At 36.4% G+C, this 72,089-nt stretch overlaps 2 protein-coding genes and 2 long non-coding RNA genes across 9 annotated transcripts in view; 3 read left to right on the forward strand and 1 right to left on the reverse strand.

The window, feature by feature from the left end:
• The window catches only part of prmt8b (protein arginine methyltransferase 8b), an 11,597-nt gene extending 2,114 nt beyond the window's left edge, over window positions 1-9,483 (reverse strand). The window contains exons 1-7 of one of the 2 annotated variants that reach the window (XM_026240436.1): window positions 8,687-9,483; window positions 7,083-7,331; window positions 6,345-6,500; window positions 4,977-5,040; window positions 3,695-3,837; window positions 2,384-2,471; window positions 1,770-1,885 (exon numbers count right to left, since the gene is read on the reverse strand). In XM_026240436.1, coding sequence (XP_026096221.1) covers window positions 1,770-1,885; window positions 2,384-2,471; window positions 3,695-3,837; window positions 4,977-5,040; window positions 6,345-6,500; window positions 7,083-7,331; window positions 8,687-8,875 — 1,005 coding nt within the window. In that variant the 5' untranslated portion in view covers window positions 8,876-9,483. The remainder of the gene's footprint in view (window positions 1-1,769; window positions 1,886-2,383; window positions 2,472-3,694; window positions 3,838-4,976; window positions 5,041-6,344; window positions 6,501-7,082; window positions 7,332-8,686) is intronic. The other variant, XM_026240445.1, reaches the window with a different exon arrangement.
• A 4,523-nt stretch (window positions 9,484-14,006) lies between these two features.
• LOC113068103 (tetraspanin-11-like) lies at window positions 14,007-29,074 on the forward strand. 3 transcript variants are annotated; one of them, XM_026240703.1, is made up of 9 exons: window positions 14,007-14,138; window positions 16,234-16,325; window positions 19,103-19,294; window positions 21,516-21,590; window positions 21,795-21,899; window positions 22,435-22,593; window positions 23,168-23,254; window positions 25,356-25,480; window positions 28,860-28,920. In XM_026240703.1, exons 2-8 carry the CDS (start codon window positions 16,239-16,241, stop codon window positions 25,431-25,433), a joined length of 783 nt encoding a protein of 260 aa, XP_026096488.1. In that variant the 5' UTR covers window positions 14,007-14,138; window positions 16,234-16,238; the 3' UTR covers window positions 25,434-25,480; window positions 28,860-28,920. The 3 variants fall into 3 exon arrangements, with proteins under 3 accessions (XP_026096488.1, XP_026096506.1, XP_026096498.1); XM_026240713.1 differs by lacking the exon at window positions 14,007-14,138 and adding an exon at window positions 14,245-14,365; XM_026240721.1 differs by lacking the exon at window positions 25,356-25,480 and having other exon boundaries at window positions 14,012-14,138; window positions 28,860-29,074.
• A 3,146-nt stretch (window positions 29,075-32,220) lies between these two features.
• Window positions 32,221-56,589, forward strand: LOC113068339 (uncharacterized). 3 transcript variants are annotated; one of them, XR_003279519.1, is made up of 5 exons: window positions 32,221-32,455; window positions 32,649-32,692; window positions 41,517-41,838; window positions 56,049-56,131; window positions 56,481-56,589. It is a non-coding gene; the product is annotated as an uncharacterized LOC113068339 (long non-coding RNA). The 3 variants fall into 3 exon arrangements; XR_003279521.1 differs by having other exon boundaries at window positions 41,517-41,833; XR_003279518.1 differs by lacking the exons at window positions 41,517-41,838; window positions 56,049-56,131; window positions 56,481-56,589 and adding exons at window positions 33,946-34,111; window positions 35,959-36,125.
• LOC113068334 (uncharacterized) lies at window positions 43,409-46,654 on the forward strand. The gene is made up of 2 exons (XR_003279517.1): window positions 43,409-43,789; window positions 46,526-46,654. It is a non-coding gene; the product is annotated as an uncharacterized LOC113068334 (long non-coding RNA).
• Window positions 56,590-72,089: the final 15,500 nt, after the last annotated feature.

Below are 72,089 nucleotides of genomic sequence, written 5' to 3' on the forward strand. Positions count from 1 at the left end.
CTGCAAAAAAATTAACTGACCCCGCTGCTGTTGGGTTAATAACTTAGTACTCAGAAGCTAGATTGTTAACTGTCTTTATTGAATGAACTGGCAATGAACAGAAAATAACTCGGACTGTCACTGTTTGGCACAAATGCTGTTGTTCTGTAGCATATGCAGCAAAAATATCTAAGATAAATTGGCGGTTTATTCTTAAACCAATCAGCGAGCTCAAATAGTGGAAGCATAGTTACAGTTTAATATTTATTTTTGTTCTTATTTAATTCTATACATGAAATGATGTTATTATGTTATGACATAGACATTTTTACATATATGAACAATATTATTATTACTTTTAATAGTAATTGGCAGCCCACCTGCAATACTATTGTGACCCACTAGGGGGCTGCGGCCCACAGTTTGAAATGTAGAGATTATGATTGAGCCGCATACTTGCACTAAAGTCCTTTGATGGTCTGCCATGAGATACTTCAGCTGTGATCTACTGTAAGCTTGAAGTGTAATGTGGTTTATGTCATATAGCCTTAACCCATATATCTGAACAGTTTCAAAGACTGTATAAGTTGAGGAGTTGGCTCAAGCATCGGTTTTGACGAACAAAGATCCTATTACTCTTTGTGCGAACAACAGATCAGTAGCAGCATTGACCCTTTCATCTGTTCAATTCAAGCCTTCATTGAGTACACCTCACAAAGAGGCCCAAATCATTCTCCTCTTCAAAGAGTTTGATCCCTCAGGTGATACAGAGCCTTCTCTTTCTTTCCCGTTCATTTGCTGGCGGCTATACAGCTTTTTTCTCTCTCCCCTACATTGTTGCTTTTTCTTTTGACATTTTTGAAATTCGATATGTCTCCACTGTCAAACAGATCACAAACTTGCTCACGAGAATGAGGATATTATATTGCTCATAGTTTGCTGCTTTAGAGAAAACATTAACTATATAAACTTATATAAATATATAACTTAAATATATAAACTTCATCTTAGATGTTTCTCCAAGACAAAAGAGACAATTGTCAAAGTAATGAAAGACTATAAAGTTACGGATATGGAAATATATGTAGTACAGTTCACATATTTTGAGAATTAATACTAAGATCTCTGATTATTATTCAACTTTGATATCTAGATAAAATTGAGCAAAATTTGAAACATTTAGACATACAGTCACGTTTACACACTGCCTCCAGATCAGGGTTTGATTTTTTGTGTATGACAAAAAAGGAAAGTATGATGAAATATTAAAAAGTCACGGAAACTTAAAGCATAGTTTTTTTTTCAAGTTCCAAGTAGTAATTGCTAGCTTTGAATGACATATAATAAAGACAATATTATCTCAAACTTTTAGATGTTATGTTATTTGAAAAATAATTATAATAATTTATATTATATTGCATTATATTAAATTATATTATGAATTTAATCTCATTCCTGTTTAGGAGAAATAATTGAGATAATAAAGAGATCTAATTTGTGTTTTTTTTCTTTCCTACTGAGATGCTTAATTATAACAAAATATATGCCTTTAAATGACCTACATGATGATATTATTAGCATTATATCCCACGAGGACTCATTTCTGTTGGCTTATTTAAATGAATGATTGGTGTTTGTGCATGTGCTGAGATCATCAGGCGCTCTTTACTGCGAACGATTCTGTTAGGTAACACCCACGCTACATGTGTTCCAATCGCGCAGTCAATCAGTACCATGATTCAGTTCAGATCTTGCTCACATGTACACACATATCGAGCGTATACCTGTACCTTAATGAGGCAGGAGTTGGTCACGACTTGTTTAGAATCTACTATGTCCACCAGGGGCTCCATCATAGCAACATTCCGAATGCATGTCATGTCAAAACCATAGACGTTCTCCCACCCTGCAAGCATGGAGAAAATTTTTTTAAGACATTTTAGAACTCTGAAAAGTAGAAAATCTTTCTGGCTGTGTCTGGTCGTCTTTATTTGGCCCAAAAATAGACTCCTGCCTCCTCTGTGTCTGGCAGCATTTGATTGCATCCCCTCACATGAGTGTTAGGCCGAGGCCAATCTCACACTTCTGTCCAAACAAGGAGGAGGGAGAAAAAGCAAAGCTCTTGCTGCGGGGGAGTAATGGAACCCAACAGGAATTTTTCCTACTGTTTTTCTTTTCTTCCTTAAGCTAAGTGAGTGATCCAAAACAAAGCACTGATCAAGCCACATTGCAGAATGAGAAAGAGATGCAATACAGTATTAAATGCTCATTTAATACAGTATCTGTTGACTCTTGGCAGTAAGTTTATGTGTGTGTGTGTGTGTGTGTGTGTGTGTGTGTGTGTGTGTGTGTGTGTGTGTGTGTGTGTGTGTGTGTGTGTGTGAGAGAGAGAGAGAGTACTCACAGTGGATTTTAAAGTCTTTGTATTGCCGATCTTCAATGGCAACCACATACAGTGTCGCTCTGTCTGGAAACATGAAGCCACCAGGTTTCTGAAAAATGACAGGAAAGAGAATCTACAGATCTCCCATCTGAAAAAGATTTATGGGCAGGTGACTTATGTCCAAGTTACCTTTGTATTTTTAAATTAGTATTTAAAATATATATATTTTTAAATATTATTATTATTAGTAGTAGTAGTAGTAGCAGTAGAAGTAAAAAAAAATATATAGGTCATAAATTATTATTTTATATATTGTTATAATGTCATAAATCAACATATAATGCAATTTAATATTTTTAAATTGAACTGTTAAAGGTACAAATAGTAGTAGTAGTAGTAGTATAAATGTCATAAAAGAGGTCATAAAACACAATACAATATTTCAGTAACTATAAAATTATTATTTTAAAATCTTTTCAAATATCGTCCCCTTGGAATTATAAGGTTCTATCTGCGTTCTCAGTAGTTTTGAGATATTGAGCTTCAAAATTTTTGTGTTCCATAGACTTCTGTAGATAGAACCTTTTTGTTTTTTCAATAAAAAATCCCCAAATGTACAAAACTTAAAATAAAACATCACATAATGTAAATAAATTGTCACAGAATAAGAATATGTGAATAACTCAATTTTGACAAAAATGTCAGATAGAACCTTATAATTCCAAGGGGACGATATTCTGAATTAGAATCAAAATATCATAATATGGTCATAAATCAACATATCATAATCATTATTATAATATCTAAATTAAATAATCTAAAATTATTACCTAAAATCCTTTAAATGGTTTTAAAATGTTTAATATAATATCACTATACATAAAATGAGATATAATAATTGATGGAAATATTTTATTAATATCTAATCTTTTAAATGGTTTTAGATGTATCTTGTCACACCACATGACACTGCTGAAACTACATTCATAAAATAATCTTAAAAACGTTTTCCTGGCATATGCGTGATTATATTCCTATTATTTTAGTGATTTCACATTATCATTTATTTTCCTTCCTGTTCAATGTACCATACAAATAACCCTAGGGTGAAACAATGCTCTGGAACTAACACAGTGGTTCCATAAAATGTCTAACAAGCCACTTGTCCTCTGGACCAAATTGTGATTCAGCGGCAGACATTCATCAGCAGCCCGATGATTAGCCACTCATTCCCATTGTAAATGATCAGTCTCAGCATGGACACATGCTTTACATTCTAATTAGACACGTAACCTTGGCCTTGAGACAGCCAGCTCACACACACTCACTGACCAGCCATTTGTCCCTGGCGTAGATGACAGTATTGAGCATGGACTCGTAGAAAAGACAGTAGCCCATCCACTCTGAAATAATAATGTCCACCTGATCCACCGGCAGTTCAGTCTCCTCCACCTTCCCTTTAATGATGGTGATTACTGCAAATGCACAGAAAATTAAAACATTTAAATTCATGAGCTGATTTTGTTCTATTGAATGTACGATTAAATATGAAATATATTGTATTCTCAAATATATTTATAACAATAAAGTGATAATTTTAGGTACAGCTAAATTTCCAGATTTGCTTTATTAATAATACCCAATGGATAAAATCAAGTCTCTCACCACATTTTTTTTGTTTTACTCATAATTGTCAATATGATGTAATATTTAATAATTATTATAATTAATATCAAAACTAGATAATCTATATTATTGTAAAATCTTTTAAATGGTTTAAGTTCTAATATTATTGGTAGCATAAATAATACATATATAATACAACACATAATATAATGTAATATTATAATTACTGTCTAAATAAGATAATAATTATTTATTTTCTAAAATCTAAATGGCTGAGCTGACTTAATGCAGTTTAATTTACAATTAAATATGAAATATATTTATATATTAAATACAATTATTATTGAATGTATTTGCATATTATATACAATTTTGAATTTATTCTGAATAAATGTATTTATAACAACAAACTTTTATTTCCTAATGGAACAAATTCAAGTCTTACCCCCGTTTTTGTTTCACTTATAAATATGTCATATTATAGAAATCAAATGGGTTAAAAATCCAGTATTTAGTCATTAAAAATAATAAACATAAAGACTACAGAAAGCTATGTTTGATTGATGGGTTTTTCATGGTTTTCTCTCTTTCTCTCCCTCTTCTTTTTTTTCTCCATCGTTGCAATTTTTCCTATTTTGCAAAAGGCAAGTTGCCAATGTCCAGCTACCATGCTGGTGTATGTTTGTGTTTGTTTGTGTGTGTGTGTGTGTGTGTGTATACAGCAGTGACTCTCTAACGCTGACTCAGGCTTCTCACTCGCCTGTTGCGCTCCAGTGTTAATGAGAGCTGCTGTTGACAACTAAACAAAAACTTCTGCCATCACACTACAAGGGGAGAGTGTCCGTTACAGGAAGCTGCTTCCTGTGTCATGGAACATCACTTGCCAAAATGAAAATGTATGACTCCTCTACTCGACACATGAATGCAGATCAGACCTAAACACTGTGCTGTGCCCTAACAGGAATAAACAGGGGGTTATAAATCTTACCATTGTCCAGGTGATTTGACTTGATGATTTTCTCTGAATACTCTGATATACTGGAACATTCAATCTATATATAAAAGAAGATAATTAGCTTAATTATGTTAGCATAACTATAAAGATATTTACATTCTTCTTCATTGATATAGTTGCAACTAATGCAAAAAAAAAAAAAAAAAAAAAAATCCATTCTAGCAGACTCGAGACCGTTTTTTCCTGTATACGTTTTATTGGATTCAGGTTTATATTTAAAGAAAAAAAAATGAATGATTATAAATATTTTGTGGAATATACTATTTGTATTAATCTGCTTGTCTTTGTTTGCATGCTTTAGACTGAATGTAAATCTGTGTGTTTTGTGGCAATGTTTCATTGATTTTTTTATTTTTATTATGTTGTTATGCCAGTAGGTGGCGACCAGTGACTTTCTTTATGAATGAGTCAAAGATTAATTCATTCAACCGGATCATTCAAGAACTCTTATTCTTTCCAGAATTAAATAAGTGGATACTGTCTTTGTGTCAGTCACTGAATCATTTACTCAACTAATTCATTCAAAACCACTGATTTCTTCTGGAATGAAACAAGTGACTGCAGTCTTTATACATGAGTCAATTAATCATTCACTCAACCGATTTGTTCAAGACCACTGTTATATTCAAAAGAACATCTCTTTTGTGTTGCTGTGAGATTATATTACAAATTCTTCTTCTGCTTTGTTTGGAATTGTTCTTGTTGGCGGAGCAAAAATAGACAAAGCAACTGGCAACGTTGTGTCTAAACCACAGTTATGTTGTTCTGAATATCAGCACAGCCATCTACTCCAGTTTCCTGCTGGTTATTATGCATATTACACATGCATGTTATTCCCATTCTCTTGCATTTGCTTTTTTGTGTAATCAAGCCATTATTTTCTGCTAGAACAGTCTTGTTCTTGCTTACCCTTAAGCCTAAGTGTGTTTAACAGAAAACTAATGATTTTCAAAAAAAATGTTTTTCTTAATTTAAAAAATCTATGAACCTGGTTACCCTTTCTGCTTAGATGTATTTGTGCTCTGGACAAAATCAGAGACCTCTTTTGCTTAGAATATTCTGTGCTTAGTGGCAAAGAAAAGATAAAAACGGCAACTAAAACTGGACCTAGTGGGTGGATCAGTGGAGTGTTATCTAACTACAGACCAGAAACACAGTGAGGGTACTGATTTTATCAGCACCACCTCCCACTCTGTCTCTCCCGATATACATAAAGTTTGTGAGTATAAAATTTTTTTTTAAAAAAGAGTACGATCTGCAGAAATGCCTGCATGTTGTCTTCCAACTCAAAACTTTTTTACATAACATCACACATTTGTAATGAGTAATGTGAGTCCTCACCCCATATACATGCTTGGCTCCTGCCTTGGCAGCAAACATGGAGAGGATTCCGGTTCCACTGCCCACATCTAGAACGATCTTATCTTTAAAGATGTGTTTATTGTGGTACATGGAGTTCCTATAGGTCAGCGTCCTCACCTCATCCTTTAGCATTTCCTATTGAGAGGAATCAACAAGTTTAGTCTTAAATTCGATTCTGTAGAACTTATCATTTATGTTTCTACATTACACCATTACATTACGGTAGTGTATGGCTGTACATATTTTACTGATGCACTTTTGAGAATTCAAGCCCATGACTTTTATCCCTTGTTTCCGCACCTTTTCTCTTGGATTGGGCTATGGAGGACAATATATAGGACACAAAGCACAGTGTCTCCAGGATTCTTTTTATAGAGACAGGTCTCCATTTAGCCTGCTGGGATTAACTGATACACATCTTTCCGTCCACCCCCTCCCTCTGCTCTAATTCTCTCCCCTTTTCTTTCTCCCTTTCTCCATCTCACTATCTTATTCTTTTAATTCTTTGTTCTGTTATCAAGGGTGTTCTTTTATCTTCAGATAGATCCAATTTGACCCTTTTGCTATACATGTGAGAGTATCAAATGTGTGCTTCCTCGGTTCTTCTTGATATTTTTTCCTTTCTTAAAGCAACAGAGATGAACAATATAATTACACAGTTTCATCTTAGACTTGCATACTTTTTAATGCTCGATGGTAAAATTGTACTACGTATACCTCATGAATTCCAAAGTGGGCATAGGAGTCAAAGTAGTAGTCTCGTGATGTCATCTCCTCCGGGTTGAGTAGCTTGGCCATCTTGCCTCGGCCCGGACAGGCAGAAAGCGAGGAGACGTGTGGAGTGTGTGGGGGGTGAGGAACATGATGAACAGATGTCACTGGTTTTGGTAGTGGAGATGGTTGCAAGGACTGGGACGAGGGGTCATTGGAAATACGCTGCTGCTGGTGCTGCTGATGCTGGTGCTGCTGGTCAAGATGATATATAACAATAGACTCGCTGGCCTTCATCACCAATTATTGGTTCAATAAGTATATTTATGCATTTGGCAGACAGTTTTATCTAAAACAATTCTTCGACTTTTTCAGTTCGTGAATTCCTTGGGAATCAAACCCATGACCTTGGTGTTGTTAGTACTGTGACCTACTGTTTGAACTATGGGGTTTTATAATATTTAGTTGTATTATGTAGTTCATTTTTGAAAGGTTTTTTTTTCTGCAAATGTTTTTAATGTATTTATTTATGTGATACACATAAAAATAAAAGTTCTTTACTGGCACAGTTCCATGAAAAACCTTAACACCCATGGAACCTTCAATATGCACAAGAAGGTTGAAAAAAAAATCTAAAGAACCCTTTTCCACTATATAGTGGAAAAGGGTTCTTTAGATTTTTTTTTATATTCTTAGAAAATGGTCAGGAACTGTTCACTGAAAGGTTCTTTTGGGAACCTAAAATGGTGCTACTATGGCAGCACGGCAAAAGCCTCTATTTAGAAGAGCGTTTTTTTTTTTTTTTTTTTTTTCAACAAACATTTTTTCAAGGTATCTTGCATATATTTAGATAGATAGATAGATAGATAGATAGATAGATAGATAGATAGATAGATAGATGTGTGACAAAAAACAATTAACAAAGCAGATGGCCAGAAGGCACTTCTTCAATGCTTTTCACCTTGTGATTTGTCTTCACCTTGCCATTCAGGGCTTGTGTTTTTTAGTGACCTATTAACAGCGTCAACATTAAAATCAGGTATGCAAAGGTGGATATGCTAATGAGCTCGTGGGGGGGGTTGAATACTGCAGCACCAAGGACAGCGCTCTGCCGTCTCGCGATGACCCAGTAAAGAAAAAGATCAATGACTGTTCAATTCAACACGCACAAGACCAACTTTACCGTCTGACTGTATCGCTTAGGTTCGAATTATACACTAATTTGTTGCGTTCAAGATTTTAAATAACATCTTGCATCTGATGTCTGCCTGCCTTATCTTTACGCAACCGATACGCGCAACATAAATATTAATATAAACCTTTATATTTAGCGTTTGGTGTGGTCTGTGTGATCGCTTTCAAGACATCGTCTTGGGAAATCGGACGTGTTCTGCTCGGCTCGGATCTCTGTGTTTTTTAGCCTGCATAGTCACATACATCACCGGACACTGATTTGTATGACCTCCAAACCAGCGCGTCATTTTACGCAATCGTGCACTTAAAAACATAATAAAGAACTATAATGCATCTCAAGCGATTTAGAGGTAGATATATGAATATCCGGACGAGGTTTAATGTTTTATAGATGACTTGAGGAATCTTTGACTTACCTCCGAGCTCTCCGCCTCCGCCATCTTTCTCCGCAGGAGCAGGCACCGCGATGAGTGCCTCAGTCCCATACGAGCCAACGGGATCCGGATTAACTCGATAAGAACAAGTGTTGTCACTAAACGTCCTAGAAAAGTTTTAAAAACCGACTGCAATAAGCAATAGTAGATTAGTGCTTTAAAACGACCCATTTGTTGATTCGCACAGCTGTGTTTAATGAACAGTAAGTGCCTAAATAGAAACTAATTCTGAAATTGTCATAAAGACTTCTTGGATAGTCCCTCAACTCCATGATTCCGACTCCTACTGAAAGCCAATCGTGCAGAAGGTCTTCCACGGGTTCTGAGCGCCACTTGGAGACCAGTTGAGCCCCGACGCGTCAGCATCCACATCACCTGCCGCTGCGCATCGCCGCGTTACACGGAGTCTGACCGACTAGAAATCATCTTTTATTTCGGTTTAACACGATAATCCATTATTTTCAGTTCTTAACATGTCATCGGAGCCTAGTTGTACACTTCGTGGCGTTGCGGTCAGTCAAGTGCGCCTGGATCACGCTGAAAGTTGGAGTTGAAAGACTGCTGACTGAACTCGAGCGCAGTGAGTGCAGAACTGGAGCGATATCAGGAGCTGAATTAGTGCCTCCCACACAAGTATCGCACCTCCACTTACTCAAAATAAAGGACACAAGGCCGACTACATTTTAGTCCATTTCAAGGCTGAACCTTTTCAGACAAACATGTACTTTTTCATTTACAGACGCGTTTATTCAAAATGACTGCACTGCATTCAGTATACAGCCTACATCTTGACCTTGGTGTTTCTAAGGCCATACATACATACATATATGTATATGTGTGTGTATATATATATATATATATATATATATATATATATATATATATATATATATATATATATACTATACGCATAGTTTCCAGATTGTAAGAATCGCCTTTCTTAAATTTCCTTTAAAAAAAAAATGTTCATAAAATGTATATTGCATTACTTACATTATGTTGGGTATCCCAGAGTCTAAAAATAACTAAAAACAATGAACTTTTAAGACTTTAGAATGCTTTTCATGAGAACTGATAAACAACATTTTAACATTTTATTTTTCTACATTCTTATTTGAATGTTGAAAATGCTACATATGCTTTGAGTCTCAAAGACCCCATACATATTTAATGTCACATACATACATACAGTACATATATAAATGTAACCATATAAATGTATAAAAATATGTAATTATTTGATACAAAATGAACACATAAAAAACTATATATATATATATATAGTTTAATTCAGTGTACTGAAATAACTCAAACTAAAAAACTAAAAAAAAAAAACATATGGACATTTAAAAAAATGGCAAACATTGAAATAAAAAATACTAAAATGGTCTAAAAAAATCTTTCTAAATTATAATATAATGATACTAAAATAACACTGAACGCCATTTAATGCAAATACATATATTTTCATTACTGTATCTTTCTACATTGTGTTTTTGCTGGATTCACATTTCAGGTTATTATTCTCATTATGCATATATAATTAGACATCCATTGATTTAAGGTAATGCATTTTTATTTGTTTTAGACTGCAGCACAAGACCAGCCCCATAAAAAATATATCTTTACACAAAATCTTTATTCTTTGCATTTATTTATGGTTAGATTAGAAGAAACTTTACCAGCAGCTGTTGTTTGTGCCAATCTAAGCCCACAGTGGAGCGAGTTCACCAGTGTCTGTATACACAGAGAGGTGTGGGATTCTAGATTTGGAGTCGAACGGCGGCCCCCTCGTTGTTTTTACATGCCACCCACTCATCTGCTTGTGTAATCCCTGGAGCTAATGTGGGAGGCAGTCCTGGCCAGAACATATACTCTTTCTCTCACACACAAACATACACTTTAAAGAGTTTAAAGATCAATATCCTCTCCAAATATCCAAAAAAAAAAAAAAAACACGTGGAATTAGCAATGAAAATCATATTTTCTTAGTACTGAAAATGTAAACAAAATAAATTCAATCAGTGCTGGTTTCAGAGCACTCACAGTAATGGAGCTCATGGTGTGATCTACCAGACTGAAATAAAGGTACACTCTGTTGTATCCTGCTGAGAGGACTTCCAACACATGGGCTGCTCATGTATAAAACTGAAGGACGGATGCCCACGCATGCTGAGTAATACCACACACTCGCACACAGCACCACAACACCATACACTGTCAATCACACACACACACACACACACACACACAGTCATGCATGCTTAAAACATTTCTAGGAGAAAATGTGGGCAGCAAACAGCAAAACACTAATTATTTTCTAAATTTCCAGAAGCCTGTTGCTCTTTTTCTGGCATTGAGATGGTTTGTGTAAGTAAGAATCCTTGAATCACATATATTTTTCGTTTCAGTTGTGTTCTCTTGCTCTTAAAGGAATAGTTCACCCAAAAATGAAAATTTGAAATGTAGATGAGTTTGTATCTTCATCTGAACAGATCTGGAGAAATTTGGCATTACATCACTTGCTCACCAATGGATCTTTGCAGTGAATGGGTGCCATCAGAAAGACAACACAGTAACCCACAAGTAATGGATGTAATCGACAGACTGATTTCTTTGTACTCATCAAATCCATCCGTAAGATGTTTTTAATGTCAAACCATTGCTTCCAACTAAAATACAAGTCCTCTCTCAATGTTGCTTTCTCTAGTGAAAAAGTGATTTCTTCTGAATTAGGAAAGAAATATGCACAGATCAAGCACTATTTACAAAACAAAGCAGGTCTGATTATATATATGTTGGTGGATTTTGATGTGAGAGGAAAATTGGGGATAGACTTTTTCACTGGTGGAAACATTATTATTGGATTATCTTAATGATGGATTTCTTTCTTGTTTCACAAGATGTTAATTGATGGGAGTTGTGGAACACTTGTGGATTGTTGTGATGCTTTAACAACTGTATAGACTCTGATTCTGACGGCACCCATTCACTGCAGAAGATTCACTGATGTAATGCTACATTTCTCCAAATCTGTTCTGAGGAAGAAACAAACTCACTTCTTGAATGTCCTGAGGGTGTGTGCATTTTAAACAAATTTTTATTTTTGGGGTGAACTATTCCTTTAAAAAAATTACCAAACAGTTTTTGGTTTTTTGGTTGCATGTCTTTATCTGTGTGTTGAAACGGTCCTGAAACAGCAGGATTGTCCTTGGCCTTGTTGTTGGTCTGCTAAATGAAAGCCTTTTCTGAGACTTGATGGAGGAAGTGTGTGCGTGTACATTTCTGATCTGTGAGTCAGTAGGTTTCTTTTGTCCTTTTACTACCCCGAGGGCTGTTGTCATGTTTTTGTTCACACATATACACACAAACTCCTGCCGTCCACCATGAAGGTGCCATTTCATAGTTTAGAACTGAGGACGGCATGAGGACACAACAATAAAATAACGGGAGCAGTAGAGAAAACCAGATAGAACAAGGTAGGAATCACAATAAGACAAATTCAAAAGGATAAACATCAGTTCAAAGGGCTGAGCTCCTTTTCAAAGTTCTCTGTCATCTGCTGCATTGTTAATGTCATGCTTTCTTGCCATCTTCTCTGTGTTTGTATGTTTGTTGTCCCTCATGTTACCGCTTGTGCATGGATTTCCATCTGATTTGACTTCCAGAATGAAAACTTGGTGCAGAACTCTAATCTCAAATACAATGCACTTTAGTTTGTGTTCATTTCCATTAGAAGCCCTAACAGAGGCAGAATACAGATTAGCGATGACATTTCTCACTTTGAGTGCACGGTTTCTTCACTCTCTCAGTAGACTCTTTCCATTAATTCAGACGTGATGGATAACATTTCCTCTCTAATGCTGTTTCAGCTGGGAAACTGTCACAGACAGGTAAATGTGGCTTATATCTTTTGCCTGTGGCATTGTGTGTTCTCCTAATGGGGTTTTGACTTTATAGAGTTACTGGGATTGAGGTTTGAAAGAGAAAGGCACACAGAGGTATCTCTGTGCACTAAAAAACAGAGAGTACAAGTGTTGTTTGAGATCAAATGGAGAGTCAACAGAAAGTCGAGCTGCATGCATTGAGAAACTGTCAAGATTATTTCCATAATGTGAACGATTTCACAAATGTGAAATACTGACATCCATTGGGAAGCATAATTTACCATGTCCCTGCCTTTTCCTAGCTTTTATCACAGCTGGGGGACATTGACAGATGTAGGTACTTAAAATATTGGTAAAAATCTTTATGACAAATCTATACTTTCTTAAAGCTTCCATGACTTTAAAATAATGTTCTAAACATTAAAAACACAAATGCAACATAAAAAACACTCTTGGACACAAACTATTGCAAAAATAAGAAAAATGTTTGCAACAGAAATAATTGTTTGTGTTGGGAAAGCCCATTTCCCAATGAATTATAATATGATTTTGACTCTATAATATAATATAACATGCTTAAAATATAAATTTGGAATAAAATATAATAATTATAATAAATTTAATATATACAATAATATACGCTTTCTCCATGTTATAAGATAATTATACTATCATTAATAATTAATTATTTATACTACAATTTATTTAGCTTGTTTCACATGCAGCTAGCCATATTTTAGACATGTTCATACATGTTCAAATTCACAATAAACTATGTAATTTTAGACAACATCTGTTTCTTACCTGTTTTTTAAATTTATTTTTATGTAGGCTACTACTGACAAACATGCATCAATTTTGTTATAACTGTGTAATCATAATGATTGGAACTTTAAATGCAATTAAATTACATAAATCTTAAAGGGGTAGTTCACCACAAAAAAATGATAATTTCTTATTATTTTTCTCTATTGAGCAGAAAAGAAGATATTTTGAAGAATCAAACAGAAGCTGAAAAAAAATAATAATATGGAAGTCAAAGCATGGCTAGCACCAACTGCTTGGTTAGCCTACCAACATTCTTATTATTATTCTAATATCTTATCTTGTGTTTGGAATGTTCTGTCATTTTTAGATGAACTATCCCTTTAATTGCAGGCCTAAATATTTCACAGTTTAAAGATTAACAGGTTTTTACAGCTGCATTCTGTTAAAATGACATTACTTACAGTATTCAACAGCACTGCACGTTTGGAGATCACGTGAGTCCAGTTCAAATTCAACCCTTGGAGAGAAAACAAGGGATATTTTTCAATGAATGCGACAAAGCAACTTACTCAAAAGCACTAATAACAGTTATTAGTCCATGAGCAGCCTCTGGAGATGACCAGCTCGCTGTATTTAATCTCGTTAAATGAAGGGGCGGGCTGTAGTTGTAGTTCCTCCTCACATCCTGCGCTGACCCCCCGATACCCCCACCGACTGATCAAGCGCCTGCGGAGCAACAAGCCTCGCTGCCGGTGAAAAGACCTTTATCTGCTGTTAAGGTAAGTTTGAACACGCTATGCTTTCTCTTTGTGCGATCGGCAGAGACATTGGTGCTTGTCCCAAACGCAGAATAAGAGAAAAAATAACTAAAGTGTGCATCATACCACGCAGTTTTATTTTGTTGATGTTCTTTAGCGCGGAAAGAGTGTCGCAGGATCAACGTAACTTAACTGAAAACGCGTTTTGCGGTAAAGTGTAAGGCCAAAGTCCGGGGGAGGAAAGAAAGGTAATCGGCTGCATTGAATCACCACGTCTCATTTTTTACCGGGACAACCACCATTGCGTTCATTGTAGTACAGTATGTGGGGTGTTGAAGGAAGAAGGATAATAACATACATTGAAATAACTGAAATGCACAGGAGTAATTTCTCATGATTTTTAGTCACATCGCTCTGAAATCAAAATAATCCGTGGCTTTAAAAAATATATATTTTTTTTGAGTCAAGGTGTTAGCACAACAACATGTAACCGCAAACTCTCCTTAACACAAAGGTAACTTACCAGAGCGAAAGTGAAACGCTGTTGGCCTACAAATAGACCAAAGAACGCTTTTCAACTTGCTTTAACCTTTAAAAAACCCACGATGATGTCAGTAAAAATTTTACTAATTTTAACCATGAGAAACTGCTACACTATAAATCTGTTAAATAGGACAATATATGTAATTTTACGCTTACAAATGCCAATTTTTTCTTAGAAGTAAAGCGTAATATATCCACAAAGACTACTTTACAGCAAAAGCCCATATTATATTCAAGAAGATAATACCCTGAGAGGAAAAAAACTAACAAACCAAAAAAAATAGTTTGGTAGACTCATGTTAAAACTTCACTCAAAGAGACCAGCAAACCAGCTAATTTTATTTTTCTTCAGCTATATGGAGGCTACTTTATATTGTTAAAATAGTTTTTAAGACGCCTTAAAGTTTGCTGCAAAAAAGCAAAAAGACGATAAAGTCCCCTATTTAATGATAGCCTATAGGCCCTATGTAATGTAAAAGTTTACTTTTAATAGCACCTATATTATTATATTAACAGTATAATGAATGTTTAAACTATATCTAATTTTACTGCTTTCATTAAGAAACATCTATTGGTTTGGTTTAAGTTTAATATTTTATTAAACTTTTAAATAATGCAATATTTCTTTTGAAGTAAATCAGCATGTGGTTCAATAATAGGCTACAGCATTTTTGAAGTAAATCAGTATATGGAGTAAATAAGAAGACCTGGCTTTTGAATTCTTGTGGTAACCCATAACGACACAAAGCCTGCATGTGTTCCAAATCCCAGCCAAAGCCATCGGCCTGTCAACCGCATAGATGAGAGGAAATTTGTCTTTATCATGCAAGACCCTCACAGTGAGGTGAATAATAAATGCAAATGCAATGAATAAAACATTATTTTGAACTAAATCCTAATTTCAAATTCAAAATTCTGCACTTGGTGTCCGTCACCATCATAAATAATCAGCTCAGTGCACAGGTAAATAACACTTTAGAAAAAGCACTCTAAGTGATTACCACTGACACACAACAAGGCCTTTCTCCATACATTTACAACACGTGATCAGCAAATCAATATGTCCTCGCAGTCATTCTGAACAACTTCTTTAAGCCTCAGTATCTGAAAGAAATCTGTGAAAATCCAGTCTATAGAATCCATTATAGCAGGGATTTTTTTAAATAACAGAACGTGTCAGTCACCTTTCTAATCTGGTGCTGCATTCGCTGTCCTAAAGATTTTTCAAACCAGCAGTGTGGGTTGGACTGTTTGTAGTTTTTTTTTTTTTTAGCCATTTCAAACTGAACACCCTCATTTTATACATACATGGCTGCTGTTTTGACACGCACCTCCTCCACACTAGGCCCTGAGACGTGAGCGTGTCGTCTGTCTGTGGCAGAAACCCACGGGCCACAGCTGTTAATTAACATGTCATGGAAAGGAACAGTGTTTGACTGCCATCTTTCCAAAAGCCTGTTTATGCTCCTGCCCACCTCCTTTTCTTTGTCCTTTTCCCATTTTGCTTCGTAAATTCACAAAGAGTGAGCCACAACTCTGTTCCACACCGTTTTTTTTTCTCTTTCACCAACAGGAGAGATGGGCAGCTTGTATAAGGATGAGCAGGGCGACTGGATCACGGTGTGTCTCAAGTACCTCCTCTTCGTCTTCAACTTCCTGTTTTGGGTGAGTCTCTCTCTGTTCCGCTTTGCTGCTTGAAGGAATAACACTCCCCAAAATAAAAAATGGCTGAAAATGTACTCACCCTCAAGCCATCCATGATGTAGATGAGTTTGTGTCTGAATTGTAACAGATTTGGATAAATTTAACATTACATCACTTGCTCACCAATGGATCCTTTGCAGTGAATGGGTGCCGTCAGTATGCGAGTTCAAACAGCTGATTAAAACGTCACCATAATCTTTAAGAGATTCACATTATTTCAGCCCATCAGTTAATATCTTATATTCTTAATATCTGAAGTGTAAAACTATGTGTTTGTCAAAAATCCATTTTGAAGTATTTTATCTTCAAACAACAATACTGAATCTATAATATTGCTTTCTCCAGTAAAAACATTGTTTTGTCTGAATCAAGAGAGAAATATGCACAGTTCAAGCATGGTTTACAAGCAGAAACATCCAAACACAACGGGATAGATTTTTTTTTGACTGGAAGAAGCGATATTACGGATTATGGATAGTATTTTGAAGAGATGGTTTACAGTTAAAAAGCTGATTTTAGGCTGTTGTTTCTCTTTGTCATACATTTTATTTCCATATTCTGTTGTAGGCAGCATTCTTATGTAATATCAGATGCAGTGAGAGACAAATGACAAGGAGATGGAAGAAAAACTGTGTATGTGAATGAAAGAGCGTGACGTTCAAATCATAACTTAAATCTAAGTCTTGTCCCATCATCTTAAAAGTGAAGTGAAGTGAAGTGACATTTAGCCAAGTATGGTGACCCATACTCAGAATTTGTGCTCTGCATTTAACCCATCCGAAATGAACACACACGGATCAGTGTGTGCTCTTGTCCCCCCCTTACTGAACAAGTACATTGCCCTCTAGAGTTGACTTTGTTTCTGAGTGGAGAAAGATAAACCTGCTGTCTGAGCAAAAGCATTTCTCAATATGAAGTATTATTTAATTAAATTCATCTTTATAGTTACATCTCTACTGCAGTTTCAGACAGATGGATTTATTCCATGAATCCTGGACCAAACAAGAGAAGTCCAGGAAATGATTCAGAACCACACCTTCATCCAGAATGCACAACCCTGAGCATGTTTCCACTCATTTAAAGGGGTAGTCCACCCACAATTAAATCCTGTCATCATTTCTTCACTCTCATGTTACTCCAAACTTGTATGACTGACTCTCTTTTACGGAACACAAACAGAGAAGTTCTGAGTAATGCACTGGTTGTTTTTGTCGTTGTGTTGCTTCAAATATTAAAAAGGACACAAAAGCACTATAAAAGAGGTTTTTACGCATCTCAATCTGTATCTAACTCAAAATTCTTATTCACTTTCTTTATATTCACATTTTGTGTTGCCTGGGGGGGGGAAGAGTCATGCAAGTTTGAACCGACATTGGTGAGTGAGTAACTGATGACTCATTTTCAATTTTGGGTGAACAATTCCTTTGGAGCTTAACCTCTAAAATATATTAACTCTAGTGATTCGTTCAATGCAGATTCTTTTGTTAAGAAATTTCCTCCTCGAACTCTGAGTCCTCATTGTGTGTGGTATGCAAGCAGCTCAGGGGGGGCAATAAAGAGACCGTGGGACTTAGGGATTGTTGTTTGAGTTTTGGAATTGGATGGTGTCATGGAAAGAACTGGAAGTGTTGAAGGGAGGAGTCTTTTTGGAATTTCCCCAGTTTCTGACTTGGATAGATCTGAGAAACGTATAAATGAGTGTGTTTGCATATAGATTAATGGGGTCTTTACTTTGCACAGCACTACACAGGTGTAGAATTAACCTGTGCTGAAATCCCAGGGTAAATGAATGATTATTTGAGTTGGTTAAATAATGACACGCCTGTCAAACAATGAAATAATTGTTTATCGTTCGAAACAGGGGTTTCAGTTTGATGTGTATAATTAACGCCATTGTTTTTTTTTTACTTGGGCGACCTTCTCATCATTGTTTTTCCCTAACCATCTATCCAAAACTACAGTTTTTGTCTTTAATTTGAAGACTTTTCAGACTTTTCAGACTTACAAAGATCTTTTTATCTTCGTTATCGTTATTGCCTAAAAATCATTTGATTTCATCTTTTTCCCTCAGTTCCACTTCCCACGTTGTTAAAAAACCAAAACTAGTCATACAGTGGATGTATTTTTTAAATTACATCAAAGTTAAATTGAAATTTGCAAAGAAAATTCTTACACTTAGGCCATCCAAGATGTTTATGAATTAGTTTATTTATTCAAATAGATTTGTAGAAATGTAGCTTCACATCACTTGCTCACCATTGGTTCCTCTGCAGTGAATGGGTGCCGTCAGAATGATCTATGAGTTCAAACAGCTGATAAAAACATGACACGAATCCACATGGTTAAGAAACAGTCAAAACTAGTCATTTTTAAATGTGCATCAATATTTTAAATACATTTTAAATGAATGTAAATAAAAATTTATATAAACAGAATTAGAACGATATTTCTGTTTGTGTGTGTGTGTGTGAGTGTGTGTGCGCTGTCCCATTCTTCATTAAGCAAATGTTTCATTGTGAAAGGTTCAAAATGTGTGCTGTCGTGTGTATTCCTATACATCATAAAGTTCTGGATGTTCAGAACAAGCCATTTTTGTGACTTACTCATGATAAATGGTATATTTGTTTCTAAATTGGACATTTTGTCTTTGATTTCATTTTATTTTACCCGTTTAAACTTGTAATATGTGTATTAGAGCAAACGTTCTGATATCTTGAGATGCTTGTTTTCTCTTCCAGATGGGCGGCGGGGTGGTGATGGGTGTCGGGGTCTGGACGCTGGTCGATAAAGGAGAGTACCTGAGCCTGCTGGCCTCTAGTACATTCGCTGTGTCCGCCTACATCCTGATCCTGGCAGGAGGGCTGGTGATGGTCACTGGGTTCTTGGGCTGCTGTGCCGTCATACGTGAGCAGAAGAGCTGTCTGTCCACGGTGAGAGAATAGAGATGAATGAGAGGACATCATGTTGTGCCAATTTATCCATTGTGCTCCTCTCATTAGATATAATTGCACTAGATCCCGGCCTCTTTTTGGTCATCTCAGTTATTGTTGCCTGTAAGTCGAGGTGGGCGGCACTGAGTGTCCATAGACAAAGCAGAAACGGCTCCATGGCAGCCGTGACAAATGAGCTGACAGGCATCTGCTTTCTCTCCATTTTTTAAAAAGATAGTACCATGTGTTTGTTCAAAAGAGAGAACGAGACAAGCAAGGTTGTGACTGCCACTGCAGCAGTGCTATTTATAGCCCACTCTCACTGAATCTGTATGAATCTACGGACGAGCGCCACTTCGCTAGGAATTAGCAATGAGGATATTGCCGTTGCTGGTCTGATCTGAGTGCGTTGCATTATGGGAAAAACATAGAAAAATGTCCACACGCGACAGCTGCTGTGAGGTTAACAGCTGTTCAGTGCGCTACTTGTTTGAACAACCTTGAATCGGCTCATTTAATTTGCTACTGTGCTCATGTTGGTGTTTATATAAATTACATCCGACTTCCTGTCCTTTCTTTCGACCTCCATAAGAGAATTGCCAAATATATGAATGTGTTTGTACAGAGTATTTGTGTTTGTTTGCTCTAAATTATTCTTTTTGGTCTACAGTCTCTGTGTGTAATTGCATATTTCTGTTCTTTGCTTATATTGAATTCTGCTGATTAAAGCTGCAGTCGGTAACTTTTGACGCTCTAGCGGTTAATAAACAGAACTGCTTGCGTCTTGCGGAAGAACATCGTAGCCGGAACTACTTCTCTCTGTTTATGTCTATGAAGAATCACAAAGGTACTGGGTTACTCCGCCGTGGTATCCCCAAAGCAATCTAAAATAGTTTGAATATAAACACTTATTATAGGTGCACCCTAGTGATTCAGGACAAGCTAAAAACACGGTTTGGAAAATGGATTCATGGTGTACTCGCTTATTATATACATTTTTCAACATTTTGAACACAAACAAAGTTACGGACTGCGGCTCTGATTGGTTGTTTCTTAACGGGAGCGATGGATTTCTGCAAATGGCAATAGGACCACTGGGAGGAGCCAGAGGAGCTTGATTTTTTTCACAGATTATCTGTGTCATATTCTACTGTCAGGACATAATGACAGGTTTAATAAATATGTAAAAAATATATTTTTACAAAAGTTACCTACTGCAGCTTTAACGTGATGGGACCCAGTAGTGAACAACACAACAAACTCTGTTTGTGTTTTCAACACAATGAAATTGTCACTACACAGTGCACAACACAGTTTGTTTCCGTTGTGATGTGGAGATTTTGTTGTGTTGTGCACTACTGAGCCACCATAGATTAGTGATGGAAACTGACTTTTCAGTACTCGCAGTGCAATAAAAATAGAAATAAGTGTGTGCACAGAAAGAGATGGTGAGTTTGAGTTATGTATAATATTGTAAAAAAAAAATCTGTTTGTTGCTTGGTTTGTTTTCAATTACACCACAAGAAATATTTGGGGTTGTTATCACCCACTCTCTCTCCCTCCACAATAAACTGTGACGGCTTATTCAGTCATTTATTGCTTTATTCTCCTCTGAGGAAAATGTCACCGTGTCTTTTATTTTCATCTGTCAGGCATCTCCACCTCTGAGCAAGACATTTCTTAGAAACCGGTTTTATTTACTTTAGCCCCATGACAGGGAAAATATGGTTACATTTTGAAGCATTTTGAATGTTGTTTGTTGGTGTGTGTGAATAAACCACCCTGTTGTAAGATATTGTTTGTTTTAGAGGGAAGCCATTTACAATTGTTACTGATAAAGATAAAGGCAAATGCAACTAAATAATGAAACATTTTCTGCACAAAATATCCATAATGCATTAGTTTTTTGGCGACCTTTTAGCTTTTCGTTTAACGAATCCAGTTAAATTCAAGTCAAATTAAATGTTAGCAAAAGTTTTTTTAATTCAATTTTAGTTTTATAGATCATCTGCTTGGCATTCATGACTTTCTATAATAACTATAATATGAATTCTGATTTCATGTGTATTTCCTATGGATATTTATGCTATCAGCATTTTATCATTTGTATAGCATATCTATAGTGGCAATGAGTGGATTTCCTGTTTTCTGTAAAGGATGTTGTATGATTTTTGTGCATTAATTATATTTGTATTGTTTATTGGTTCCTGTCTTCTTGCAGTACTTCTCCTGTCTGCTTCTGATCTTCCTAATTGAGTTGGTGGCTGGTGTTCTGGCCTACGTTTATTACCAGGCGGTGAGTGAACTCAGACACACTTTTAGACAACATCGCTACAAAACAAAGCTCTACCAACCTCCAAATTGCTTTTATGATGGATCTAGTTGTAGGACTATACCCGACTGGTGAGATGAGACATTTGACAGATGACACTGCATACTGCTCACACTCTATCTTTTTGTTCATTTCTCTCTGTCTTTCTCTTCTCTCCGTCTCTCGCAGCTGAGTGAAGAGCTGAAGCAGCACTTGAGCAAGACGATGACGGAGAACTATGCCCAACCTGGAAAAGAGAGCATCACTCAGTCTGTGGACAGACTACAGCAGGATGTGAGGAACGCCAGATCACAGCATGTTACTAGACATTTTCACATCTATTTTTTTTTTTTTGCTGTGAACACAAATTTCAGAATCATTTTTTTTTTGACAGTAATGAAATTTAAATAATTCACAAAAAAAATTGACAATAAACACTGCTAGAGATGGGAAATTCAGTAGCTTTATTTTATTTTATTTTATAATGTCTTTATTTATCTTTTTTTGCGTTTATTTCATTATTTTTTTTATTTTTTTATTTTGTTTTTATTAATTAATTCAATTTTTATTCCAATATCATTTATTTGTTTTATTTAAAAATAAAATGCTATAATTTTTATTTTGCCTGTTTTTAATGTAGTATAAATGTATTATTTTTTATTTATATTTTATTTTATTTTATTATTAGCACTTTAATTTAATTTAAACTAGATGCACTCAACAGTGTACTGCCTCTAAACATCATGTAAAATCCTTGCTGTGCACAAAGTGCAGAAATACAGTTACTCCATACCTTTAAAACCATAAATCCCTCATCCTAACCTTCCAGTTCAAGTGCTGTGGGAGCAACAACTCATTTGATTGGACACACAGTGTGTACATCATGTCCCAGCAAGCGGAGAAGCGGTTGGTCCCTGACAGCTGCTGTAAGACCATCACTCCTCAGTGTGGAATGAGAGACCACCCCTCGAACATCTACAAGGTGGAGGTGGGTCAGATACTGTTAACCTCAAAGCAACCCCCACACAACGATTACGCAACATGTGTCTATTCATCTGTACTTAACGTGCTTTACAAAACACATGCTTAGATTCTTCCTCATTGTCTGTGGGAACTACACTATGCCTGTGAACCAAATTATCCTAAAGTGTTTGATGCGCCCCTTGGGGGTCATTTAGACTAAGAAAGCACAGCTGTGAGCAAAGCAGGTGTGACTGGTAACATATATGAGCTTGTAAAGTGTGAGGTAACACTGCAGTTAACGGCTGCCAAGCTCTCTGTGTACATTCTTTGGGAACCGACCTCCGGTGTGATACATGATACAATACAGCACTGGTTTTACTGGCCTCTAGTGGGCCATTAGTTTTACTCTGTATTTGATATGTTGTGGCAGTATCCACGATACTGTCTATTAAATCACACAATAAAAAATCAGTAACTCTTTATAAGTCTGCAAAATAAATCAATTTACACATCCACATATGCGCGTTGACACCAAGAACATGATATATACAGTAAACTGGAACTGTTAACAGAGTTAACAGTGCTGTGGTCTCTCACAGGGCGGCTGTATCACTAAACTGGAGCAGTTTCTGGCAGATCACTTGCTCATTATTGGTGCTGTGGGAATAGGCGTGGCCTGTCTACAGGTAAGCCCCGCCCTCCTCAGGTATGCTGTGCAATTAAAGGGATAGCACACTCAAAAAATGGTTTACTCAATGTCATGTTGTTCTTAAAACATGTTAACTGTATATATATATATATATATATATATATATGTATGTTATTTTGAGCTCAACTCAACATGCATATAACCTGCATATTATATTTTTTATGTTTATGTCCAATTACTGTGAACTATATCTCAGAGAAACAGTAGGAACAATGGATCATTGAGGTGGTTCAATAACATGAAAGCCTTCACTAAAATAGCTAATGCAATGACCTGCGGGCAATCGTTTAATGGACTCTGTTTTCACCCTCGACCGGTAATACGCATTGTAGTCACACAGAGCACTGCCTGCTGGGTAAAAATAGGTGGAGACCACATGCAGGTTTGAGAAAATGAAAGACAGGGAGATCGAGAGCTCTTAGCTTTAAGTGCAGAACTCGCAGTGAAAGTGCTGCATTCACTGCAGGGGTGCAGAGGGCCATTGATCTGTTGTTTCCCTTCAATAAACTCTGTATATAAACACCTCTGAAATCTGAGTCCAGCTCCGACCTCATATTGATTCTCTGAGCTGGGAGGGATGTGTAATAACCACAGATTATACTTTTGAGAAGTTTATCCCACTCTTTAATGTTTTTATATGTCGTTTGGTATTGAAGCATATTTCCATTTTTCCATTAGCTTTTTTATTTATTTATTTTAGAAACAAACTTGTTTATATTTCACAATTTGAATTTTTATTCTGAGAATTGTGGATTAATATTTCAATTGTATTTTTTTTTTATATATTTGTATTATATTTAAATTCTTATACAATATAAAGTGGATTATATATTGTATATTGCACAATATGTTTATTTCTTCTCTACCAATGCAGATTTCTTTAGAATTGCAAGGAAAAAAAGTTCTACCTTAAGCTTTTAACAACTGATAAGAATAGCATATTTCTATCTCACAACTGCAAATTATAAACTTACAATAAGGCTGTTTCTCTCAAAATTGCTGGTTTTTATCCTATAATTCAGACTTTTTTTCTTAGAATTGCGATTAAGTAGTCAGAATTGTGAAATATAAACTCAGAATTTGCAAGAAAAACTCAGAAATGTGAGATTAAAAGTCACACCTTTAGCTTTTAACATCTTATTAGAACACTGCATTCTTCTCAAATGTTTTGAATTTGCAGTGTATAGTATGCAGATTGTAGAGTATGGTATGTAGGATACAGTCTATACTTAGAATCACATACTATGTAGTATACTGGATGTTATAGCAGGTCTCAGCTGCTGGTCATGTGATTATTACATCCAGGAAATGTGAAGCTCTGGAGTGATTAGGTGACTAAAAATAAATCCTGCGTTGAATTTAATGTAATGATTTTACTGTAAAAAGCCACAGTGTAGCTTGAAGCAGCTCTAGAGGCAGAGCTAATTAAATTTATCCTCTTCAGTGATCTTTCATTATTAGTGTCATTATGGCTGTAAACACAGTGCTCTGCAGGGGTCTAGAGCATCGGTTCACATTCATAACATACTGTAACAAATCGTTTGGTTTTATCTTTTCTGTGTAATCACAGCAGTGTATTTTTGAAGAAACTACTTAAAACTAGCTTGATAAGCTACAGCACAAGCCACTCATCATTTAAAGGAATAGTTAACCCAGAATAAAATTCAGTCAGTATTTACTCACCCTCAAGTTGTTCCAAACTTGTGAATTTCTTTCTTTTGCTGAACACAAGACTTTTTGAAGATTGTGCGTAACCAAATAAAACGCTAGAAAACACAATGAATTTTGTTACAAAGCATCATTTAACATATTTCACTTCAGAAAACAAGTTATTATTATTTAAAAAGGTGATAAGCTCAACTCTTTATCTTTCCCCGAACATCTTTTTCTGAGGTTGTCTGAAGAAAAAACACTATTTCAGGGATTTGTAATGTTTGTCTTAAATTACAGCATGTGTCTCTGTTTTGTCTTGGTTTTGTTTGTCTTTGTCTCTCTCTCGATCTTTGTCTTTTTCCTTTTGGTTGTATCTTTCTTATCTGTTGTTTCTGTGTGTGTGTGTGTGTGTGTGTGTGGTGTAGCTGGTAGGAGCAGTGCTGACTGCCTGCTTTATTTATCTGCTTTATAAAGAAGAGGAAGAAGACTTTTCTGATGTTTGATTGGCTAGTGCCAATGTTTGACTCCTGAAGCGCTATGCAATGAGAAGGTCGGCCGTTTGATTTTGTGCTCGTGTGTGTGTGTGTTTGTGTGTGTGTGCATGTCCACATGCCTTGTTCCTGTCACTTCATGTCCACCTCATGCTTTCTGTATGACTTATGTGTGTTTGGCATGAAACCAGCATTCTTACTCAAGACACGCTGAATGCTGCATGGCAAAAAATGAACAAAAACTCACAACTAATCTCATCAAATACCATTTTATTATGTTAAACATTTGTGTTTTGAGACCAAAATCATTTCATAAGGGCATAAGGCAGATAACTGAATATGTTCATGTTAAAAAAACCTGTATTTTTGAGAATAAGTAGACTGTGTCGACCGTTTATCTGATACAGCCTTTTACCTGCAACCTGCTGTGGGACTCCCAGTGTGTCAGATCTATTTCAGGCTTCTCTCTTCCTGTCTATTGTATCCCTTCCTCTGGACCCAGACTGCTAGAAAAAAGAACTTTTAAAAGGTGTCAACATATCTGCTCAGAAAAAAGCCTGTTTGTCCCTAGCTTTTTGTGTAGGTCTGCTGATTGTGATGAAGTCTCATCTCTGGGTTTGTTGTCTATCAAGCCTTTCTCCCGTGCAGTTAATCCCACTTTCATCCGGCTTTATTTTCCTCTGGAGTAGCATTAGAAGTGCTGGCAGACAGCATTAATACTGCTTCTCACTCAGTGCTTTATGACATGGAGGAGAGCTTTTGAAAAGAACAAGCTTTTTAAAACTGAAAATGAAAAATGGACACAAGGGAAAGAATTCTGTAGATTTTCTAAGAGGCTCTTTTCCAAGCAAGAAAAATGAATGAAGACGGGGGCTTTTATGCTCCAAAAATAATAGAGGCATAAAGCATATCATTTTTTGGTAAACTATATTCTACATTTGCTAATGACATATGAGTTATGTGTAAAGATCATTTTATGAGAAATTTACATTATTGTTCATAAGTTCCTCAGTAAGGATTTTTTTTTTTTTCAAATCTTTATGGCATCACAGAAATAGCATTACATTTGAATTTTTTTTTAAATGAGCATAACATTTTGGAATATTATTGTTTTACTATTTTTGAGCCGTCTTGGTGAGCATAAGTGACTTCATGTTCCAACCGCAAACCTTTCAACTATACTGATCATTTGCTGAAATTGATACTTTTCGTTGTGTTTTTAAATCTCTTGTGTATATTTGTGTTATTAAACACTCTAAATTGGCATTTCAAGACATATTTGCACCAAGTTTGGCCTAGTTGACATCAGATATCACTGGTTCTTGTAAATGTCCTTATTTATTTATTGACCCAAGTGCAAATAAAATATTTTCATTTTCTTTGTATTGAAAAGAGCACCTTTGACAAATATCTGTAAAATATCTTCAAAAGAAAGAATATCACATGGGTTAAAGAATAGGTTAGAAAAGGTGAAAAACGTATATTATTCAATCTTAACTTTGGTATAATTTTTTTTTTTCATTCTGAATTAAGTGAATAAAAGTTACACCATACCATGAGCAAGTTTTATGAACTAACCTTCGAATGTTTCCCCTTTTTTAGTCCACATAGTGACAGATATTACAGATCACATTCTGAGGTTCATTTGAGTCCTCTAAAAACACTCATAATCCAGAGATCCTTACTGGGATGTGCCATGAATGCTCATTTACCTTACAATTAACTACAAATTAACCCATTTAAAGTTCATGGTCTTTCCCATAAAAGTAAAGCATTGTTAAGGCGAGGAAACACTTGAGTTGAGCAGCACTCCCAGCTCTGGTTTATTTCTGTGTTTGTGGGTAGGAAGAGGCTCCATCATTTTTGAAGAAACGATCGCCCACCAAGAGCCCTCCTAGGACCCGGCTTCAGATTGTCTTCAGCTTTTTTCAGAGAGAGAGCGAGAGAGAGAGAGAGAGAGAGAGAGAGAGAGAGAGTGAGGAAAAATAAATAGTGGCTGGATGTTGAAACACTATATTTTTAGGGCATGTTTTGTAATTTGTAGACAGAGTTTTCAGAGGTTTGTTAAGATTCTTATATGTTTATCTCCTTCATATTTTAAAGTTGTTTTCCCCACAATTACAGCTAGAGGAATATACTCAGGGTGTTTTTTTATGCCGCCACAAATTTTACAACAAAAATGTACAACATTAACTCGCCTTTGAAGAGTGTGGCTCATTGCAACATTTAAAGTGAAAAGGCATTTTGAAATATGGAAATGGGTAATTCATTTTTATGCTTTTCATTATTAGAGTTTACCACTGGTGTGAACCTGCCTACATGTTTTAGCCTTTATATAGACACGTGCACATACACACACACACACTCCCACACATGCTGATTGACCCAGTTACAACAACACTGCTACCGGCTGCCTTACACCTCGGTTTCCATAGTAACTGTACACCGCTTCCCTCTTCCTCTCCGAGCCTTTTATGAAGAGAGTTTCAACAATTATCACATGGCTTTTAATATATCTGTTTTTAAAGGAATAGCTCACCCCAAAAGTTGCTGAAAATGTGCACACTCTCAGGCCATCCAAAATGAAGATGAGTTTTGGAAAATATTTTACTCACCAATGGATCTTCTGCAGTGAATGGGTGCCATCAGAATCAGAGTCCAAACAGCTGATAAAAGCATCACAAGTAATCCACATTGACTCCACTCCATCAATTAACATCTTGTGAAGTAAAAAGTTGCATGTTTGTAATAAACTAATAAATCATTTAGTTGTTTTTAACTTCAAACTGTTGCTTTTAACTCAAATTTGAGTCCTCTATCCATGATATTGCTTTCTCAGTAAAACAAAATATATTTTTTTTAAATCTTTTCTGAATCAGGAGAGAAATATGCACATACATCAAGCACCGTTTATTAGCAAAAGCAGTCCATAAACATGAATTTATTTACTGGAGTTGTGTGGACTATTGTGATATTATGTGGTTTTTATCAGCTGTTTGGACTCTTATTGTGATGGCACCCATTCACAGCAGAGGAACCATTGGTGAGCAAGTGATATAATGCTACATTTCTCCAAAGTTTTGATCAGGTGTGATGAAGAAACAAACTCCTTTACATCTGGAGGATGACCTGAGGGAAATTTTCTGAACATTTTTATTTTGGCATGAACTAGTCCTGTGAAGTCTTGAACCAAATGAAAAAATGAATCCTAAATCTCAAGACTGACATTGTTGGAGCTCTTTTTATGGAATGTTCTGCTGCCTGATGCCTGCCAGTATCTCATTCAGTACAAGATATTACGGGTATTTGACTAGACAGATGTCCACCAGACAAGAAAGTGTGGCTGATGGCAATTTTTCTAGTCAAATGCAAGACAAATCTTCATCATTTTCATGTTACTTTGATACATTTTAAGTAATCTCTGTCTGTGTCTTTCAGATTTGTGGAATGGTGTTCACCTGTTGCCTGCATAGGCGAATTAAACTGGACCCGTATTGACCGCTCGGAAATGTTATATGCCTTTATTACACTATAAACACACACATCCATGGCCTTACTACTGTGTCCATTTTAAACTGCATGACCAAATGCATTTGCATTCATATAAGGGCTTTATTAACTTTTATTTGCCACATTTTTAAGACAAATGTTGCTAGTGGCATTGCCTCCTTATGATCCTAATATATGGATGTGGGATATTGCCCTGTAGTCATTTCGATCTCAAGGAATAAAAATAAATATTTTTTACTTTGAGTAAATTATAATATTTCAAAATATTTTTATTAACCACATATTCACTTTAAATAGCTAGGTAATGTGCTGTTAGATCTCAAGCAGGTGTGGGAACCTGCTTGTAGGCACAAAATGCAACAGAACAACATTAAAACCAATCCAATAATCATTAACAAATTGAAAAAAAAAAAAAAAAAAAAAAAAAAAATATATATATATATATATATATATATATATATATATATATACACTTTAACATTGCAATAAACAGGTGTCTTTTAAATTCTGCCAATTGTCACACTTCATGTTAAATATCATTCACAAAAAATTTAAATAATAATAAAGCTGCTGTTTGAGCCTTAATGATTTTTCTAATAATGGCAGAATATTATGCTTTTTTTGAAGGAGATTTTACTCCAAGGATGAACTCCAATTTAGGGCCATGTCATGAAACGTTCAGCTGATTGAAGGAAAAGAATGAGCACCATTCCATTGCATTGCAACACAAGTCACAGCTGCAAAATCTTAATGTAGTTGCCACAGCAACATCAGCCTTATTGAAATTCAATGTCATTTGGGTGAAAAATGGTTAGAAAAAGATTTAATGTAACATTCTTGTTTTCTGTTGTACTGATTACCGTCTGTAATCCAATTGCTTTATGCTTATGACAGATTATGCATATTTTAAAAACATTGTCAGTAAAAACATCTCTCATGAACTGCACGTTAAGTCTGTAGGTTTTGATTTAAAATATGCATTTAATCATCCCAGTAGTTGATATAATAGATGTAATCTTTCATTTGAAAACTTATGTATTTGTAGATGGAAATGTGTATGTATTTTCATTAAGAATTCACTTGATTAATTCTTTGCCTTAAGACTGTTGCAAATTTTTGTGGGCAGTAGAGATTTATCTGAAACAGCTGTATGTTTTCAAAAAAATCTATTTCTAATAAACTTATTTTGTTGACGTATTCTTTTTGACTGCTTGTACTGACGTACTGTAGCCAGTAGATGGAGACGAACACAAATAAATTGCTTCAAGGACAAGAACTCATGTTCAACTTTAAATTGAAAATCCACATGATTCTCATGTGCTTTATTTTGGGAAAAGACCAACTGACATGCAGCCACTAATATCCGGATAGTAACTTTCATATCCGGATAATATCCAGATCCAGATTGTCTTTACATTTGACCACAATAAATTTGTCTCTGTTTTGTGTCTCTGTCAGATAAAAATCTGATCTGTAATGCTTTTTCCCTTGTTGCAAACAAATCTGAGGAAGCTCATTTCCTGGTTCCTTTTTGTGATGATGCCATAAAATGTCATTGTTAATATGGATTTGTGTGCATAAGAACAAGACTTTTGAGTTATTGGCACAGTCTTGCATTTTTCTGCCTATTTAAGAGTTTTAATCTTGAGCTGCATTGCAGCCTCTAGCATTTCTAACTGTTCTGTCATCAATTATAAGTAGGTTACTGAAATATTCAATTAGGGTTGAGTAATGATGACTTATGCAACAGATGTTTTCTGCTCACTCACATGCACAATGTGTTTTAAACCACTTCTCGGTGTGCTTTAAGCAATGCAATTGCAATGCATAGATGCAGTTACACTGCAGGGCATCTATCTGATAAATCCAAGCCTCATAAAGCGGATTATTGTGGCTGAAATCCCCCCTCTCATTCCCCCCTGTCATTTCCTCAGGAAACCATGAATAACTGAGTAAAGCATATGAGCGAGCGCAACACCCCCCCCCCATACACCCTACCCTACCCCTGTTTAACATTACCAACAAGTGAGAGTGAATGAAAGACAGCTGGTGATACATAACGCTCCACACACACACCCTGAGATCAAATCTCTGAGTAATGCCACACCTATATGCTTCATTTCATCTGTCTGTCTATCTATCTATCTATCTATCTATCTATCTATCTATCTATCCATCTATCTGTCTATCTATCTGTCTGTCTTTTCATCCATCTGTCCATCTCACAAAATTGCCCACAGTGGAAGTGAAACTGACCTGACATGAATATTTAAACTGCATTGTTCTCAGCAGTAAACATGCTGGAATGTTTCAGTGCATGATCAAAGCTCTGGTAAGACGTCCGTTTAGACAACAAAAGCTGTGGGTGTCAGCGGGACCAGGACCAGAGGCCCGGCACACAAACTGAAACCGTGGTGTGTTCCTGTCAGCTTGCGGAGATGTGTCAGAACCTAAGCAAACGCTGCCAGAGATGAATAGTGCCAGATGTTGCTTCTTGGATCGGAGCCTGGAGAGATGGCCTCCAGACGTCCAGGGAGAAGAGCTTTCAATCAAACCTAAGTCAGATGAGAGAATGTTTTACATCTGTCAGTTCTTCAATGTTCTAAATGAATTAAATGAAATTATGTTTGTCTTTGTCATTGACTAACATTAATGCTGCTTTAGGCCACTGAGTAGATTGTTGTACTTGTAAAATTATTGTTTATACATTGTACACTGAACAATACGACCTTTGGCCTTTACATAATGCAATTCTTGTGTGTCATAGAACTAAACAAATTCTTGATGCAAATTTATACAGATCCATCAGCAAATGCTTTGTTTATTTAGCTATTTGGCCCTTCCAGCCTTGGAATGAAATAAGAGAGAAAGACACTTAAGTTTGATGTGCTGCCTTACCATCATATATTAATCTCTTCTCCAATTATTTACAGGAGTTGTTATAACTTCCAGAACAAACCCTCAGAAACAGTCAACCAAAAACCAAGCAGGCAGAAAAATAAAAATATTATAGACAACTAACTAAACATACTATAAGTTATTTACAAAACACAATCACACACACCATGATGCTCATTCAATCGTTTAAAATTGTTCAATAACTGTAGGCTATATAACTCAAAAGACTCTCTAGAATAAAAGGTTTTAACATATTTCACTTTGTTTTAATGTCGTTTTAAAACCCGTATAAATCTAAACGTGAAAACCAATTAACAACTTGGAGCCAATCATAAATAGCACCAGCACTGACGTCATTAAATATTGACGTACGTTTTTTAATCCGATTAACTCTCTCGCGCAGTTTACCCCACGTTAAAAATATTGAACAACGACGCCAAACGTGTTAAACGTCGTTATGATAAACACCATCATTTTACTTCGTATGTCAGAAGAAAACCATATAAGCGAATTTACGTGGGGACATTTCTGTTTCAGAAATTTTCAAATACAACGCTAAACCCGTGTTTACAAACGAACAGTAGCTAGGAAACCCTGAAATCTGGAGGATTCATTACTAAACCAGGGTAATATATAATTTAATTAAATGTCAGAAATGAACTAGATAACCAAGGATTACAATAATCCAGAATCCATTTAAACTGCTAAAAAAACAAAAACACATGAGATACTATTCAAGTCTGCACAAAAGCAACAGATGTGCAGGGATATGAGATGCACTACTGATACATTTAACGTTAGTCGTTTATATTGTTTCAGGTTAAGAAGATTATTCATCTGGATAAAAGCATCTTATCTGACTGGTAAGTTACCTAACTGTTGAATTATGTATGTGAGAAATCAAAAGACTGGCATTGCATTAAATGTTTGCTTTGGTATTGTTTGTATATTATTTGCTTTGATGGCCCTGCTCTTCTATAAAACTGATGGGTGTTGCCTGTGCTTTATATTTACATCTGCTAGTACATTTTATGTCAGCATTCTTGTCATATTCTGTATCTGTTTGAGTGGGCTATCACCGTTCAATTAGTGATATGCCCTTGGCACCGTCTGCAAATTAGGAAAAAACCTAACAAACACAAATGGCACTTCTCTTTATCTAAGACTGATTATAAAAGCAAAGCCAAGGACTTTTTTTTAATTTTCATGGGAGCAATTGTTCCAAATTAATCATTTTATTTTGAAAAGCTGTTTCATTTTTATTAACCCTTCCTAACCTTCTTTCAGTTCTTATCTGTAAGTCTGTGACAAATTCACTTCATATCATTCATGTCTATAAAAAAAAAGAGAGCTAGAGCCTTGATCTTGAGTGACCTGGTTCTCTCTCTCCATTTTTCCACTGGAATATACACAGTATGATCGATTTTGACAGTTGTTTATCTCCTGCGTTGTGTCCTGACTGAAAAAAATGAACTTAAAATGCAGTAGACAGGCACATTTTCAGTTGGCTTGATATACAAACAAAGAAACAGGACAGAATCAACGGTAATATGTCAAAGCGCACATGAAGGAATTCAGCCTAGCTGCTCTTTGAGGTAAATCTAACATTTAAATGAGATGAATCAAACATCTCAAAGTTGTATGATCTCGCATGTCAAACAGCGCACAACAAGACTGCAGAAAAACTATATTGACACGAACACCTGGAACACATTTTCTGTGAGCTAAACAGTTCGCAGTTCAAAGGAAACTTGAGCTTGTTTATGAGAGTAACACTTTTGATGCTGGAACAGCTATTGTATTTATTAATATTACAATTTTGGAACAGGTTCAGGATGCCATGCACCTGAGGATATATGACATCATATCATATCTATCTAGGTTATCTGTAAGTCGCTCTAGATGAAGGCATCTGTAAAGAGTAAATGTTATTTACAGCACCACAGAGCATTACATAACAATTCTCTGCCTGTTCAGGAGGAATTTCCTCCGTTCAATCCAAACTATGTAAATTCAAAAAAGGTGAGATGGTTATACTTTCACTGGAGGCCTTTCAGGTTGAAACCGAGTTCATTTTTTAAAGTCTGATGTTTGAGTTTGATCTGTTCTGTCCTAGGTGCAGTTGATAAACGTGGCCATCATGATTTTTGTGTGGCTCAGAAATGACACACTTCACCATGAATCAGTCTTATTCAACTGTTGTGTGAGCAGTTGCTACAGAAATGCCTGCGGACCTCTTCATATCCTCATGCTTGATCCGTAACCTCTTACTGAGGACTGTGGTGAGGAGTTTTGCTGGCATATCTTTCTCTTTCTCTCATGGGAACAGCAGACGTGTGTATATGTGTGTGTTCGTTTGTTTGCGAGTGTGTGTGTCTGTGGAACTCTGGCTGACTCGCAGCTCCACATACCGTAACACACACACAGATCCTTTTCCCACTGCACCACAGTCGTGCCGAGCATTGCGAGACCCTCAGACCCGTCTCACACACACATGCCTCACATTACAACTGGCGTCTTCACCGATCACTGCGAGTGTCTGTTCGGGATACGGCATTGGTGGTCATACAGGGGCCCGAAAAATCCACTTCTTGGAAAGTCTGCTTAGCGTCAGTGTGAGTTTTAGTGGTTGTGGCCACATGTTAAAACTACAAAATGGCTGATCTTGAGTGGTGGTCCAATTGTGATGCTCCTAGTTTCCAGAAGAGGGCAATGTTAGTTCAAAATCGTTGGAAGTGCATTCAAGAGCTGTTATTTTATTTGCAAGTTTCCTCTTTTTCTATTTTAAGGGCAGTATAAATGCAATCTATCTATGTTTATTTAATCTTAACAAGATCATTTTTGGAGCAAATGATTTTTACTCTTTATTTAGTGCTTGTAAAGTGAGATGGCCCTGATTCTGTAGGAACAAATACGAGGTTAAAGACCCCTTAAATTCTTCAGGTTGCTAAATATGTCGCTTCAGTGAGCCAGCTCTGAATGATTAACGGTAAATAATTAAGCCGATTATGAGAGAAGGAAGAGAAAGGAAAACAGATGCAGGGGTCTGGGTCGCATGGGCATTAAGACAAATCACCATGACGACAAGCCTTTAAGAGTGTGGATCCAAACGGCGCTTGCCAAGTTCCGCTCCGAAACATCTAAGCCATGAGCGTGCCTTCGTTTTGGACAACAGCATGCATCATGAGGGATCTGGGGATGGAGGCGGACGGAAACCGCCAGGACATTATTGCAATTATTCACATCTCTTGTGTCATTAAATAGATTTAGAGTTGGTGTTCGTTTCAAAGGCCAGATCGCATGCCTTCCATGTGGCTTGTTGTTGTTCAGAAAGTTACGTATGACCATATGTACAGTGTGTTAGGGGTGCTTCTGCAGTGGACCTCAACGGACGTCCATAACTGGATCACGTTCAGCGTTAAGCCACTTGTTGTTTATATCTTATGACTAGTAATCCCACATGACCGAACTCGGACCACGCCGTCCTGCTTCTGCGGCCTCGCTGATCGAATTTTAAGAGTGTTCTGTGCTTGGCACCAGTCATGCGACATATTCACGCCTCACGACCATATTTTCCGCCCCATAGGAAATACAACAGGCCTAGCAATAAATCTCGCAATTACACAATAGAAAATACAGAATATGTAAACACATGAGTTTTAATTGGAAACACATTTGCTGCTTTGCAGCCGAGGGAAAGCAGCTTTCAGTAACGTCTATACAGACTGTAAATGAGTAATTGCCTCAGCCTCTCTCAGCCTGTCTCCATTTTTTAAATTCTTGACAGCCCGCTAAGGAGAGAGAGGCTGGATTTTGCACGAGCGGGGTCCACTTTGACCCCTCTCACAAGTGCAGTCCTCAGGGACGTGGGGGGAAGCCTTATTATTTTTCTGTGAGGCTACAGAGAGATGGGGAGAAGGACAGGTGAAGAAAAATTGAATGAGAATGAGATGGGGGTCACAGGTTGAAAGGGGACCTGGAGAGGCTTGCTTCATACAGGCTGAGGAGGACTTTTTGGCCTGTTACCCCATGTATATGCAGGCGCTTACCGATTTACTTCAGCAAATGTGTTTCTGATAAGTCAGCACAGAGATTACATCCACTGAGCTGCTCTGTTCTCTTGTTTCAGACCCCAGCACTCCTCCCGTCCACATCTTGCCAGCGGTCCTGGGTGAATCTCACGAAAACATGTCCAGGTTGCATTTCAGTGCAAAATTCAAAGCTGAATACAATGAGAAATTGTATTTGTCAGAAGAGTATAAACCTATTTTTGTTTCAGTAAATTCTTAAAAATTAGTAGTTTTTGGACATTGTTTTTTTGGACAATTCTTTAAATTATCCTCATTAGATTTTTATTAATTTAATAAAACATTTGTCAGCATAAATGAAAATACAAAATTACCATTATATACATGTTTAAAATAATTGCATATTTTATATATATATTTATAACTATAATAATATAATTATGTAATACAATATACTACTTTTTAAAGTTTGGGGCAATGTGCAATGTTTGAAAAAGAAATGAATGCAAAGATGCATTAAATTGATCACAAGTGACAGTAAAGAAATTTATAATGTTACCAAAAAGTTAATTGTTTCAAATAATTCCTGTTCTTTTGAACTTTATATTCGTCAGGAATCCTGAAAAATGCATTATGATTTCCACAAAAATATTAAGGAATACTATTTGCAAATTGGATAAAATGTTTCTTAAGCAGCAAATCAGCGTGTTAGAATAATTTCTGAAGGATCATCATGTGGCACTGAAGACTGCTACAAATTCAGCTTTGCATCACAGAAATAAATTACATTTTAAAATATACCAAAATACTAAATGGTTTCTAAATAGATTCTAATAATGTTTTACTATATTTGAACAAAATAAATGCAGCATTGGTGAGCATAATTCTTCATAATACTTTCGAAGGCCCCAGACTTTTTTCACTTGTGTTTTATTAATTTATTTTGAGAAATCTGTGTGCTTAGGTGTTAAAAAAATAATGCCTTAATAATCTTAATGGCTTTCTCCTTTCTTCTCCATTTGGGCTAAAATATGACCCAGACATGTTTTTGACAGGTTTTTGTGAGATTCGCCGCATTAGTGTATTTTCCAGCATTCAGTGCCTCTGGTGACAGAAAATGAAAATACGGGGTCAATGTTTCGTTTAGAAGGCTAGATGGTTCTGCTGTTGCTATGGACACAGCGCTGCTGAATGATTTGCCCATTGTATTTGCTTTCTTTATAAGTGATGGTGATTTTAAAAGCTTTATTTATGGGCTAGATCTATAGATTCATCTTGCTGTCAGTTTAAATATCATTATGAATAGATCTGTGTGTATAACTTGAATACAGGTTAGGTGGGGGTAAAATATTCAGAGAACCCTCTTTAGGGTTTTACTGGGTCTAAGCATACATTTTAGGCTTGGCATAATTTCTGCTTCTCTTTCATGGCATCACAAACCCGTTGGCTGGTGCTTTTGCTTTTTGTTACTTCAGCTGTGTGCTCAAAATAAAGACCTGTAAACCAGTTAAACTTAAACTTAGCCGCAATGGAAATTACTTTGGCATTTGATGGTTTCTCGGCCAAGGGTCACACTTATCCCTTTGCTGCTTTCAGCCAATCACAATGAAACAAGCAACGCCATTGGTTGTCAGCCTTGTCACTCAAACCTCAAATTCCAGGAATTAACTAGGCAATAGTAATTCTTGCATAGTTTGCCAACTTCGAGATATGGAAAGTACAACAAGAACCCATTAGGACGTAACCAATATCATCTCGGCAGCAAATCAACCTTTTCACACAGTTCCAAGCATTCCTCTGTCGCATTAGAGGCCAGTTGTCAATGGGCTGTTTGTGCACTGATGTCAGATTTCGTTCCTCGAGTGTGAAGGACAGTCTCATTTGTTCTTGTTTATTAGATATCAAATGTAGGAGCACAAATGGCCCAGTAGGTTGCCATTTATATCACACTGGTGTGCTACCATGCGAGAACGCGCTCTCTCTGAGACTGGATTTGCTTGATTGGGCTTTCTCAGCTAGAATTGCGCGTCTGCTCTTTGTGTCCATGTGCCCATGTTTCCTCTGTCTGTGTGTCTTTGATTCCAGTGGCAGCTATGGATCTGATCATAAAACCCTTTCCTGTTTTCCCACTCGTACCCCTGCTGCTGCCGCTGTAGTCCAGTCAAATAAAAATGGGCGCAAACACACTACCTTAAACCCTGCCAACCCTGGTCCGGTGGGCCTTTGCCAACAACCCCACTAAATCAAGTCACTGAGTGAGGCCTCATGGAGATTAATGGCTAGAATGGGTGAGATGACATTTATGAGAAACAACACAGGCCATCCCTATTTGATGAAGAAGATGAGAGCGCTCAACGTTGCGTTGGAATTCACTTCACTTTTATTTTCTGCCACTGGCTCTGATCGATACCATTGATGTGGAACTTGAGGACCAACCATCTGTTAACGTAACTTAATTGAGTAATTTATCTTTCAAATCCAGACACTTAACCCCTATCTCATGTGTTGGTGGAAAGAAGCAATTGTTTTTGTCCTTTGCACTTAAAGGGATAGTTCATTCAAAATGTAAATTCATAGTTAACTAACTCTATTGTGCGCATGTTCCAAACCTTTAAGACTTTCTTTTTTGGAACACAGAAATATTATGTTTTGAAGAACACTTAGGTCTAAACAACATTGGACCCCATTGACTTTCATTGTATGGACAAAGAAACACAGACATTTCTCTGTATCTTCATTTGTGTTTTAGAAAAAAAAAGTCATACAAATTTGGTACTAATTTATCAATGTCCTTACTACCTTGACCATGGTTATTCTGTTGTTCTGTTGTCTGTATTCCCTGTCTATACAGGGTCAGAAGGGAACTAACCCTTTAAAGGCCATTTGTTTCTACAAGGCACCAAGTATTAGAAGTTATCAAGAGAAGGAACCAAATTAGAATGTATTGTTCCTTGAAACACAAAAAGATAAGTCTAGAACATTGGTGTCTAAATAGCATTGGACCCCATTGACTTTTATTGTATAGACAAAAAACAGTGAGCAATACCGTAATAGTCATACAAGATTGGAAATCATTAGAGTGAGTTTATTTATTTTTTGGGGTGAACTATTCCTTAAAGACGATGTCGAATTGTAAGAGCCATTTTCTGGAAGATAGATGTTGGCATACAGTGTTAAAGGCGATTTGTTTCTACAAAGCACCCCGTATTGGAGGTTATCAGGAGATAGAGAGCCAAATTAGAATGGATTAGTCACAGATTTAAGCATGTGAACAGCTTTCTCCCAGACCGCAGACCTCCGTGCTTAATGTCCATGATCAATGCCCCTAGACAGCGCTGAGAGATGCTATTCATCGTCATTACTGATGCAGCTGTTTATGCGAGCGCGTGTTCGTGTCTAAATGGAGACACATGGAGTCGAAATAACAAGTTGTGGTTGCACTCTTTCATCGCACTCCTTACGGTGTAATTTTTCCTAACTGTTTCTTTTAGTGTTAGCTTTATTGGTTCCAAAACATTTATGTAATTTTTCACTACTATAGCAAAAACAATTACTGTTCCAAACAAGTTTCCTGAAAACTTCCCCCATTTGTCATTGGACGATCACACAGATAGTACTGCCATTGGATGAGCCAAAGTTGCTATGTTACACTGGTCAGGAGACTCAAACAAACAGAGCAATGTTTTGAATATCAAGGCGATCAATTTACAAGTAGTTTATAGTTGTTTTTTTTATAGGTAGAGTTCTATGCAGTGATAAGCGGGTGAAATGTTTTTCTGTTTTGTGGTAACTATAGTGAGGTTTTTTTCTTTGGCACTATCAAGACATCCATTTTTACATGCTATAATTTCATTAGAGACTATGACTGACTCTTTTCCATAAAAACTCCATGGAGTTTAGATAGAAGACTGAACTTCGGTCAGCCATCCATGGTATCAAATGTTAGATTAATTTAATGGTTCAAAGATGAGATTTGGTTCTGGCTCAGCAGTTATTGTGGATCTATTTTTTATTAGCAAAGGGCTTCAAATCACTAGACTCCTCAGAAATGGACAATTCATGTGTCATTATGTTTAGTAGAGCCATCTTTCAAATATTATTTTCTGGTTTTCACATCAACCAAATGAACTGAACTCAAATGCCATATTGAACCAAATCTGCGCCAAAAGATCTAGTGTGAAATTAACCTTTAGCGGTGTATTAATTTTACTGTGGTACCACCTAGAAACATTACACTTAGGAATTCTACACACCGACATGTGTCCTTTTTCCCATGATCTTTTTGTATTTAATAAATCCTTTTTAAAGTCACGGACAGACGATTAGTTGTAAGACACCTTGAAATCTTTTAAGAGGGTGAGGAACATCTCTTCATCTCCGCTTCCTCTCTTGGTGCGCATCACATACAATCGCATAGGATATATATTATAAAAAACCTTTAGTGAAAAGGATTTATGGATCACAGATTGAAATTATGTCTGGAAGCCAAAAGTGATGCTGAAACCGAAAGCTGATACTGATCTGAGAAATGCCAAGTATACTGCTGAGGAGCAGCGATTTTTACCACACCGGAGCGGATCGGCTCTCTGGTTTCATTTGCACTCTTCGGGGACAGGCGATCGTTTAATCCCATCCCGACATTGCCGGGGAGGAAGTGTGATGGGCTCTTTCGAAGCATGAGCTGTGACAGAAACACAGACAAGAGGTTCTTAATGGGCCCATGGGGAGACAGGGATACCAGTTATCAATCAGAGATGAACAGAGAGCCAAAACAGTTTAATCATTAACACACACACACATGTTCAAAGATGCAACTGTATATGCTATCCGTGAACCTCACGTACTCTGCTCTTTTTTTTTTAATCGGAGTAGTGCATAGACAATACATGTGCTGCATAGACTGTTATTTAATCACTCTACTGCAATGAATATCCATTATCCGAGCTGTTTGACAGGTTTGATCTGTGGTTTAAGTGTTGCTAGTTTCTGAGTATGATTCCTATTTGGCTTATCAAATAATTGTACATTTTATTCCTTTAGCAGACTCTTAGCAAATTACTAACTGTAAGAACGAAATACAAAAACCCTAAAACATTTACAGTACATTTGAATACAATTAAATCATACATCATCCATTTGTTAGAGATAAATATTTGTATTTAAATATAACGATTAACTTATATTTAACTATATACTATAAAACATGACATAAGCTAAACAGTTGTATAATTTAATTCTATAATTTAAAATAAATAATAATAATAATTATGTAATACATTTTCTAGCTATAAAAATCTGAGTATTATTTATTTAATATTTATAATTAGACATGACGCTGATATTTTAATGTAGTTTCATATTTTTATTTATTTTTAAAGTGATTTATTAATGTTTTTATTTTTCGAATTAATTTCAAACTGATTATTATTTTAGGAAATTAGGAAAACTGTGAATGTATAGACCGACCGCTGACATGTTAAGATTTTTTCTGTACAATAACCTCAGTGCTCCTCTTCAGATTTGGGCAGCACTATTAGAGCAGGACGGCGCGCTCAACACATGTCCCTTGGGACCCTGACTGAATGCAATGACCTTGTGATGGATTTCAAGAATTTTGAGTTGTATGTGTGTGTGTGTGCTGTTTGCTCTTTGTTCACAGAGTGTGCTGAATCGACACAGTCTTGTCAGACATAGTGAGGCATCGATCCAGTAGTGACACCCCGATCACTGGTACACACACACATCCTCAGAGGTTGGGAGTATGTGCTGAGAGCTGCAGAGGTCTTGAAATCGCTGAGACAGAGAGAGCGCGCACTCATGTATGGATAAAACATTGCTTCATGCTGCAGGGAGAGAAGAGTGTCTCAGTAGACCAGAAAAAGGCTGCCAACACCCCCCTCACAAAACCTGCAGTGCTGCTAGAGTCCACAGTGACTATAAAACCCAATCCGGATGGGACTGAGTTTCCCTGAGGAGGTCAGGTAAAATGGTGCTTCACAAGCATATTTTCTGATTTTCAAAATACCTAGTAGTTTTCTGTTAACAATTAAGCACTGGGACATGTCATGTCCCGCATCCATTACTCTCTCTGTCCCACTTCCTTTGTCGAGTCTAGACTGTCCTATATACTGTAGGAAGGCAAAAACACTAAAAATATTACATTTAGATAATAAATAAATGTCTTTTATAATCACTATTATTGGTATAATTAAAATAAAGGCAACATATGATTATTATTATTATTATTATTATTATTATTGTTGTTGTTGTTGTTGTAAAATACAAGAAAATTCCGTAGTAGTAGTAGTAGTAGTAGTAGTAGTATTTTAATAAATATATTAAACTAAGTAAAACTAAAGTATAAACTAAATTGGATATATATATATATATATATATATATATATATATATATATATATATATATATATCCAATATATATATATATCCAATATATATATATATATCCAATATATATATATATAATCATAGACAATTAGACAATTATTTTAATAAATATAAATAAATTTCTATAATTTATAGTACATTTTATAATTATAATTATTATTGTCTATTAATTGGTTTATTAGTTTATTAATGAAAAAAAACATTTTATGATACAAGGGGTACATTTATATGATCCTATTATCAACTTTACTGATCCCCTTTTTCAAGTAAAGGCTGAAATACGCAACGCAACCTTCAAAATCTTTTCAATTTTAAACCACTAAACATCATACACTTACCGATTGTAAATAGTTACAGAGGCTGGGCCACACATACGACACTACAACATGTTCAAGTCGTCAAACTCATGCATACCAAAAAACACATGCCTTGCTAGCTATAGTCTGTGGCCATCCTACACTGTGTTTTTCAAGAAAATTTGTCAACTGAAATCCGCCGACTGGCTCTGACTTTTTAGCATCTAGCGTTAGCTTGTTCAAACTATAAATCGGGGGGAAAGTCATGTGTAAGTGTGTGTATTTTCAGCGTTAATGCACCTGCTAAGCCGTCACCTCTGTATTACAATCCGTTCTCACCTCCTCCGACTCTTACAGCTCTCGTTCCACCTCAACATAAATTTAACACAATTACCCATCTCTTCTCACACACACACACACACACACACACACACACACACCCCATTGCTGCATCAGCCTCTCTCCACATGATATGGAGTCATTTTCTCCTACTAGGCAGTAATTACCCCAGATAAGGGGCAATTAGAGCTGGTATTTGGTAATGACCACCACTGGACATGTTTAATTACAGACTGCTATAATGCAGCGCTTGATTCCTGTAATAAAGAGATCTCGCTTTGAGGCAGTACTGAGGCAAAAGAGAGAGGGAGAAAGTGAAGTAACAGGACAGGCTAACACACCTGCTAGGTAAAGCCCCAGGAATATATGTGTCCTTGTACCCCAATAAAAAGGGCACAGGTTCACAGACATTTTTATTTTATTTTACTTTTAAATGTATTTTATAGTATTTCATTAAATATACCAAGTCAGGGTCCCCGCGGGTCCTTAAAAAGTCTTGAAATGTCTTAAATACAATTTTCGATTTTTAAGGTCTGAAAATGTCTTGAATCCTGGAATTTTCCATATGAATGTCTTAAATTTCATGTGGGATCTTAAATTTCATGTCCGACTCGTCATTTTTATTTATTTTTTCAACCGCAATTTGACCAGCGTAACATTTGGGGGCAGCACTTCGTGGGTGCAACCTGCATCATTCCATAGGCGACATACGAGTAAGTGATTGATGAATGCGTTGCGTTGATGGTTCGCCACGACCACGGCAGTTTGCGAAATCGCAAGCATGGGCAAAGACGATAAAGCTGTGGACAAGAACACGATTGTCAGGTCTCGCTATCTTGGTTCTCAGTTTTTGAGCCCCTCAACGGCAGAAGACTTGCTGTAGCACTTTAAGGTAAGACTCTAAAAGTAACATTTAAAATTATTTGAATATGTTAAAATGCTTCATGTGTTTTTGTTATTTCCTAATGAATATTTGGGACAATATATCGATGCGTCACAATTCTTGGATTGATTTAAATTTTTCTGAATGCATTGTGAATTGATTCTGAGCTTAGTTTTTGCACATTGCGCTCTAGGCTAGTTTTTAACCGAACACTCAAATGCTCACGACGAAGAGCGCTCGTGCGTTCTGCTGAGTCTGATTATGTAATTGATATATTGCTTTTATGACGCGAGATTAATGTAAACGCCCCACTGCAAACACCCTTGTACTTCGCTTCAACCTTTTCGAACTGTATTAATTATTATTTTATAGTAGGTTCAAGTGGTGTGTGTCAGGCATATAAATCATGCAGTGGCATTTGCTGTTAAAAACTAAACTAAGAATTGATTCGAGAGAGAATCGCGATGCATTCAGAAAAATTGGAATCGATCCAGAATAATTTCTCGATTCAAAATGCATCGATATATTGTCCCAGCCAATCAGTTAAAAAAATGTTGTGGGTGGGTGACATCTAGGCATAGGACTACTGCATTATGGATGGAAGGCAGTGCTGTAAATAACTTTATTATATAGGGGTGTGACGGTTCGTATATAACCGTGAGACCGACGGTTATAGTTGAACACCGTCATTAGAACTCTATAACCGCCAAAACCGTGTCATTAAAATATTTTTTACCAACATTTTTTATCAAAAATTATTTTCATTTTTTAGATAGGATCATAAGATGCGCAATATATCGGGAGACATGGTTTTTACCACTTAATGAAGTTTTGTAAATCGTCAGACATGATATTTACCACTTCATTAAATTTTGCTTTGTAGAAAACCTTTCTTAAAAACGAATTTCGTTTTGTACAAATTTTATATTAATTTTAATAAATGTTTCATCAACCAATTGCATGTATTTTAATAAATAAAAAGCAAGTAAAGCAGACAATGATAACCGTGACATGGAAGCACCAGCGCGCCGCCTTCACTTGCACTGTGAACTAGAGCACATCTCATCGCAAATGAAACTCAGCGTAGGCCTATGCCTCATACTTTAGCATTAAATATCTTTGCTGCATCCTTTCTAGAACAGACAATGGCTTTTTTTTGCGGCTCGTATCAGCAAAGCATTGCATCGCCATAGACCGCAAAACAAGCAGTGGATGGCGGGCGGGTGCGGCTTTGAAATTTGCTCTATGATTTCCATGAAGCAAAAAACAAGGACGGAATCTCGAAATCCAGTCATGAAAATGAAACTTGCATTTTAATATGGACAGTCATGGAATTTGCCAAAGTTAGCATAAAATAATCAAATCAAATCTCCATATGGACAAGTATCTGTAAATGTTAAGCCGCAAAAGTTGTTTAAAATATAAATCCGTGTTCTGCGCGTCTCTGTGTGAATTAATGAATGGCAGAGACGTGCAGGTTTGTTTACTACATAGACTGAAGCGCTTGACGCTTTCATTAATTTCAGCATCTGAGCTTCAGAGTTCTCTCTCCTTCAAGCGATCTGAACTTTTCAGCTCATCTCAATGGACACCCAGCGCACCTGTATTTGACACTCTGTAAACCCTTTGTGAATGCGCACGACTCACCGTCACTTTACTGATAGCCCTGTTTCTCACACATGCAAAGAGAGAGAGAGCGAGAGTCTTACCACGCTTAAACAACACGCTATATGTAAACTATTCTTTGTTGTCTTCTCCTGTCAAAATAATGGATTTAATTTAGAATTATTCATATTTATTTTCGAACAAGCAGAAGACATACCAGTTTCTCCGGTAGTGGGCGGAGCTAATGGGCAAATGGCAATGCCCCCCCCCCCCCCCCCCCCCGACGGTTATGTTATGAACCGTCACATTTGACTCACGTCATAACCGTCATCACCAATTCTGAAACCGGCACACCCCTATTATTATATAAAGCATTCAATATGCATTATGCTTCTTGCATTTTTTTTTTATGTGAAAAGTAAAATTGAATTGAATTAAATAATGTAGCCCAGTTCATGGTTAGACTCCACATATCTGTTTTGTGCTTCTCAATTTTAGGTTAACAACGTTGACACTGAACCCTATCACATAGGCCCAATTTGTGAGCATTCACTATTATGGCTTAACTTGTTTCTCAAACATTTTTTCTTTCAAATCAAGGACCACTTAGCCAATAAAAAAAAAAAAAAAAACTTGACATATTTGGCTTAATGATCATCCCTAATGCATGTAAAAATGTAGGCCATTTTAGTCTTCTGAAACCATGGCTAACTTCACCTGCTAATAATGTGCATGATTAGAAAACAAGTCATGAGAAGTGAATTGGAAATGTTCAACAGTGTCACAGTCCATGTCAGTCATTTTGGTTGATGACTTTTGCTCACAGACCCTCCTTGGTAATCTGGCATACGTCCAGTGGTCCCCAGACCACAGTTTGAGAATCACTACTTTAGACAAACCATCTAATCTAGTGTTCCTGTAGCTCAACTGGTAGAGCACTGATCTAGCAAGCAAGCAAGTTTGGGGGTTCAATTCCCCGGGAACACATGATATGTAAAAATTGATAGCCTGAATGCACTGTAAATCGCTTTGGATAAAAGCGTCTGCTAAATGCATAAATTTAATCTGAGTGAACATGAATGAAAATGTTATCATTCTTGAGGTGGACTTTGTTTTGATTTTATTTTTTTATAATTTCAGGAGGGCACCAAGGAACTTAATTTAAGGAACATGCTTTCTGTGTCAATGGATGGACCCACAGTAAATTGGAAAGTCATGGATCTCCTACAACTGGAACATGCAATAAATTTCTGATCCTGATCTTTCCTACAATTGTCTGTCATTCATTAGGTCTATGCATAGATTATTGAATGTGCTTGCATTTATCTGTGTCTGAAATGACATAGAAAACACAAATCAGACCCTGAACAACATTTTCTTGGGGGAGAACCCCCAAACCTAACTCAAGACTATTAGGCAGCAACATTTAACCATAATTTAGATCAAGTATGATGAAATGGGCTTTTGTAATGTCCTGGGGCTGTCTTCCATGTCTTTTTCAAACTGCTATGAGGGGCCAGAATTTAGAAATTACCTGAAGTACCTTAAAGGCTGATAGTTTATACATAGTCAACCATGTCAGGGTTGTACGGTCAATCAGCACTTGGTATAAAAGTTTTCGCGCCCCTTTGACCTGTCTTGAGCGTGGTTGTGATGAGTTGTGCCACACTAATGCTTCGCCACATCAATCTGTGTTGTCGGACTGAACATTTCCCTTTTTTTTTTGTTTCGATAAAGTCTTAAATTTTCCTTTTAGAGGACTTAAAAAGGTCTTAAAAGTCATTAAATTTGCTGTTAAAAAATGTGAAGATACCCTGCAAGTAAATAAATAATTTCAATAAAAAAATATTTATATTTCTGTTGGATAAATTTTTCCTTTTAATTTTACACTCAAATAAAATAAAATAAATTACTGATTATTAATTTGAATCAGTAATAATAATAATTGCCATTTTCTTTAATATTTCAAATTATTATAAAAATATATATATATATTTTAAGGTATTTAAGGAATTTTAGGTATTCATGTTTTATTATTAAACTAAAAAATTTCACTGGAGGTCTTAGACCTTTGTTGTTCGCTGAATATAGAAATTCTTTTAAGTGAATAAAAAAGCAGAAAGTAAGGGCGCGTGAAAAAGACAACTGAACTTCTCTCTACAGGTGTACAGTAAATGTCAGTGCTCAGGCTGATTTAGCCGTGTTCCTCTCTGGGTCGCGACCTCGAGTGCCGCTGTGGTGAAACACTGTGATGTGCGGATCAGGGAGACAAAGACCAAGGGTCGAGTCACACGAACAGGGAAAGAATCCGAGCAAGCTTGAAAGGAGACCCCCATTTATGGCCCGTCTCCATGCATCACCCGGAAATAGTTGAGGGAATCTCAGCACACACATACAAACTGAGCCTCTGCTAATGTAATCAGAAAGCTATTCTTAAATCCCACTCTATTAATAAATCATTACTCTCACATCAGCACCCGGCTATATAAAATCATTAGGGCTGCAACACTGTATTGGGTGTCTGTATAACACCTCAGCAGGGGATGGTCTATGATTTCAGTCTTAGGGGTCTCAGTTCAACCTGAGCGTGAGTTGATGTGGCTCTGAGAAAATATTTCGTGTGAGAGGTCATGAGTTCGAATTTAGCTTTACAGACAGCTTTTTAAAATAATTAATGCGCCAATCATTAAAACTCTGCTGATACAGATAAACTGATATGTTTTCATGTAATGGCTGATAATGATAAATGACTTATCATATATTTAAACATTTAAAATGGTACAAGTGAATTTAGGCACCAGAATATTATAACAATTTATGTTTTAAAAATTACATTTAACTGTAAATATAAAGTTTAATTTAATACCAAAAATGTTTGCTTTTGGACTTGGGTCTAAAATGCAAGAATTCTGTCTTTTCTGTATGAAATAATTTAATTATAAAATATGTATTTAATTAAAATCAAACAAACAAAAAACACAAAAAAATAAAATCAGTCATTTTAAATAAAAAATTAAAAGTGGAACTTTTATTAAAATGTTATTATATTATTAAAATTAAATTAAATGGAATGAAATGTAATTAGGGTTAATTATATTGAATGAAATTGCATTACATTACATTAAATTAAATTGAGTGATTTGTATACTATACCAAAAAAAGTATGCTTTTGGGATTGGGTCTAAAATTCAGCAATGCAGTAATTTATGAATAAAACAAATATTAATTTTAAACTAGATATTTTTTATTTATTTATTGATTAGTATACATTGTTAAAAAGATAGTTTTGGGACTTTTTTAAAATAATTATATTATTTCCTTTTGGAAGTTTCAGAATTGATTTTTAAGATTAATTCCTTTTATGAATTAAATTTATTTTATAATATCTTTTAAAGAAATAAATTGATACCAGTAACATTATAATTTTTCAGAGTGCTGAGACGAAAGAAGGCTACTAAATCATCTGGTGTCTAAAATTGTCTCTGTCCATCTGTCAGGATGGACTGTGTTCTTATAAAGCTCTGTTTGTGCAGTTATTATGTGTGTTTGTGGACAGTGCGTCCTCTAGCTGCTCTTGTAAAAGGTCTAATGTAACCGGACATCTGATGAAGACGTTAGCAGAGTGTGAGGTCAGGTGTGTACTGACCCTTTGAACTCTGACCTCGCCTAAGTCCCAGGGTCCATATTTAGATCTCTTTTCTGGTAATTCCCTGGGGAACCTAGTCTGGAGGTATGCGTGTCCCTTATTTAAACACCATCAAAACTTTGCATGGATTCATCCTGTGCCTCGTCTCTTCTTTAACTCTCCTTGTGCTTTCTCCCTCTCATTAGCATTCATTAATACCTGTCATATTTCAGACAGTCGTGTTTATCTTGTGACAGGCTGTAATTCAGCCTGTCGTTCTGCACAGGGATTCAACCCCACCCCCAAGATGCTTTTTATCTCTACTTCTCTTAAACCTGCTTTCATCGAGACGGGCTGATAAAACACTTACCGAGATGTAGATCAGTCATTTTAAGTGCTATTAAGGTAGTGATGTTATTCTTTGTGACGTGATTCCTGATTTTGCCAGAGGATGGAGTCATTACGATGAACCCAGAGCACCGTGCCCTCTTGCAGTCATGTCAGGGCTCAGTTTAATTCAAAGCCATGAGTCAACACTGCAAATGCAATGGTAAAGGCTTGACTCCTGTCCCAACAGCCTCATTTAACTTTTATTGTGTTAGAATGGCAGTCAAATGGTCGTGTGAGTTAAGGACAAGCTAAGGACAGTCAAAAAAGCTGGCTAGGATCTCTGCATTTCTTGCTTGTTAAAGGAGAAATGCAGTTGTCTAATCCAAATATTCTAACTCACTAACATACTGCTGACAGAATTATGCTAAAATGTTGCATGATTGCGCATTTTTAATAAGTATTTTTTTCATTTCTGAATCACTTAAAACGTCTAAATATCATTTGGCTCTTGCAAGTAAGAACCAGTTTTTCATTCCCAACCTATACTGTTAATTGCAAACTGACAGCAAATATGCTAAATATAGAAACTCTACTTGATATTCCGAGTCAATAATCTAAGAGTTGTTTGGTTGCCTTGGATCCACTGCTACAGCCCCGTGATCTTCTGGCTGATAGAGCAGGGTGGATTTTGTTCTTTGGAATTCATCCCAAGGATGCATCTCAGAGACGAATGAGGCCAATATATCTCATCACCCTAACCAATTAGAGCAAACATACTATAAACAACTTTATAAAAATGCTTCATCAGAAGATACGCTACAATGCAAAGTGGGGCTGAGGCCACATTCCTTCCATATGAACTTGCTTTAATAAGATTGTCAATGTTGTTGTTTTTTGAAAAAGCAGCGAGTATGTGAAAAAAGCTTGCCAACTGCTTGAGTTAAAAAAAAAAGGCTTTATTCCCTCAGTTGAGCAGTCAGCGTAATAGAGTTGAGCGTGGGATCCCTGGTCACTGAAGCCCAGGATCTAATTGGCTCCTTTGTGCAACTCATTGAGCTGAAAGGTGTTGAGTTGCCCCTGTTAAAAGTGTGAAGTTTGAAAGTGAGTGTCAAACTCAAGACAGATTGCTCAAGCTTACCTCTGCGTTCTCTGCTGCTATTCAAGGAGTAATGGCCGGATTTGGTGGAAGAAAGTCCTAACGCATTGACCAGATGACAATTTAGGTCTTTCCAGGTCTTGCTTTCCAGAGGGGGCTACTACTTTCTGCTTGCGTGTGTGTATCGAATGGATCTTGGTTCGTTTAAGTCTTGTGTTGATGTGTCTGGGATTAGTTAGACAGATGACCCGCATAAAAGTGCTGCTGGAAAGACCATTTGATGACCTGGTCTGTGATCACTCAACCATTTGTGACTGTTCATTGGTGTGTCCTCTTAGTTTCCAGGCCCTCTAATGACTCTACTTTAAATTTCATTACATTTTTTTTTTTATATACTAGTGCACACTATATTTCATTTTCTTGGCATACTAGTGCTTTGTAAGTCATCAAAGTACTAATTAGCTGACCCTTGTATCCAAAGCAACTTGAAATACACTTATTATAGGGACAGTCCCTCTGGAACAAACCTAAGGTTAAGTGTTTTACTTAAAGGCACATGATGTTTTGTTCACAGTTCACCTCTTGTGGGTTTTCTGGACTTTTACCAGTCCGGATCTACTCAAATTTACCATCTGCAAAGAGAAATAGTAATGTACTGTTTCATCAAGGTTATTTACAAAAATGTAAATGCATAAATTATGTAGATTTCAGCAGGAGGAAAGTAGTAAAGTACCAACAGGACCATTAGCCTCTATTTTACAAATAATATAATATATTTTTTTACCTCAAAAAAAAAGCTTTTAATTATATATTACTTTTAATTGTAATAATAATAATAATAATAATAAAGAAAATTCATTAAAATGTAATATATGTAGCCTCTAATAATATATAAAATATTTGTGTAATGTAATATATGAAGCCTTTAATGTAATTTTCATAAAAAATAGCATTTTTGTCAAATGATTGATTAATTCAAAAATGTAATATTTAAATAAAATATAGGTGTTTGTTGTGTATCTTTATATGTAAATACGCATACATTCAGTATATATTTTTAAATTATTTACAATGTAGCCGATATATTCATATTCATATAATTTGATATCTAAAATATTTAATTTATAAATAACATATTTCTCTATTTTTAATTTGTATGTGATTTATCGTGATTAATAGTTTGACTTCACACACACACACACACACACACACACACACATATATATATATATATATATATATATATATATATATAATATATAGTTGTAGATGCATGTTAACATTAATAAATTTGCTCTCTCTTTATAGTTATGTGTGTGTATGTATGTGTGTGTATATATATATATATATAAACTGTAAATTCATGTTGATATATAATTAATTAATGAATAATTAAAATAAATTTATATTTTACATATTTAATTTTCATTTAGTTAATGGATAACTAATTGTTTTGCCACTTAATTTTCCAAGTTGTGTTTGTTTGCGAGTACAGCAGACCAGGATTTCACTGGTTCTGTGTTTTTGTGGAAGACTGACAGTAAAAGTAAATTGATGGTACGGTTGTCATGGAGATTAGAACACCTGCTGAGTCTTCCCAAACAGGTGGGCATACCACTGTCAATCAATATGTCGACACCATCCCAAATGTACTTTGAATCTTGAATTTGAAAGATTTTTTCCTCCACTATCTGACATGTGTACGTCATGAGAGTTTCCAGATAAGGCTTTTAAGGCGGCAGTAATTATTTTCTAGAACTTCATAATCATACACACATTATTCTTGTAACATGTCATGATGGCTTGATATCTTGTGATTGCATACTACAGAACCGTACTTATGGATAAGTTTCATTTTATGATGGGAAATTGTAAGCGTTCCCTGCCATAATGCTGTTTACAGACATACAGGAGCTAGAAAACCCAATTTCAAAACTGTCATCATGACGAAAGTATTTTCCATGACAACGCTATTCCCCACATTTCAGCATGGCATCTCAGATTGCCAGTCAGTTTAATGGTGTAAGCGCTTTCCTGGACTACCATCCGTCTGCTGTGTATTTTATTGGTTGTTTCATGCACGGGCCACAGAAAACAATTTGAGTGGGTCGAGCCGAGAATGACGACAAGAACTTAGTCAGAACATCTGCCAGATATTTAAATCTGATCCATTCATGTGAGTCTGAGAATAGTCAGCCAACACTACGGAGTCATTCCTTGGCCATTATGGAGAACCAGAACTACAGAATAGAGGCAAACTAAATCAGTGTCCATAAACTAACGTCAGACTTGTAGGTTGAATAAAAGGCCACAGAGTCAAAGAATCCTCCTTTAAAATGCCTTTGTACTCTTTGGGATGCCATAACAAGGATCCTTCCCCCTCAAAACACTGTGGTCTGATTTGCTGGCTCTCCTTCCCTTCACTCTCTCAGCTTTCAGGTGGTTGTCATTGTCCGTCCATCAGAGCTTAGCCTGGGTCCAGTTTCTAAAACATTGATTAGGCCTAAACTTGTAACAATAAACAGTCAGCTGGGTTTCGGCGGAGTTGTGTTAGTGTTTCTTTCATATGGGGGAGATAGCAAAGCATGCTGGGTAATAGTTCTCATATGCGAACTCTCATTCCAGGAGTCCTGCAGTCCTAAAGAAATCAATTAGTGATATTTAGACAAATTTTTTAAACATACAGTTTTGTGATAAAATAGTTGTTTAAGAAATACAATGAGACTCTTACAGTGAATATGAATGGAACCGCCATGATAAACCTAAACAATGTGTGTGTTCAATTGATTTTACTGGACAGAATTCACTTACTAACATTGTGTATTGATTTACAGTATATCCAATTTTATTACTTGCTATGATAATGCAGCGCCATAAACCCTAAAACCCTAAAATGCCTGCAAAAATGAACTGAAAAATATACATTTTCAACAGGATTAATAATTAATTTGGTTTTATGAAATTATTAGCTTCACATTTCTGCTTTAACCCTCAACTTCAGTTCCATTTTCTGACCATTTTGCCCCGGAGAGAATTTTCTTTTTCCCAAAATCTGCTCAAATATTCAAATAAGACTCTGTACCTGGATGCACTTTGTGTAGTTATGTAAGAGCAACTCCTGCAGGTTTCAGAGCTCGCCTCTTGTGGCTGTTATCGTAATTTAAAGCTACATATTTTTATGTGTGAGACAACCATAAATGACACCCAATATGCGAGATCTAAGGCCTGTCACCATTGAGCTTGAAGTGTTGGCGAAACAATGCAGTAAATAATGTTAGGTTGATCAAGCTTTTTACTGAATAGCTGTGACACAATAGGGATAAACAGAATTAGATCTCCCATCTGGACTACATTTGTTTATCCTGTCATTATGTGTCCAAACTTATCACAGAAATTCATATAGGATTACCTATTGTGAAGCTAAAGCTTGCATAATTTATAACGCCAATATAAAGCCATTCATTTGGTGCAAAAAGGGAAGTAAACAAGGAGAGCAGCACACATTTATATTATCCCGCTAAACTTTTAATTGTTGGCCCCCCTGTGCAAAGCAGGAGCCAGATGATTAAAGCCTCTAAGAAATGATCCCTTGGCTTGGGTTGTGTCTGATACTCCAGCACTGTTTGTTCCAAGACTCCTAGTCTCTACCGAAAACCATCAAAACTCATATTAAAGCCTGGTGTGGTGATTTAAAATAACTCTTTTGCGTGTTTATGAGAGCTGACATGATCTATTTATGGTTTCACAGATATTATTGAACTACTTAAGGGTAACTGCTAAGACTCTGGTGGCTTGCCTGGACAAGATTGATCTTAAAATAGGGCCATTTTCTTTATATCACATCACATGCCAGCGTAATTATGCAGTCATGTAGTTACAGCAGCAAGCCTCGGACAGGGCTTTTGGCGACCTGTGGGACAGCGGCACTATTTTAAGAGGGTGTTTACGGTGAGTGAAATGCTTTTTGGGAGGTACTCCAATCAATACATCATCGAACCCCACAATGTTTTGAAGATTGGGGGCCCTTGGTGGTCCCATGGGCACTTTCAGTACCTGTGAGAACGACGTGTCCATTACCTCAAGTCTTCAACTTGATTGGGGAGAAGGTTTTCGGGTTAAGTGCTCTGAAATGTTTGTGGTTTTTAATTTGGAGTTCTTGACGAGCATCCAAACAATCTTGCGGCGACCTCAGAATAACTTCCACACTAGTGAAACCTGGTATGTAGGGAGGGAAGATGTCCCTCCATTGATTTCCCCGCCGCATGGTTAAGCAATCGCGGCTAGTGTTGAACCATGGGAAAGGTAAACACTTCAACTAAAGCTCCCATTATGAGATTGTGGCTTCTGCTAAGTCAGTATGGGTTGAATGAGATGAGACAAAAGATTTCATGGTTCATTAGCTATTGTTTGCTTTGCTAAATGCTAGGCTAAAAGATTGTACCAATTGTGTAAAAAAAAAGAAAGAAAAAAAGTGTTATAACAAAAATTTAAAGAGAGTTCTTATTCTGGAAATATACTTTAAGCGTGAATTGTAATTTGAGTGTTATTTTACAATTAAATGAAAATGTTATGTTTTAAATTTCTATTTGAAAAGCAATTAGTTAAACTTTAAAAGGGCTTTTATTCACCAACTTAAGTAGGACAACTTTATATGTACTTTCACATTAAAAAAGTGTTCTTGTATGTACTGTACTGACAAGCATTTATGGTAAACTAAAATGTTTTAATGCAATTAGAAGTCATCAAAATAAGTGCACTTTAAAGCGTGAAAAGACTTAAAAAAGATTTTAAATGTACTTTAAAATAAACATTTTGATTTGGCATTTGAAGTGCTTGTGCTAAGTGTACTTAAACATGGTATTTTTCATTAATGATATATCTGCAAATACTGTTTAAAAATGTGCTTTTAATATTTGAAGTAGGCTATATTACATTGCACTTTAAAGTAAAACTTTAAAAAGTGTAAGGTCTGAAGTGTTTGGTTTTTTTTTTAAAGAAAAAGTAATTATGAAAGTTGCCTTGAAATTCATTAATATTATATTTGCAAGTACAGTTTTTAAAAATGTAAGATTTTAAGATCTGAATTACACTACAAGTGCACATTCAACACAATTAAGCACACCTGTAGTCAACATGTTGTGGTATAAAATATGTAAATAAACATGGAAAGCCATTCAGAGTCACTATTGCTAAGTCTGTTAAGTTGAAGAGCGAATGAGATAAAAGCTTTCTTGTTTCATTAGCTATTGTTTGCATTACTAAATGCTGGGCTAAGAGGCTAGTCAACATTTTGTGGTGTAAAATGTAAATAAACTTAAACAATGGAAAGTAATTCTGAGTGGTTGGTTCGATTGGTCTTTTTTATCGCATGCTAATTAAAAAGCTCTCTCTGGTAATCACAGCTAATTGCTACAATGTAATTGAATGCACTAGAATAGGAAAACTAAAAGACATCAGCTTTATAATAATTATGCTTGCAGTAATGGCATGCCTTAAAAAACAGGATCATGTTTGCAATTCATCTTTATTTTAGCTTAAGATGTTTATTATGAGTCTCATCTTACTTCTTCAATATGGGCTAACATCACTTTTCCTGTTTTCTTTGACAACAGAGAACAGAGTTTGTCGTGATGCAAAAGAGCTGCTGTTGGCCACCCAGCGAATGTGATTGAACCGAGACAAGTAATTTGCCCAGGTAAGTGAATAAGCTAAGAGCTCTTACACAGCTGGAATGAATATGTTCTTGAGAAGAATCCGAGGCTTGAATAGATAATTGCAGCGTGAAGTAATTGCACTTCAGCGGCTGGCATAGAATCCCTAATGCTGTTTAGAAACGATTAACCTCAATGGTGCACGCAGAGCTACGGCGCTAAGAAAGAAAGTACCTTGGAGCCAGTTTTACTGGATGATGTCTAAAGTTATATGAATGTTGTGAATGTGGGAAAGAAGGCTGATAAAACCAGCTTATATTCACAGGTTCTTAACCTTTTGGCTTTGACGACAGTGTTGATTTATGCATTTGTCTTGTTTTCCTTTGAATCCAGAATCAAAGGCTTACAGTGGATTTGGATCATTGACCTGTCAATGGATGACAAATTATTCTTTTGGTTTGGCTGACGTGCTTTTAATTAATCATTTGTCATTAAAGCTGTATTTAACACAATTTCTTTGGGGCAATGACACTGTGTTTCTTGGTACGAGGTGAGCTGCACAATAGCGGCTCAGTATGTTTATACATGTGCACATATCAGTTTTCTTTGTAAATGAAAGCGCAAACCACAAGCGTACAAGAAATTGAAGATTTTCCCAAAGCCGTCTGTTTTTGCTAACTGAGCGTGACTGCCAGGATCCTTAAGCAGAGTGTGAAGGAACTGCGTTAAAGGAAAACAAATGGTGATTGTCAGCTATATGTATGAGGTAGCTAAACAAACTGTTTTTGTGGATGTTGTTTTTTCTCCTTTTCAGTTCAGCGAACCTTTTTCTGTCTCGTTATGATGCGATTGTAAAGGCTTTTGGGTGTTTGGTAGTACCCTGAATGCATTGTAAGTTGGTGTGGCGTGATTGGGCTGTTGGTGATTGAGTTTGAAATGGAGCAGGTCAGCCCCAGGGTATCTGAACAGGCTTAATGGACCTGTTTGAGACATGCAGGGGCTATGAGCAGTGGGGGTCACTATAGGGTCATGTTTACTCAGAGCCTTCCAGAGCGTGCCGCATGCCAATCCATTTTCCCTCCAACCTGAGCAAGTGCAGCGGCACATATGGATGCCATTGGGCTCCGTCACTCGGGGGGGGTGGGGTGGGTGGGGGGACTTAAAAATCCTACCTGGAAAACTCAGCATTTTCAAAAAGGGAAAGTTTACTTATTTCAATACGCCCAATGGGTTTTTGATTCGAACAACCCTCTGAGCTGCTTAGCGTCAGATTTCTCCAGTGCTCTCGATTGTGACACATTTATAGCAATTCATGCTTTGGTTTGAGATTGCTTAGGCCGGCGGCACCACGTTTCATTTTCAAGCCACGCCATATAGCTAGTCACATCTCATTAAGTTTGGGGCAGCTTTCTGAATCCGCTCCAGCAGTTAACAAGAGTAGTAAAGCGAGCCAGAGCAACTGGAATGGCGAGGTGAAGAGAAAGGGACTGAATGTGTGGCGTAGAATCAGAGGAAGGTGAGAAGCTTGGCATGCGGCAAACCGGGTGCCGCTTGGCGGTGGAGCTCTTGGCATCGTTAATGAGTAAAAAGTGAGCCCAAAACCACCGCACCGTGACTGCGCAGGCATAATCAATTGTTGGAAACTAAACTTGTGTAGATCATAAAAATATGAACAGGGCCATTCACCAGAAGTCCCTGAGAGTGTAGAAAATGTGTAGTTTATGGTGGCGTTTTACATTTTTGCTAACATACATAAACCTGGATGGCAGACCTCTGGGAATAAGCGGGAAGGAAATGTGTATAACTACAAATGTAAACATTATTTTTTGGACGTTTAATCATTTTAAATACCTGTATTGAATTCAATACAGGCACAAATCAACCTCTGTAGGAGTGAGTGGACCGTTATTTGTGTAGTCAGAGGTTATAGTTGCTCAGTCTCTAGTGGTATTCTGGTCTAAATTTACAGCTTCATTTTTCAGAAACTTACTGCGCTTCATTGAAGTGTATGAGAATGCAATGATTAATACATTGGACTTACCTCTCCAGTACATACTGATGATTATTTAAGCAATTTGAGAGCGTATACCGCTTTTTTTTCTATTAACAAGATAAAGAACAGTTCATAATTAATAAAAAAACAAATACTTTTTACATTTTATAAATGGTTTCAATAAATTATTTATAGATAATTTTAGCTATAATAATTTAATATTTTATTCCACAAATTGCACTTTGATGTCAAATGATTGTTCAAATAATACAAAAATAAAATAAGATATTTTAGTTGTTGTATTTAAACATTCTAATTGTTTTATTTAATTTTGCATATGGTTATTATTATTTTTTTTTTTACATTTCTTTACTCCATGTAATTTTTATATTTATTTTGAGTAATATTTGTGTAATATACAATATTACATAATTAACATATTTTATATAATTTTATTTTTCTGTTGGTTAAGGTTTGAGTTTTGGTAGAAAAATACATTAAGTAACCAAATTATGTGAGATTTAGTTTTGCCATCGACATCAACAGGAATAGGATCTAAACTTAGTTAAAAGTTTAGTTTAGTTAAAAAAAATTTTTTTTCAAGAAATTTTTGTTTTAGTTGAAATTTAATGTCACATAATAGCAATTGCAAGAAGGCAGCAGTTGGTCGAAAGCCATACATGAGTAATTTTACCATGTGACCTCTAATATCACTATCATCTCTGATATGCATATGCATTTACTATATGCATATCATATACATACATTATGGTTAGTCTTAAACACAGGTCAAACTGTAGAAAATTAAACCAGTTCAGATGTCTAAGATCCACAACAGTTTTAAAGGTCATGATGGCTTGTACCAGCAATGTAGGAATGTGCAGCCACACAGAGAAGGTCTGCAGTCTGAAGGGTTTGTTTATGGTGCATTAGTATTAGTTGGGGCTATATTAGTCTGGCTTGAGCGATTCAGGTTAATCTTTTCACCTCTTCCCCAGAAGACAAACCAATCCTGTGAGATTTACTTGGGATTAAAGCCATTTATGCACCAAATCCTAATTTAGGATTCTACAAGCAATTCTACACCCTCATATGGCCCACGTGTGACCCTTTCAGAAGCGCAGAAGGCCCCTAAAGGAAGCTGTGATTGACTTAAAGTGAAAATCAGTTAATTCAGACAGGAATGCATTCATATCCGTCTCCTGCTGTCTCAAGAGGAGCTCCTGGAGCACAAGGTGTTTGGTTCATGATCCTCACACTTCTTCTCTCAAGGTGCTGTTGACATGTATTTGAGCGTGCTGAGGGCTGTATGGTGAAGCTCCAGGGGGACAGCGCTCAGGTATCAGGCTCTGATGTGTGTGTGATAGACTGTGAGACTGTTAAACCCTGACCTGGCTGTAGAGAAATGAAAACCAGCTGAGGAACGCCTGCATCGCTCTGTGCCGATGTTGGCGTGTGTTGTCTGACTCCGAGAGAAAGAAATGAGCACGGGGAGGACAGGAAAAGGTGAAGAATATTCAAATGACAGATAGTGCTGGGAGATAGCGGTTACTTTATGAACAGACTTTCTTTGTTGACTGAGAAAAGGCAGAGAGAGCAAGAGAGGAAAACCAAATAAACTCCCTACTTTGATTTGGTCACCCACACTGACAACAAATTTTTTTATGTTTTTTTTTTTTTTTTTTTTTGCTCATTATCACTGACCATAAATATTTCTTACCGGCAAGAAAAATATTTTATTACAAATATTCTGTCACTTTGGCATTGAGATCGCAATTTTTACTTAAAATGTAACTTTTTCTAAACAAATAACTATTCTTTTGGGAATAAATTAATTACATTTTGTCAGTTGGTACTTGACATAATTATGTCTAACCATTAGGGAAAAAAAACACAATTATTGAAAAATATTTGTAATGCTTATTTTTTTAAAGTATTTCATGATTTGTTACAAATTTACACTCTTAACTTTCCATAAATATTTCATGATGACAATAATAAAAAAAGATAAATTGTAGTATTATTATTATTATTATTTATTATTGTCTGTGTTTGTCACAAACAGTGAAAGTTGATCTTCGTGATTTTCTTCCTCATATATTTTGCTTTGGTGGTTTAATTCACAGATGTGTCATTACAAAGTTTTGGAGCACTAAAAAAAAAAAAAAAAAAAAAAAATATATATATATATATATAAAAAAAAAATTTTTTTTCTTTTTTTTTTTGCAGTGCTCCAAAACTTTGTAGTGACACATCATATATATATATATTTTTTTTTAATTATCTTTTTATTTAGAAAGGCAAATTCCCATCACATACATTAATTACAGAATTAGTTTTTCAAGTACATATATAGGGATGGATTCAGATGTTTTAGATGAGTTTTTCTATATTGCCCTTCTGACATTTTCTTTTACCAACCATTACTTATTCCAGTAAAGACAATCAATAAATAAAACAGAACCCGGGATGCGCACCATTTCCAGTAATTACAACCTCACATAAAAAGAGGGTAGGTCTACACACAGCATAAGTACAATTAGATGAAATCAGATCTAATTGGTTTTACATACTCAGTCCATTTAGACCAAATCTTATAAAATTTTTCTTTTTCAACTTTGAGGGAAAAGGATATTTTTTACATAACATCAAAAAATAATTATTAATCAGAATTTTTCTTGTTTTGCAGTAAAAATGTCTTATCCATAAAGCAATGTAAGTTTACTTAACCATAGTTGCGTTAATTACAATCGTTTTCAGAGAGGATATCTAGAATCCTGTTTATTTTTCGTTCTTCACTGATAAATAATTTTTCATGTTTTAAGCATAAACCTTCCTAAATTTAGTTCGATTTATGCTAAAAAAACGATTTGTGTTTTCTAGATAAACGAATGATGGCAAATTTTCCACTAATATAAAAGCCATTAGAAGAATCACAGCAGATGTTTTCATTAGCAGACAGTTTGTATCTTTTGGAATTGCTTGTCAGATTCTGCTTACAAACAATTGAGTTTCATGTGCTTTTCCTGTTATTCCCATGCCTCTCTCAAAGGTGAAAGGTCACGCTGGCTCTGTTCTGACCAGCTCTCAGTGTTATCAGGTATGTCAGGTTTAATGGCACGTGGGGGTTCAGACCGCATGGTTCCTCTGGGGATACATTAATTAGGATTACGAGAAACAGATGAAAACACTGGCAGTGACTTGGATGCTGCATTGCTTCATCCTGTAGTCATTTCAGTTTGTCTACAGCTGTTCGACAGTGTTTTATGCAACACACAGTTACTGTGATTTAGCGAATTCCTCTTGTGCAAAAACACTTCCAGGCAGCTTCCTTGGAGTTTCCTAACAAGTCATTAAAAGCATTTATTTCCTGGACACAAAGGGGGCTATTGTTCTACTCCAGTCTCCGTTTTTACTGTCACAACATTTTCATTTTTGCATTACTTCAAGATGAGAGTTACACGAGAGCGTCTGTAGCTCTCAGTGTGATCTATGGGAGGTCATGGAGAGAGTCTGTGACCATGTGTGAATTCTTTTTATTTAAAGCTGACTTTAATACTAGCATATGTTTAATCTAGATCCCCGCACTGCCCACCGACTTCAGCTATAGGATTTCATTTCATTTCTGGAGAGATGCCCTCAGCATCAAGGATGTAATTTCAGGACTCTGTGCATTTGGAACTCTCGATCCATCTCGCCCTAGATGAAACAGGTTTATTATTACAGCAGGGATGTAATATCAGCCTGAGTGTTTCCACTGGCTGGGAATAATGCCCTGAACATGCTGTTAACCACTCGTACACCACACACGGGGAAGGTGTTTCCGTCGACTCCCAAGATGCCTCTGTCATTTCCGTAACTTTGCAGGCATGCTTATGTTTGTGCCCTTGTTCTGAGTATGCTTGTGTGTCATGCCGGAGATTAGTCCAGTCAAGGCAGCTGTGAGGATGGAAATTGGGGATCTCGCCCTGTTGGAAAATGCAGCTAATATGGAACCTAATAGCCTTTTGCTGTTCCAAACAGGTCTGGACTGTTGATCAACTAGACTAGCAGTTGGTGGGACTGATCCGGTCAGGGCTCAACAATTAGGATGGCATGCTGCATAGATTTCAGAAAAATTTTGTTTATATATTAAAGATATTTATTCATAATATAGATTATATGAATATAAAAATAGACATGTACACATACCCTGGAACACAAAACAATAACAATAGCCAACAAACTATTAGTAGCAATATCCAAAAATACAGTACATAAATAAAAAAATTATTTTATGCCAAAAATCAGAAGGATATTAAAGGGATACTGCGCCCCAAAATGAAAATTTTGTCATTAATCCCTTACCCCCCCTAAAAGTTTGTTCGTCTTCGGACCACAATTTAATATATTTTGGATGAAAACCACAAGGCTTGTGATTGTCCCCTATTCTGTGTCAACTAGAGTCCTGCACCCGACGGGTGACCCGCAAATTTGGCTGAAACGGGTGAAAAATATCCAACTGTGTCGGATACGGGTGCGGGTTGGGTCGGACACAGGGAAACACGGGTTTAAACACGGGTTCAAAACAGTCACGTGCAAACGTAAAAATAGGCCTACGTTCCACTTTTTAAAAAATCACAACCGCACGAATGACTGCATGAGTCATTAGTTAACAGACGTAAAAGATCAGCCATCTGTGTGTATGTATATATGTATGTATATATATATATATATATATATATATATATATATATATATATATATATATATATATATATATATATATATATATATATATACATATATACATGCACAGTAAACTGAAAACATAAACAACGGAAAAAAAAACCCAGATGGCTGATCTTTTACGTTTTTACTAATGAATCATGCAGTCATTCGCGCGGTTGTGATTTTTTTAAAAAGTGGAACGTAGGCCTATTCTTACGTTTGCACGTGACTGTTTTGAACCCGTGTTTAAACCCGTATTTCCTTGTGTCCGACCCAACCCGCACCCGTATCCGACACAGTTGGATATTTTTCACCCATTTCAGCCAAATTTGCGGGTCACCCGTCGGGTGATTTTATATATATATATATATATATATATATATATATATATAAAATCTGAATTAAAATGTGTTTGATTTAATCCTATTTCAAAATTTGTGTCATAAAATTATATCGCGCATAGGGCCTACAGCTCAACTAACGCGATCGTTATAAAGGTGTTTAAACAACAATACACTTCCACTTGCATGTATTTTACAATCGGAGTATCAGATATTTCATTCCATAGCTAACACATTTGTGAATATGGGCCTAATCTAGGCTATCCAGGGTTGTTGTTGTTTTTTTTTAATTGCATCTGAAAATGACTTTGTGCAGCTCATTCACGTGTACTCTGGCGCACTCTGGCGCAGATCCGCCTCTCGCGATGCTCAGCTGTGAACGATTTAAAAATGGGTGCGTTCGACTTGAAGCACAGCCTCAGACGGTGGTATGATTCGCTATTTTGTTGTTCTGTTTTCTTTCAGGATAAAAAAATACAACAAATGAAAGCGTTTATCTGTATTTCCGACTGATGAGAACTATGCATATACATTCATAAATCAGTCAATTTTGTATTTTATTATAAGATATTTTATTCTAATGTGATCAGTCACTGCTCTGTGATCAGCACTGATGGACCAAAGAGCACGTATTTCGACATTTGCAGTAAAAAAAAAACTGCTAAATATGTAGTAAGTAATGAGTGATTTATTTTCCTTTCATGTGCCCATGTTTCATTATATACCTGTGCTTACCGTAACCTAATATTACCAAATCAGGTCAGTCCACAGCACTATCTGGTAAGGGTCAGTCATGGAAGACTGGTACCTAGACATTGACTCTATAAATCTCTTATCTGATCCAAATGTGCTGCGAGGGTCCGTTTGATCTCTCATTGGGTCTGGTAACGGTTAGCGAGGGCTGCTCACTCACAGCCCAAAAAAAAGAAGGGGATTGTAGCGGAGCGGCAATAGAAAGATGATCCAGACTCCAAGGGAGAGAAGTACCGTCCAGCTGTTGGACAACATCACTTCACACTTACCTCATACAGCGAGAGTAAAATCTGCAATATCCCAGGCTCGAGCACGCAGACTGTCCCCTTTGTCTGTGTGTGCGCAGACTGTCTGTCTGTTTGTGTGTGTGTGTGTGGGTGAATTAATGTTTGTGCCCGTCCATCTATACGTCTTAATGAATACTTATTTGCCGCCAGTCTTTGTGGCTTCCATTGTGATCCACAATGACTGCTGGAACTAACGACTTGAGGAGATAAAGGAAATGAATTAATTCTTTCTTTTCCTTTTGGAACAAGAAGGGGGGTTGTAGGAAGCTTGATAAATTATTTTGTCTCATCATCTTAATTGTTCACATTCAGGCCGATCTCCTGCGGCACCAAGATTATGCTACAGTCTGAACCCCTCAGATAAAACGACACGTCTGCTGTTTTCCGCCCTACTGCCCACTCGTTTACCACACCACTGCCTCTAAATCGCCAGCCGGCTGTTTCCTCATCTCCTTTTCCTATTTCATAGTTTAATAAACCACAAACTTGCCCAAAACGCACCACCCAGGCTTCAGACCACATATGTGTAGGATATACATTTACAGTGTGGTTGCAAGCCAACCTCAAATCCCCAGGTTCAGGCATATAAATTGTCGTATGCGTCTGCGCTTGTCTTTTCTGTTGTGGCCGCTGCTGTGCATAATCATTTCTGCCTCACATTTGGCAAAGCTTGAGCCGATATCTAATAAAACCGGCATGCATGAGCTGCTGACAGATCAGTGTCGGGCGAGAACAAGAGAAACAGATCTGAAAACTGTCACCTCGTTGCTGGTTCGGCCCTTGAACGGACTCCCTAATTGAATAATCGAAGATGTTCTTGGAGGAAATTAAAAAATCACTCTTGAGGAATTGGGTTATCAAAGTAGAAAATTACTATATTGATTTTTAAGGAGTTGCATTGCTTGTGGGAGTGAATTCGTTTTAGATGCTTTCTTCATTTCTCTTGAGGATGGTTTCTTTTCTTAATTATTTATCACTTTGTTTTTTTGTTTTTCACATTTGGATCATGGTAGTCTCATGTATAAAAACTTTTGACTATACACTATTATTCTGGCAAACAACCAGCCACTTAGACAGAAGGAAAAGACCAACATAACGTGATCACCCAAATTATATTTAGTTTTATGTGCTGTTTAGGTGCTCTTTTATTTTGAGATAGATAATATCTCAGTGATGTGGGCAAAACAAATTATATTTATGAATGTATACAATTCAATCAAATAAATTTGTATGCATTTGTAATGGAATTAATAAAAATGTATGAATTTTAATATTTTAAAGCTATAATACAATTAATACAAATGTGAAAACTTTTAAAATTAATAAAAATGTATAATATATGAATTAAAAATAGAACATTTTTACAATTACAATTTCAAAGTTTAGTAAGTGTATAATGAAATGTATAATGAATAAAAATGAATAAAATATGAAAAATAATAATAAATGCATTTATTAATAAATGCATTTTATTCACTGTTAAAAAAATGAATAAACATTAATAAATTATTCATATAATAATAATAGTGTGACAATTATAACAAGCAATTGTACATTTTACAAATGTGCTTAGGCTCCGAATGATAAGAATCCGATCTGAATGTTGGTCTTTCCAAAAGTAATAAACAATTATTATTTTACAGACATAAAATGTTATTTACAGTATTTATTTACTTACCTACTTACCTACCCTTTTACTTACAGGTAAGTGGCATAATTCTTCAGATTTAATTGCACAAATCTGGAAAGTCCAGTGACTGTTTATTAATATTTCAGGCAGACTGATTGAAAAGCGTGTGTGAGAGTTGCGTGAAGTTGGCATTCAGATTGAAACTGGTCATTTCAGCCAGTGCTTGTCATTTTTGTGTACAGTATGCATCATCGGTCAGTAAGCGGGCTGTGGGCGGCATGTGGGCATGCCATCTGAGGCTGAGACTAGGATCTAGGTAACTAAAAAACTGGTTTTGGCTCAAAGACACCAACACACTTCTATTTGAGCATTCATCACGGAAGATTTTTGAGGCAATCCCTCCAAATGTTCTGGATCTTTAGAGGGCCTTTGTGTTGTGTGGATGCATCAGTTGAACAGGATTCCCACCTTTTAGAGTTGGTTGTCTTGTTTCACACTTTTAAACGTGTGCAGATGAGTTCGAGAGACATGACAGAGCTGTATTTATCATGTCAGGAGCTTTTCTTTCCAGCTGAATAAAAACGCCTCTGTGTTTGGTTCTCTCCATGGAGACGGGAATGCCAGAGGAGGGCCAGATCTGTCACAGAAGATTATGCCAAGGTGCTGGCAACCAGGAAAACGGTAGTTAAATGAAGAAAGGAGGGGGAAACTCTATATTAGATATCAAGCTGAAGGCTTGCGTACTTTGACCTCTAGAGGGGCCATTTAAAAAAAAGAGTAGAAAAGACAACTGGTTAATAAATGAGTTTGATGAAGAACCTGTGTGGTTTGCAAGAACTGAAAACTTGTAGTGAACAGAGAATGAACTCGATTTTTAATAAAACATGGCTGGGTTTTGAGCTCAATCCAACTGAAGACAGGCACCTGATGTAAGGTAATAAGAGTGGTGAATGAGACGCAGCCCTCTCTGCTGAGCCAGCATTAAAGACTGCTGCCTTCATTTGGACCACTAGTCCTCCGAGCCACTAACACAATCGCCCACAATCCTTTACAGTGCACAGATTGTGTCCTTGTGGTATTTATGAGTCGGACTTCAGGAGACAATGATGGATTAGCCCAGTTTTGATTACTATGCTGATTCGCAAAGAAAATTTACTGGAAGACTGTCGATGCAGGAACTTTTTTAGAGAAGAGGTGAAGCTACGATGCCTTTTAAGATTGAAAATAAATACATTAAATAAAAATGCATTTTTTAAAATATATGTATACAGGGGATTTGTTTGTTTCCAGAAACATTCTTGGTAACATTTTCCATCTTAACACATAACTTTGTGGTCCAAGGATGCGAAGTTTCAGTGAACCATGGCAGAAAAGTGTCCATTGTTGGCTGCAATTACTCTTATTCAGTTTTGAAGAGCAAAGAAACCCATCCAGAAATAGCTCCACCACACATCTTGGAAGTTCTTTAGGTCAAAGGCATTTGGAAACTTTGTACTGGAATTGTGCTTTGGAAATGTTGGCTTTTTCTTTGTCTGCATTTTGATAAATAGCAATACAATATTTCATTCGTCACAGACATCTCTCCTGGAACAGTTAATGTAAAACAGGCATATTGAAGTTATGCATTGTTGATAGCTTATGACTATTCTTTAAAACTCTTTGATATTCGTATTTTTTTTTTTTTTTAAGAAACAAATTAGTTATAAATAATAAAATCAAAGGTATGTGACCTTCTAATTATTGGGTTTAAACTATTTCAGCTACATCACTAGCAGGTGCATAAAATCAACCATACAGCCATGTAATCTCCAGACAAACATTTTAAGAAGAATGGGCCCCAGTATCACAATGGCCCTGTGCACAAAGCAATGCAGATAAAGAAATAATTTACAGAGCCTGGTGGGAAAGAATTTGACTGGCCGACACAAAGCCCAGACCTGAACACCTTTGGGATAAATTTGAATGCAGATTGCGAGCTGGACCCCATCACCCAACATCAGGGCCTGACCTCACTGATGTTTGTCTTTGAATGAGAGCAAATCCCCACAGCCATGTTGTAACATCTGGTGATAGAGTGGAAGCTGTTGTAGTGAATAACAGGGTTGTGAGACCTTCACAATTAAACTGAGAATGCCTTTTATATTCCAGTTCAGTTTTTGAGTTGAATGTAAGGACATAGAATTAAAGGGGTCATAAAGATCTTCATAATGCCGCCTAAATGTTCACGCAAAGAAAGAAGTATGGCAGCACAGTATGGTAAGGGGCTTAACATTTCTGTCACACACTTGAGGCATTCATCCAATCACAACGCACTGGATCGCTGGCCAATCAGAGCACACCTCACTTTTCACTTGAAAAGAATTTGGCTACAGTTGTCGTATTCCTCTTGTTAAGCCACGAACCACAGACAATGTCAGAGGTGTCTTACCTGGGCTAAGGAGAAGAACTGTACAAGTTGCTTGAAGTCCAGTGTAAAGTTTCCACAGTCTGTGACATGGCCGCGGGAAGTGGGGGTGCTGGGGGTGCTGCAGCACCCCCTAGTGACGAGAGGGAGATAAAAAAAATGTAGGCCTATTAAAATATTTTGCACAATTTATAAATTCCTTATGAATATTTTAGAAAATGATTTTGACACACGTAGGCTATTACGTATATATTTTGGATTTTAATTTCATATTTTGAGGCCTAATCAACACAGGTTCGGAAGTTACGTTGTCAACGTCAGGCAGGCAGGTTTGGTCGCCGAGTAACGAGGTTTCCCGCTCGTTCCATGCAGAATACATTCATCTTTATATAATACAGCGCACCTCGACATTTGGACACCTGTAACCAGGGCACCCCCCCCTGCATGTAGCTCAGGTGAGAGCATTGTGCTGCTGCGCTTGTAACATTTATTTTTTTGGCAACAAGTGTGGGATCAGCTTTGACTAGCGAAGCAATTGTAAGTAGTACACTATAGTATTTTTGTAAGGTGGTGGGGATGGAGATGGAGAGTATTATTTCGTTCGTGTGTTCTTTGCGTAATGGTTGTGGAGAACTGTTAAATAACGTTTAAATAGTCTGAGATTATTTCCTTTTTGTTTGTGTAAAAAGGTTGGAGATGGAGACAGAAAGCTTTATACTGTGCGTGTGTTCTTTGCGTAATGGATGTGGGGAACTGTTCAATAAACAAATTGCTTAAATAGTCAGAGATTATTTCCTTGTGGTGTGCGTCAAAAGATTTTGGAGTTAATAGAGTTGCGTGTGACATAAACGTGCAGTGACTCAAGCCAGCTGCCCAAATCGATTGCATTGTTTTAGCGTTATTGTGAAGTTTGATTAATATTATATTTTGTTGTAATATTATTTGTTGTATCTAAATAAGTTGCATGTATGTATAGGCTATCTGAAATTGTAATGAAAGTAATTATTTCGTTTTCTTTCGATTATTAAACTATTATTTCTGATTCTGCTTCAGATTAATAACGCATTGCGCATATCTGAGAACTGATGTCTGTGTGTTTCAGACCCTGGCTGGCTGTGCACTGAAGTTTATATGACAATAAAGTAGTAAATCTCAATGTATTTATTTTTAAAATGTATTTTAAATAGGCCTATAGGCTCATAGGTTTTTTGTCAAAAAAAAAAAAATCACAGCACCCCCTGTTCAAAATTACTTCCCGCGGCCCTGGTCTGTGATGATTTGGGGTCCCATGTCGTCTGCTGGTGTTGGTCCATTGTGTTTTTTGAAAACCAAATTCAATGCCCCAGTTTACCAAGAAATTTTGGAGCACTTCATGCTTCCTTCTGCTGACCAGCTTTTTGAAGATGCTAATTTCATTTTCCAGCTGGATTTGGCACCTGCCCACACTGCCAAAAGCACCAAAAGTTGGTTAAATGACCATGGTGTTAGTGTCCTTGACTGGCCAGAAAACTCTGGATAATTAAAAATGGATAATTTTGTTAAATGTGAGCCAAAATCATCACAATTAAAAGAACCAAAGACTTAAACTACTTCAGTCTGTGTACATTGAATTTATTTAATACATGAGTTTCACAATTTGAGTTTAATTACTGAAATGAACTTTCCCACAACATTCTAATTTGAGATGCACCTGTACATAGATGGATTGATGGATGCATAAAAGGATGGATGGATAGATAGATACAGATATAGGATGAATGGATATGGACCAATTCACAATTTTTTTACGAACTTCATTAAAAAAACATTGCATGAACATCACATTAATCATATATATATATATATAGAGAGAGAGAGAGAGAGAGAGAGCTCTGTATTACTTATTGTATATTAGTAGAACCTGCCTGCATTTTTAGGGAGTTTCTGGCTGCTGTCCACAGTAGTCCCAGATCTTGCGCGTCTCACTGGGTGTGTGCTTGTACTGAAGGTCATCCAGACCGCTCTGTTGTTCCATTCCAGGGAACACATTAAGCACTGGAAGGAGTCTCTGCCAGCTCCTGTAGTCACAGACATGTTAACTTCGCTAGTGAAGGGCATTTGTGTTTCATTTCCTCTCGCCCTCTCCCTGGCATCAGCCATCGACGCAGCTTCCTGCTGAGAGGAAATTAAAATAGCAATTAATTGAAATTGTTTCATTACATAGGTACAGTAATAAAGGAGTCACTGAAGTGTAAATCTTAATTTTTTACTTTTTTTTTTTTTTTTTTTTTACTTTGGCAGCTTATACACAGTCATAACTCTGTTGTAATAGAAAACTAAATTTGAAGTATAGCTCTCATTATTTTGAAAGCAAAGCAACTGGTTCAGTCTTGATTTCATACTTTGAAAAAGACATCACTGTAATGACTTTAATCAAAATCAACATCTTGATCAAACATGACAGAATAAATCTCAAATCTGGGAAGGGCTTGTCACTGTAAATGATGTGAGGAGATGCATACTCAGCTGCATACTGTGTGCTCAGCTTCGTGGTCTCTTGTGTGAAGTATCGGCGAGGGGTAATATGTCATAAAGCAATCTCACGCTGAATGGCCTGATCCGAACAGTGTTTAATGGCAGTCGATTTTCCAGACTACTCTCCTTTCTGCACTCTGGTGGGCCACAATCACCTAACAGATGTCAATAAATTACAGCGGCCAATCTAGCGGGTTGGCCATTAATTTAAAGTGGCCGATATTTCGTTATAGTCAATGTTGTGCTTGTGTGTCTTTGTGTTTGGTGTCATTGAGTTTCTCTGAGTCTCTGTGCATTATCTGACTTTTTAGTACAGTATTGAACATTTTGGTAGACAGTGTTTTTACTGGAGATCCTGAGCCATAGTTGAAGGCCACTGGTCTTTTGTCCTTGTTCATTTATTAGTATAGCTCTGTAACGGTCGTCCATTGATTTACAATCTCTCTGGGTTTATGAAACATATGTCAGAACAATCAGTATAACTGACGGCTGTCAATAAAAACTGATAGGGGGTGACATATGTTCTTTATAGGGGGCATTTGCAGGCGTTATAAACCCTATATGAATTAGCACCTCCTGTTTACAGCTCAGAGCTTTGCTTTGAGTTTTCACACTGCCACTGCTTGCATTCGCACACACACACCTGGAATATGTTTGGTTTGTAAATCTGTAGGAATTAGATAATTTCTATTTAAGGTTTGTAAATTAAAAAGACTAGTTAAAAAATGATAAAAAATTTGAGAAGTATTAGTATGTAAAAGTTGTTCGGCTTCCTGTGGGAGGCCATTCGAAGTCGTTAGTTTTTGCTGGCGACGTCTGTCACAACTTGTCTGATTGTTGTCCTAGTGAAGTGGAAATGGTTTCATCGGCTCTGTGTTGCGGCTTCTGCATACATCTCTGTGTCGAGTGGAAGTTTTGAAGCTGAGAGTATGTGGCGAAGTGCCTGGGTTATAAGGTCAGCGTTCTGGATGAGTTATAAGAGCTGAAGTCGAGACCTTACCTCGTTAGTGTGATGTGAAGTCGGGATGTCATGATGTGACGGGCCACACCAAACATAGCCCAGCATTCTGCTGTGTCACGGCCTCTTGGTTATAAATACCAGTGTTTCCGTCGCCCAACTGCAGTTTTTCACTTTATTGCTCTCTCTTTCTGCTTTTTTATTCCTCCGTGGTTGCTCTTTCATAAGGAATGGAGTCATTTGTGTTTTAGTTGAATGTCAACTGAGTCTCATGTGTTTCTCAAAGTTTTTCCTTGAGAGAAAAAAAATATTGGGCTGTAAAGTGAAAATATTAGCTCAAATATTTTATAACTATTATTATTATTATGTATTATTTCTCATAAAATTCTTACAGGCATCTGAGTCATACTAG

This window comes from Carassius auratus, chromosome 4, assembly GCF_003368295.1.
Source record: "Carassius auratus strain Wakin chromosome 4, ASM336829v1, whole genome shotgun sequence".
Classification (NCBI taxonomy): Eukaryota; Metazoa; Chordata; class Actinopteri; order Cypriniformes; family Cyprinidae; genus Carassius; species Carassius auratus.

Excerpts from the sequence above, each read along its gene's own strand:
- LOC113068103 (XM_026240703.1), top strand. The coding sequence starts at position 16,239 with ATGGGCAGCTTGTATAAGGATGAGCAGGGCGACTGGATCACGGTGTGT. Across the intron at positions 22,594-23,167 it reads CGAACATCTACAAGGTGGAG|GGCGGCTGTATCACTAAACT; the intron begins GTGGGTCAGATA and ends GGTCTCTCACAG. Across the intron at positions 23,255-25,355 it reads TAGGCGTGGCCTGTCTACAG|CTGGTAGGAGCAGTGCTGAC; the intron begins GTAAGCCCCGCC and ends TGTGTGGTGTAG.